This window comes from Hibiscus syriacus, unplaced genomic scaffold, assembly GCF_006381635.1.
Source record: "Hibiscus syriacus cultivar Baekdansim isolate YM2019G1 unplaced genomic scaffold, ASM638163v2 tig00000329_pilon, whole genome shotgun sequence".
Taxonomy (NCBI): Eukaryota; Viridiplantae; Streptophyta; class Magnoliopsida; order Malvales; family Malvaceae; genus Hibiscus; species Hibiscus syriacus.
Window position 1 is genome coordinate 1,625,855 of NW_024061782.1, and position 72,089 is coordinate 1,697,943.

The following is a 72,089-nucleotide window of genomic DNA, read 5'->3' on the forward strand; positions in this document are numbered from 1 at the left end:
TCTCCATAGCTTTTGGTTCTTTGTTTGGCCATTGTAAATCAAGGAGTGATCTTTGATTCCTTGCTACAATGGTCAACCATCGAAAACTGAGTAATTTATATTTTAATATCTAGTTCTTCATTAGCTTGGGGAAGGGTGGTGGAGAAGGCAAAAGAGGGTGGGAGTAGAGATCTAAATAGCAGTCCGTTATCAGAATAGTGGTTGTTATATAGCGGTAAAGGTGATATCCGAAACTGTTATTGCAAAATCACGATACTACAATTGTTATTGCCGCAATCGCAATAAACGCAACGCAACGCAACCGAAAACAAAACCACAACCTAATTTAAATCCCTAGGTGGGACAAACTTCATAGCTTTGTCATAGTTATATTTCCTCTTGAATTCCTTTGATATTTAATTTTTTGGAAGGATAGGCGATCATTTATGTTTTCCTTCCTATTTAATGGTTTTGTAGTTAATTAATGTCCCTTCCCTTCATCCACTTGTTCTTCTATCTTCCCCTGTTTTTTAATGAAAATCTGAACCATTCAGGCCCATCAGCTTCTCTATAGATGAATCCATTGGCCAAAATAGTTCGTACACAACCTCTGATTTTGTCAAAGAAGGATACAGGTCAAGCCTTTACTTCCAAGAAAATGTACTGAATTATATAGAACTTTTCGTGCAGATAAAAAATGTTTTGTATTGGAAGATTTGGATATGTTTCTTTCCAGAAATATCATTCGAAAATAATAAATCAATGAGATTACTGAAGGGACTAAAATCTCTAGTGGTTGGACAATATTTCTAATCTTTAGTTTGTCTGCTTTACTAATTTTTCAGTTCTCTCAAACCTGCAGGAGAGACTAGAAGTTATTGAGAAAGATCAACATGAATACACACTGGATGAAGAGGACAGGAGAATGCAAGATGTTATACTGAAACCAGATCCGTCAACAAATGATGCCATGATTTTGAAAAAAACTCTTTCTTGCTCATATCCAAACATGTGTTTTAATGAAGCACTTCGAAAGGAAAATGAAAAGCTTCGACTGGAGCTACAACTATCTCAAGCCAATTATGATGTTCAGCAGTGTGAAGTAATCCAGCGTTTGCTTCATGTGACAGGTTGCGGCTATAACTTCTATTCCATATAAGAGTTCATCCATGAAAGGTTCTAAGAAAGTAGAGCGTAATTACTCAGATGCCAGCAGTGAGAAAGGCCATTCATATAATGAAAGCTCTCCTAGGAAACCTGGTTCACGCACAACTTCTAGGTTAGTTTTCCTTAGAGTTATAGTCTTATGTTGTTAAAAAATAATTGTAGTTATATACAAAACAACTTCCCATGTAGCAATATACTTTGCAACCTTTCCCCTTTTTTCAAAGACACAAAGTCGAGAGTCAAAAGAATTAATAAACTTAACAATCTCACGAAACTTAATAACAGAAGAATCAATTACCTTCAAACCTTTTTGAACTATCAAGTTCAAAATGTGGGTTGCACACCTTATACGGAAGTACTTACCATTGCAGAGAAGAGAAGAAATAACATTCAACTCATATTTCAGTCTCTTAATCATTTTATCATTTGCTGAAGTATTATCAAGTGTAATGGTAAATGCTTTTTTCAAGACCCTACTCATATAATCTTTTAACAAACTTAAAGATTGACTCACCATAATGAGAAGGAGGAAAACGACGAAAATTAATTATTTTAGACTGAAGTTTTCAGTTATTATCAACATAATGAGCAGTAAGAGCAAAATAAGAATGTGAAGTGCAAGCAGACTAACCATATCATGTAAAACAAACATGACTTGATAGCAATTTTTATGTTTTTCATGCTCCAACATGCAATACTTAGTAACAATATACCTATATATATCCTTAATAGAAGAGTTAAGGTAATGATGCAAATCCCTATGTTTTTCATGCTCAACAATACTATATGCATAACCATGACACATAATAGCCTCAGCAAACAATTCACAATATTTGTTTTGATCAAAAGAACTTACCAAAACATGATTTTTAGCAATATATTCCTTATAAGATTGACATTTCTCAGTATGCCTTCTACGGTTAGATGTACTAATATAAGAATCAGCTTTATATCTTTTAATTTTGCAATACTTACACTCGGCATAAACAGAACCATCGACAGATTTGATGAAGGTGTAATGCTCCCAAACATGAGAAGTTCTTCTCCCGAACTCGGCTGAACATGTAGCCTTCCTCTTAGAGGATTTATTGACATCAATTGCTTCAGATAGTATATCATCTACATCACCTTGCAAAAAAAAAAAACTAGGGTTAGTATACAAAATTAATTTTTTTTAAATATATATATAAATAAAGCATATACAAAAACAGGAATTGACAGTTTACCTCTTTTAAAATGTTTTTCATTCTGATATGTTGGGGTTTCTCCTACAAAACAAATGAAGAATATATTAATTCAAATATTAAAATAAAAAAACAATAATATTAAAAAAGGAATGAAAAATACCTGAATAATACAACTCGTAAGACAAACTATCCATGAAACCGTAGAAAAAAATAAAGGTTTTGAATAGTTTGTAACAGTCTTGGTTAGATATAGGGTTACAGAAGATGAATAGAAATGGAAGAAGAAGATGATGAATATTATCGGTTAGGGTTAGAGAAGATGTACAGAAGAAGAAGATGATGATGAACAGTCAAGGTTGGGTTAGAGAAGATGAACAGAGAGAAGATGAAGAGGCTCGGTTTGGGTTTGAGGTTAGAGAAGATGAACAAAGAAAAAATGAAGAGGCTAGGTTAGGGTTTGGGATTAGAGAAGATAAATAGAGATAGAAAGTGAAGAGACTTGGTTAGGGTTTAGGTTTGGCCCACGTGTTTGGGTTTTTCTTATATACGAGTCCAATCCAAATTCAGGTTTGAGTTTTGGTCCGCATGTTTTTGAACTTCATTTGGCATTTTAGTGTTGTACTATAGTTTTAAATTTGTTCAATTTAGTCCAAATTTAATGATGTAATTGAACAAATTTAATGATGCAATTTATTAATTTAAGTTTCATATTTTAAATTTGTTCAGTTTGATCCTTATATATTTTTCAAATTTTCAATTAATATATATATTTATATTAATAAATTAATATATAGTTTATATATACTAATGAACTATATAATATATATTTTATATATACTAATGAACATTATAATATATAGTTTATATATACCAATAAATTATATAATATATAGTTTATTTATACTAATGAACTATATAGTTTATTAATATAATTATATAAAGTATATAATGTATATACTTTATAGTTTATTAATATAAACTATATATACAAAAACTATATTATATATATATATATATATATATATATATATATATAAACCATATAAAATGTAGTTTATATATAGTTTTTGTATTAATAAACTATGTAGTGTATATATAAACTATATATATTAATAAACTATAAACTATATAGTTTATATTAATAAACCATATAGTTTATATATAGTATATAATATAGTTTATATATAGTTCATATATACACTACATAGTTTATATACAATGTATAAAATTATAAATATAAACTATATAGTTTATATATATTATATTAATATATACTTTATATATATATATATATATTAATAAACCATATAAAATGTAGTTTATATATAGTTTTTGTATTAATAAACTATGTAGTGTATATATAAACTATATATATTAATAAACTATAAAATATATAGTTTATATTAATAAACCATATAGTTTATATATAGTATATAATATAGTTTATATATAGTTCATATATACACTACATAGTTTATATACAATATATAAAATTATAAATATAAACTATATAGTTTATACATATTATATTAATATATACTTTATATATATATATATATATATATATATATATATAATTGTTTTAATTTTACTCTATTTTTCAGATTTGCTTTATATTTTACAATTATTTGATTTTCCTTTTGTGTTCTTTACTTTATTTAAATTTTAATTTGTTCATTTTCATATTTATTCAATTTAGTTATTTAATTTATAGTTGCATCTGAATTTGACCCATTCTTATTTCTTATTTATATTTTTGTAATTAGCCCATAACTTTTTAAATGGGTATAATTTAGTTCTTTTCTATATTAATTTCAACATCACATTTGAAAATTATTTCGATTTGGTCCCTTATCGATGCATGTTGTTTAATTTATTTAAATTTTTATTTTTAATTTCATATTTGTTTAATTTATTCCTTAAATTTATATTTTTCATAAATCCATGATTATTTATATTCTTAGTAATTTACTTTAAATCATATACAATTACAAATTATAATTCAACATTCGCGAAAGACGAAAAATAATTAATCTAAAAATAAAAATTGACCCGATATGAACTCAATCTGTATCTGATAAAGATCCGACCTAAATTTTATCTGTCAATGATGTGACTCGATCTGAATGAGATCCGCCTGAAGTCCCTCCAAACTTGAATTAACCTGGCCTTTAACTGCTCCGGACCTGAACTGACATCGATCCAAACTCAAAGTAACCCGAACTAAACCTGGTGTCAAATCAACCTAAAAATGACCCGACCTGATTTGACCTTGACCCGTCCTAATCCGAATAGAAGCATCAAATTGACCTGACTTGTAATGTATCCGATTTTACCCGACCTGACAGGATCTGACTGAAACTTAAACGATTACCTGATTTTACGTCCCTATGTATATTTACTTTTTAATCATCCAAGGCCAACCATAACGTGAAATATTGGTTAAACTACGTATTCAATCTTTCACTTGTTTTTATAGTTATGTTTTGGGCACTTAATTTTTTTCTTTTCAAAATTATATGTTATTTTTTAAAATTGAAAGAGGTCAAAGGCCGGACACTAAGCAATAGCTCGTCGACAATAGGGGGACTTGAAGCATCCCTAGATAAAAGCTTTAAGAGGTGTTGAGGATTGAGTTCTGAAAAGGATCAGTTGTGGGAATTTTTCCAATTGCATCCGCGACTTTGTTGCAATCGTGGGGAATCCACATGATTGTTGAAAGTTGACAATTGTTGCTGGCATTCTAGATGGCCGGCTGAATTTCAAATTGGACGGCAATTTTGAATTCAAAGTGGGCAGCCAATATTGTTGAAATTGGCAAAGGGATAATTACCATATTGAGTCATTGTACTTTATGGTATTTACAAGATTAACCCTTAAGCTTCAACTATAAATACCCTAACCCATTCAACTTCAAAATTCATTCCAAATCATTTCTTTCTCCCAATACCCGGAGACGTATGCATAATTGGCTGAACTCCGTTATCAATTTTGGGTATTATTTTTTTGCTTTTATTTCGCATTCTCACTAATCTGGTTATAAAGAAATTACTTGTACTCGTTTTATTTCCTAACAACTGGTATCAGAGCTTTTGGTGTTGAATTTTTTTTCCAATTTTTCTGCGAGATTACTAATCATTACTATTCATGTGAATAATGAATTTTGTGAATAGTAAAAATTTTGTCGACATACGAATTTGTTGGTGGAGGTGTTCTAATACACGGTGGTTCATAGAAATTGTTAGAAACGATCCAAACGAAGCCAGATTCGAGTGGGAGCGATGGCTGCAGACGAAGGGAATGTGAAAATTGAGAAGTTCGATGGTGCGAACTTTGGATTTTGAAAGATGCAGATTGAAGATTTTCTGTATCAGAAAAATCTATATAAACCTCTATCAGGAAAGCAACGAGAGGGCATGAAGAATGAAGAATGGGCTCTTCTCGATAGACAAGCCCTCGGAGTTATCCAAATGACGTTATCCCGCAATGTTGCTTTCAATATAGCAAAGGAAAAGACCACGACGGGTCTTATGGCGGCTCTCTCTAGTATGTATGAGAAGCCATCATCCTCAAACAAAGTTCATTTGGTGAGGCGATTATTCAATTTGCAGATGGCGGAAGGGGCATCAGTGGCTCAACACCTAAATGGACTCAACACAATCACAACCCAGTTGAGTTTCGTGGAAATTGAATTCGATGATGAAGTTCGAGCTTTAATTCTCTTATCATCTCTACCAGACAGTTAGAATGCTACTGTCACAACAGTCAGTAGCTCGTCAAGAAACATCAAATTGAAATTCGACGATGTTCAAGATATGATATTGAGTGAAGAAATTCGACGGAGAGAATCGGGTGAAGCATCAACCTCCTCAGCCTTGCACACGGAGTCTAGAGGGAGAACTTCATAAAGAAATTCAAATCATGACAGATCCAAATCCATAAGGGGAAAGTAAAAAACGGGAAAGAAAGATTATAACTATTGTAATTGTGGCAAGAAGGGTCACTTTAAAATAGATTGACGAGCACCGAAGAAAGATACCGACAGACAGGAATCTGCCAACATGATAGAGGAGATAGGTGATGCCATGATTCTAAGCGTCAACAGTCTGATTGAATCATGGATCTTGGATTCAGGGGTATCTTTTCACTCCACCCCATGCAAAGAAATCATGGAGAACTATGTGAGTGATGATTTTGGGAATGTTTTCTATCTGATGATGAAACCTTGAAGATCGTCAAAAAAGGAGACATTCGATTAAAGTTGCCAAACCAGACCACCTGGAAGCTGAAAGGAGTGAGACATATTCATGGCCTCAAAAGAAATTTGATTTCTGTATGACAGTTTGACGGAGAAGGATATAGTATAACCTTTTCAGGCTGTGAATGGAAGATTACCAAATGAGCACTCGTCGTTGCTCGTGGTAAGAAGACTGGTACTCTCTATATAACCTCAAACTTGGAGAATATCATTGCAGTAGCAGATGCTGATGGAAAATCAAACCTATGGCACCAAAGGCTTGGCCATATGAGCGAGAAAGGGATAAAGACATTTTTGTCAAAAGGGAAACTGCCGGATCTAAAGAATGTAGATGTCGGACTATGTGAGGATTGCATCTTTGGCAAACAAAAGAAAGCCAGTTTTGCAAAGATTGGCAAGACACCCAAGGCTGAAAAGTTAGAGTTGGTTCATACTGATGTATGGGGACCATCTGCAGTTCCATCTCTTGCAGGCTCACTATATTATGTCACCTTCATCGATGATTCTGCAAGGAAGATGTGGGTTTATTTTTCTGAAGAAGAAATCAAAAGTCTTTGATACATTCATAAAATGGAAGACCATGGTGGAAAATGAGACCGGTTTGAAAGTTAAGCGGTTGAGGTCTGATAATGGAGGAGAGTACAGAAATAGTAGATTCGGAGATTTTTGCGTAAACAATGGGATCAAGATGGAGACAACAGTTCCCATGACACCGCAGTAGAATGGCGTAGCAGAGCTCATTAACAGAACTCTGAATGAACGTGCCAGAAGCATGAGGATACATGCCGGCCTGCCCAAATTGCTATGGGCTGAAACTATCAACACTGCAACTTACCTGATCAACCGTGGGTGCTCAGTTCCCTTGGATGACGGAATACCAGAGGAAGTTTGGAGCAAGAAAGAAATAAACCTTTCACACTTAAAAGTGTTTGGTTGTATTTCTTATGTACACATAAATTCTGATGAAAGAAGTAAACTTGATGCCAAATCCAAAAAATGTGTCTTCATTGGTTATGGTGGTGATGAGTTCAGTTATCGGTTTTGGGACTACGAAAATTGAAAGATCATCAGAAGCAGAGACGTCATTTTTAATGAGGATGTGATGTACAAAGACAGGTCAACCATAGAATCAAGTAGCTCCAACACCAAAGCTGAAACAAAAGAATTTGTTGAGTTTGAGGAGATTTCTAGAAATGATGTTCAGATCAGTCCTGAAGCAGTTCAAGAAGAACCAGGTGTAGACATCAATTTTTTCATTTTAAATTTAAATTTAAATTTATTATTATTATTAAAATTAAAATTATTATTAATAGTGTTATTAATATTAATAATATATATTATTTATTAAATATTATAAGCCCAAGACCCGGAGGCCCGTTTTATAAATCTGGAGGCCCAGTTATCAAATTCCAGACCCAAGTAGAGATCCAACAGTAACCCTAAACTCTAGGGTTTCTCTCATCTCAACAGTTAGCCGCCAGCATGACAGCCGTTGGATCTGGCTATGATCCAACGGTCCAGATGATCCCAAGCAGGAAACCCTAGGGTATCATTACCCTAGGGCCACGTCGCTGCCTCTGTTGTAGCCACAACGACGTTCCAACTACCGCCGCTGCTAGGACGTCATCAACAGAAGACTCCAGAAGTTCTGCTGCCATGATAACATTCGCCCACGTCGAGCTCTATGGTGAGTCACCACCATAGCTATGGTGACTCACCGAGAAACCCCTCTGGGACCGGTCCGACAAGAGCTTCATCGAAGCTATAAAGTCTCGGCTCACCTGCAAACAAGAAAAGAGACAGAGAGCAACGGAGAACAAGAGACCACAACAACGATAAACAAACAGAAAGAGGAGACAAAGACCAATGACCAGCGAGCAAGAACGGAGAAAACCACGACAACAACCCGAAAGTAAGCCAAAACACAACAACCACAACGCAAAATACACAAAATAAAAAGAAAAAGAAAGAGAAAAAGATTTACCGAAGAGATTGATGTCATCGAAGCCTCCCTACGCCATTGAAAAAATCAAAATACCGAAGGTAACAAGCTTAGATCTAGGCCGGGTTAAGAGGTTTTAGGCTAAACGGTCTTTGATTTCGGCTTTAGGGTGGTTAGGATTTTATTTTGGTGTATTATGGGATTTTTCGACCACCGTGAACGGTGACCGGCGGTGGTGGTCGGCACCAAAGCGTGGCTGTCGGCCGAAACTCTCTTCCCTCCGGTGAGGGAATTGAAGAGAGAGTTGAGAGAAAATATTTTCTCTCTTCTAAAGAGAGAAAAGAAAGAATGAATGAGAAGAGATGGCCATTGTGGCCGGCCATAAAGGGTATAAATACCCTCCCCTAAACGACGCCGTTTTGGGGGAAGGGTATATCCGTAATTTTGGGAATGGTCAAACCATTTCCACGACGCCTTTAGCTTTGTAAGCTTTCATTTTAGTCACTTAAATCAAATTTCTGTAATTTTAAATTCGGTCTTCTAATTTTATTTTATTTATAATTTAGTCATTATCAGTAAATATATATATTTATGGTAAATAACAGATTTAGTCTCTCAGATTTTAATAATTTATATTTTAATCACCGATTAATAATTAAAATTAAATTACATTAATATTATATAAATTTCATAATATTTTGAATTAGAGCCTTTAATTTTGGTATTTTACATTCTAATTACTGATATATTAGTATTTTTTTACCATAAGTTTATTTACTTTTTTAAATTTATTGTTATAATTTTAATTATTTTATTTGATTATTATCTAATTACAAATTTATTTTATTTCTATTATTATACTTTAATTATTATATTTCATTTCATTTTTATTTAATTTTAGTCATTATTTAATATATATATATGCCCCTTAATTCACGTATTAATAGCTGTATAGTTGAAACCAAGTAATTGATTAAAAGACCCCCTAATTCAAACCTAAAAAAGATGTTTTTGTTTTATCTATTATAAAAATAAAACTTTTTTGTTTTGATAGAAAAGTAAAACCTACCCTGCTTTTACGTTGAAAACTCCAATATTAATTGTGTGCTTCCTGTTGAAATCAAATCTTTGATTTTGAGTTAAATTACTTTAGTTATGTATCTTAAGGTAAAATACTCTATTTAGCCCTTATTATTATTATAATTTAAATTTTAATTCAGATTGATATTTATTACACTATTAGTAATTATTTTTTAATAATTTGAATTATGTCCATTAATTTAAATATTTTACATTTTTTCCTGTTATTTTAATTTTATTTGTTTTAGTCATTAGTTAATTACAATTTATTTTTATTATTATCTTTTTCAATATGTTTAATTTAATATTTTAAAATATTACTCATATATTCGTTTAAATAATAATGTTTATTTATTTTCAATATCAAAGAAAAGAGCAGTCTTAATACAACTGGATGTCCTATTCTGGTATTTTAAATAATTAAATATTATAAAAATTATAATTTAGTTTTATTTAAATTATTATGTTTTTAATATTTATTTTTATCGAAGCAAAGAGCTGTCTTAAGGCACCTAGAAGTCCTTTTCTGATATTTCTAAATAAATAAATATTTTATATATAAATTAATAGATTTTCTTAAAAATTATAGTAATAAATTTGAAATAACAGGATTATAAATTAAATATATCTTTGAATTTTTTAATTTCTAATAATAGAGACAATTTATAATTAAAAAGTACCAATTTTGGGCGTTATAGGGGTGCTAATCATTCCCTAAACGTAACCGACCACGAATCCCTTTTTATTATTAAAAAGAATGAATTTTTGGTTAAAACGCAGATCAGTTTATCTTTTAATCTATGTTTTCTTAAAAACTCTTTTAAAAGATGATTTTTAGGTATTCGACCTACCTGACCCAAAAGGTCGATGGCGACTCCCAAATCATTTTAAAAACCATTTATTCACATCACTTTTCCCGCCGAGTATAAAAATTCGTGCCCGGATGAAAACCGGATACGACACCAGGCACACCAGAACTAAGACGCTCATATAGAATTCCTAAACCAACCCAACGTTATTCGCCTTCTTTACACTACTTGTTGATGACTGATAATGGTGAACCAGAGTGCTATGATAAAGTAATACAGGTGGAGGATTCAATCAAGTAGGAGTCTTCTATGAAAGATGAGATGGACTCGCTTATGTCAAATCAGACGTGGGAATTAGTTGAATTACCACCAAGCAAGAAAGCGCTATATAACAAGTGGATTTACAGGATCAAAGAAGAGCACGATAGGAGCAAACGCTACAAAGCAAGATTGGTTGTCAAAGGTTTTCAGCCAAAAGAAGGTATTGACTACAATGAAATTTTCTCTCCAGTCGTGAAACTATCTACAATCAGACTGGTGTTGAAAATTGTAGCTGCAGAGAATCTACATCTTGAGCAGTTAGATGTGAAGACATCTTTCCTTCATGGTGATTTGGAGGAAGAAATCTATATGAAGCGGCCAGAAGGCTTCATAAAGGCAAACAAGAAAAACCTGGTATGTAGGTTGAAGAAGAGCTTGTATGGTTTAAAACAAGCTCCTAGACAGTGGTACAAGAAGTTCGATAGTTTCATGAGTAGCAGTGGTTTTACCAGATGCCAAGTAGATCATTATTGCTATATCAAGAAGTTCGACAACAACTTCATTATTTTATTGTTGTATGTTGATGACATGCTTGTTGCAGGTTCAGACATGCAAGAGATTATAAACTTGAAGCAAAAATTGTCGAAGCAGTTTGCAATGAAAGATTTGGGCACTGCAAAGTAGATTCTTGGGATGAGGATCAAGAGAGACACAAATTCGGGGACTTTGATGTTATCACAGGCTGAGTACATCAACAAAGTACTCTCCAGGTTCAACATGCAAGATGTTAAACCAGTAAGTACACCTTTAGGTGTTCATTTTAGACTCTCCAAAGAACAATCACCAAAGACGGAGGAAGAACATGCACACATGGTGAAGGTTCCATATGCCTTAGCAATTGGAAGTCTGATGTATGCCACGGTTTGTACTAGACAAGATATTATTCATGCAGTGGGAGCTGTTAGCAGGTACATGAATAATCCGGGCAAGGTACACTGGGAAGCAGTCAAATAGATCCTCAGATATATGCGGGGTACCACAAACAAAATACTTTGTTTCAAATGTGGAGATACGATATTGACAAGCTATGTAGATGCTGACTTAGCCGGAAATGTTGACATCAGAAGAAGCACTACATGGTATGTCTATACTCTAGGAGAAATTGCAGTGATTCGAGTTTCTCAACTACATAAGATAGTTGCTCTCTCCACAACTGAAGTAGAATATGTCACTGTTACGGAAACCATCAAGGAGATGGTTTGGCTCCAAAGTTTCTTGGAAGAGTTAGCCAAGAAACAAGAAAACAATGTCTTGTATTGCGACAGTCAAAGTTCCATCCATTTAGCGAAGAATCCGTCTTTTCATTCCAGGATGAAGCACATACAATTGCGATATCATTTTATCCGAACTCTTCTAGAAGATGGGATTTTGAAACTTGAAAAGATTAGTAGAGCTCAAAATTCGGCAGACATGTTGACAAAGACAGTGACCACGGAAAAACTAAAGTTGTGTTCAGCTTCAGTTGGCATGCTAGAGTAATAAGACTAGAAAAGCTGATGCATTGATCGAGGTAGGAAGACAGATTAAAATCAGTCTTCAAGTGGGAGATTGTTGAAAGTTGACAATTATTGCTGGCATTCTAGATGGCCAGCTGAATTTCAAATTGGACGACAATTTTGAATTCAATGTGGGCAGCCAATATTGTTGAAATTGGCAAAGAGATAATTACCATATTGAGTTATTGTACTTTAGGGTATTTACAAGATTAACCTTTAAGCTTCAACTATAAATACCCTAACCCATTCAACTTCAAAATTCATTCCAAATCATTTCTTTCTCCAAATACTAGAGAGTTTTCTTGTGATTAGTGAGTGTTTTGTAAACACCTGTAAATTTTCTCTCTTCAGTAAAAGATCTGCAGCAGTCCGGAGACGAAGGCATAATTGGCTGAACTCCGTTATCAATTTCGGGTATTATTTTTCCGCTTTTATTTCGCATTCTCACTAATATGGTTATAGGGAAATTACTCGTACTCGTTTTATTTCACAACAACGATGTCGTCAACTAACAATCTTGAAGAATCTGATGGATGTCTCAGACAATAGGAATGAGCTTGACGGTAATGAAGGAATTCGATTGAACATGCAAAAATTTAAAACCAAGAGACTTTGCAAATTGAAGGCCAACAAGTAGACTCCATAGCTTAGCTTGCAAATCATTTGTAATACCAATGGATTTATGAAGTTCATGCAACCAATTGCCCTCAACATCACGAAAAACACCTCCAATAGAGGTCTAATAGGGACGGGAATAGCAACATCAACATCAAGGCAAACCCAACAAACAAGAGGTTTATTCCATTGTATAAGAGATTGTGTTCGACTAGGGGAGAGGGAGCGCGATCAATATAGCCAGAAAAGTGTTGACTCCAAAAAGTACCTCGACAAAGAGTTGATTCGGGAGGGGGTGATGGTCGTTAAATACAAGATCGTTACGGTTTTTTCAGATTTGTCAAACCATGGGGGAGAAGATAAGATGCTAAGAGATTTGCAATGTGGTAACTTGTATTGAGATGAAACCAACGAGAAAGATCATGATTGAAGAAATCCATGAGAAGTTACTGAGGCAAGATACGTAACCATATTTCCTTGGTTGAAGGAAAATAACAGAGCGCGTAGAGGATGGTTTATTCATGTGTACTGCAATCGAGGCATGAAAGATCACTTGCAAGGCAACACTTTAGATGTTCCATATTCATCATAAGTTTATTTTGAAGAGTTGTCCATATAAATAAGTGGATTCTTTTTGGGATTTAAAAGCTCCAAACCGAAGGCCACAAGGAACTTTTTAATCTTCGAAGAGGCTTGACTAGGGATTTATAAGCAGAGACAGTAGAGAAAAGTTCAAGGGCACACCATTTCCATACACAGATCATCTGCATCGCTAACATCAAGAGGCTTTATGGTAATAATGTGATGAATAATAGTGTGGGGCAGAAGGGAGGACAAAACTTTGATATTCAATTGCCCTTTAGTAATGGCAAAGTCAAGTATGCTAGTGTCTTCATTAACCAAATCAGCGTTAAAAGCATGGTGCGCAAAAGTTTGATATTTGGGACCTAATTGTCTACCCAGAAGTGGATGGTACACCCATTTCGCATTGTGCAGACAATGTTGTGGCCGCAAGTCATCCCAAAAGGGGGAGAGGGCATGCCATGAGGAAGAACATTTAGGTTAGTGGATGAAATAGGGCACAACTCTCTAACTTTATAGTTTTCTCGGAGAAGAGTGATCCGAAGGGAATCTTGCTTTGTAACTAAGGCGTAGCCCACTTTCATTATAAAATAAAAATTATGATAATAGACCAATGAAAATCAAGGCCTACTCTATCCATTGGCTGACATATTGAATCCCAATTAACAAAGGAAACTTTATGGCTGGTAAGTGTATTCCACCAAATAAATTGGCAGACAATGGTAAATACTATTTATACATGATAATAAATAATTAAATTTATATGAATCAAAATGATATAATAATAATAAATAATAATATATAAATAATAGAATATTCCATTAAGATACATGTCTTATGACAATGATACTATAAAAAGAAAAAAATAAAATAATAATAAATAAATAAATCTATCAAACTAAAATATATGCATGTTGAATGATCAATATGTAAAAGAAAAGTTAAATGGGTTAAAAATGTAAAAAAAAATGTGAAAATGACTCATTAAAAATAACTTAAAAATAGGATAGACTTGAATGAAATTATCCCCAGCTGTACAGAAACATGCAGTCAATGGAGCAATTTGAGTTCAATATCAGGTACTCTTCTCTATGCTTGACGGGTCAAGTGGGTTGGATAGTTTAAGCATTTGGGTCTTCTGCTAATTGGAATGAGTAGGCCAGTTGTAAGCTAGGTCTGTGACTTGCATCGGGTTGGCTAATAGTTGGGCTTAGCTGCGGGTCATCTGGATCAGATTAGTTTACAAGCCTTCACATCGCCAGAGTCTAGGCGTAGACACCCTACAAGTTTTATCAATCACTTGTTGTAACACCCTAATATGATCTGACCTAACGATTGAAGGTTTAAAGCTTCACACGGGATAACCAATGTGGCTAATTCAAAAAAAAAATTATTTTAAAACAACTTTGCATTCTTAAAAAAAGACTATTAATTCAAAAACATAAATGAAATCATAACTATCCAAGTTTACAAAGCGGGGAGCTCCCAAATACATCCCAAATGAACATCATAATATTAAATCCAATTAGAGTTACGGCTCAATACATGAAAGTCTATGAATAGCACATGCCTTCTAAAAAGACTCAATATGTACTTTGGTGCCTTGACAAATATAGAATCATGGATTGACGATAAGTTCCTCGAGATATCTCCTAAGAACCTGTGAACGAAAAAAAATTCTGAACACTGAGCTCACAAATTCAATTCCACACAAATAGCTATACTATTCTATGTGCATTCACTACATGAGCATGCAAGCAAACATATGCATAAACATACAAGAACAGTAGCATACAAAGCTGAGGTAGGCATCATGGACTGGTTAGATGGTTATGTATCTCGGGACGTAAACCCCTATAGCCTACCTATGAAACCCTTAGGTTTTCGGGGTGAGATCCGGAACTGCATCGAAAATATACACCAACCAACTTACTCTTTAAGAATACTTTGGACATCTGCGCTCATTCAGAAAATGGAGTTCTTTAACACTAACTAAGATATATTCATATATTATAATCGTACAAGAAGATCTTCATACGACTAAAGTAACTCTGGTGTCTTTACTTTTTCTCAAGCGTCATACAAAGGCTAGTTTTATGACATCTTATTTTATAAGATTCTTAGCTTTTGCTATATTCATTTGTTGTTCTCACATGTATTCTTATTAGAGAAGTTGTGGTGGTCCTAGACCCCTTCCCAAAACCTTGGATCAAATTGAGTTTCTTATCCAATTCAGAATAGTGGTATCAATACTAAGCCCTACAATATCGATACCAAATCTGGCTACATGAAACTGAGAAAGCCTTGTAGTATCGATACTCCTATTTAGACTATTGATATTTCTCTACTAGGGTACCGATACCATATTAGGTATCAATGCCGAAATTGGGTTCGATGTTTTGGGAAATCGAAATCAATTTCGATACCCTTACTTAAGGTATCTATACTTTTGTTTGGTATAGTATCGATACTCCCTGAGTATCATTGCCAAAACTAGTTACTGGATTCTGTAATTTAAAAATGGTACTAATACCCCACTCTTAGTATCGATACCTTATGAATAGGGTATCAACACTACACTAGTAAAACCCTTTGTTTTTGGTTATCTGAAGAACAATATCAGTACTGCTTATCCAATACCGATACCCAAGCTCAGAAATGCTATGTTTTAGCACGTAAATGACATCTAACTTCACCCATAAGTCCCCCAAATATCCTTAAACATTATTTAAGTGCTACATAAGATTAAAGGGTTCATAATAGATCAATTTCATATTATATAACATCATAAACTAGAATTTACCATGGATGCACTTAGATGCTTCATAAACTCATACAAGCTAACCAAAAGCATCTAGTGATCCACAAGTGGTACAGATGAGTTTGAAATGTGTTATCTTGAATCCTAAGATGCTGGAAACTCTCAAGGTTCAACCAAGTACTAGTTTCTCATTTTCCTTGGTTTTAGAGCCACTCATCTTTTCATTTCAAATTCAAAGAATACGACTTATACAATTGATTGGTCTATGTGCCTCTTTTATTACTTTTTCTTATTCTTCTATTCTTCAGATACAATTCGATCCTTAAACGACCAAATCTCAATTTGTGGAAAGCCTTCGATGGCTTCCCTATTGAAAGAGTTGATCAAAAACTTGATAAACAAGCGAAAAAAAGCCTAACATATTAGTAAGGGGCTCCCTTACAAGTAAAGTGGTAAGGTAGGGCATTATTCGATGAAGTAAACAAACTTTAGGAAAGTAGTTCAAGTAGCTCAGTTGGTTAGAGCAAAGGATTGAATATCCTTATTAACTTCTTGCACTAGACAATGATCAAATACATGAGTTATACTAACTTGCTTGAAAGCTTAGAAATATGTTAAAAAGGTTTTCTAAGGCTCAAATCCCCCAAAAATGAGTTAGGTAAACATGGTTTCTAAAGCCCACTAAAACCCCTACTTATGGATACCATAGCCAAACCTTTATTTTGTGGGCTTAAATAGATGCTCTAAGGATGATGATTTTATTTCTTACCTTTGCATATCTAGATTAGAGAGGTAAACCAACAAAGCTTCCATATTTTCTCAAGCCACTAGGGAGAAGAAATGAAGTTTGAATGAAGAAGATGACAAAGAAATGTAAGGAAAAAGAGATGGTTTCAGCATGACCTCATTCACAATTATTTAGATTCATACTTTCAAAATAAGAATGTGCAAATCACCTTCTTAGCCCCTCTAACTTTTGTCTCAAATCAAAAATATATTTTTTTATCTCTAATTGAGCTCAAACAAGCCCAACCTAAATCATGCTTACACCAAGGATTCCTACAAGGTTAGTGGGTTTATCCAAAACACTTTTAGTTTAGCCCAAAACTACTAACTTGGATTTGGGACATTACAACTGCCCCTACTAATTAGAAATTTCATCCTTAAAATTTACCTATATAGAACAGATATGGGTAATGGAGATGCATATTCTCCTCAGTTTCCCATGTTGCTTCCTCAACACCATGGTTCCTCCACATGACTTTTACTAGTGAGATCCTCTTATTCCTTAGTTCATTAACATCCCTCACAAAAATTCCTATTAACTCTTCTTCATAAGACATGTCCTTACTCATCTCAATATGCTCTAAGAGTATGACGTGCGAAAGGTTCGAACAATACCTCCTAAACATGGACACGTGAAACACATTGTTAATGTGCTCCAACTCTGGCGGTAAAGCTAATCGGTAAGCTATTGGTACAACCCTCTTAAGTACCTTATAAGATCCTATGAAACACGGAGTTAACTTTCATTTTTTCTAAACCGAATGACCTTCTTCCATGGAGATACCTTGAGGAACACCCTATCACCTACTACAAACTTGATATTCTTTCATTTTAAGTTCATAAACAATCTTTGCCTATTAAAAGCTTATCTCATATGACCCTGAATCAACTGAACCTTCTCTTTAGTTTCTCTAATCAAATTAGGACCCACTATTTTCCCTTCACTAAGCTCTTGCGTCCATATAAAGCTTCATAAGGAGCCATATGAATACTAGACTGGTAGTTGTTGTTGTAATCAAACTCTATTAGTGGTAAGTTGTCCTCCCAACTATCCTCAAGGTATATGATGGTGCACCTAATCATATCCTTTAAGATTTGAATGACACGCTTAGACTGCTCTTCTTTTTTAGGATGGAAAGAGATGCTAAAGTGTAATTTGGTGCCTAAGGATTCATGAAGCACTTTTCAAAACCAAAAAGTAAAACGAGGGCCTCTATCGGATATGATCAAATTCGGTACTCCATGCAACCTCACTATCTCATAGATGTACAACTAAGATAACCTCTTTAAGGTATAATCCATCCAAACTGAAAGGAAATGAGTTGTATTAATCAAAAGATCTACCACCCCTCACACTGCGTTGTGCCTTTTTCTAGTAATTGGTAACTTGGTCAAAAAGTCCATACTTACTCTATCTCACTTCCACATGGAATCTGTACGAGCTACAGTAAGCCTGAAAAAACATGATGTTCTGCTTTGACTTGTTGACATGCTAAACACCTAAAGAAAAATTTAGATACATTTTTTAACACATGGTCCCCAATACAACTTTCAGAGCTCTTGGTACATCTTGTTAATACTTGGATGAACTAAGAACAAATTGCAATATGCTTTATAAAGAATTTTACTACATAACTATTCATTTTCAGGTACTCACATTTGACCCTTAAAGAACAACACATCACTGTCCCACAACTTAAAACCCAATGCCCCTTTTTGGCAGACTCACTCAACTCGGGTCTTTAAATGGTCATCTGAACTTTAAAACCTTTTGACCTCGCTTACTAGCTCACGTTCAACTCGTAGCTCTTCTAACAAACCACTATCACTAGACAAAATCAAGCGCGTCAATAAAGCTCGCAATTATGATATTGACTTTCTACTCAAGGCAACTGCTGCACATTTAATTTTCCTAGGTGGTAATAGGTCATGCAATTGTAGTCCTTTAATAAATCAACACATCTGCGTTGCCTTAAGTTTAAGTCTTTCTTTGTGAGTAGGTACTTAAGACTCTTATAGTCTTTGAAGATGTGACACATTTCCCCGAACAAGTAGTGCCTCCAAATCTTTAGGGCAAATACCAATGCGGAAAGCTCTATATCATGGGTAGGGTAATTACGCTCATGAGGCTTGAGTTATCAGGACGAGTACGCTACAACTTTTTCTTCTTACATTAGAACACATCTTAGTCTATTTAACGATGTGTCACTAAACATAGTGAACTTCTTACCCAGCTTTAACTAAGTCAAAACTGGGTCTTGAGTTAAGATAATAATCAAATGATCAAAGTTCTTTTATCGCTTCTTATTAGAAATGAAGGGAACTTTTTTTAAGCAATTTGTTCAAGGGAGTAGCTATTGTCGCCCTTAACGAACCGATGATAGTACCCAATAAGACCCAAGAAACTATATACTTTTGTTATACTCTTTGATGATTCACAATCTAGAACTGCCTAAATCTTCTTAGGGTATATTCTGATATCGTCTACTGCACAACATGAACCAAGAAGAAAACCTCTAACAACCAAAATTCATACTTCCCAATCTTGGCAAATAATTGTGACTCTCACAATGTTTGTAGTACTATACAGAGGTTTTGGTCATGATCTTCCTCTGAGTGCGAATACACGGGAATATAATCTATTAACACCATCACAAATTGGTCGAGATATGGGTGTAAGAATCGATTCATCAAGTCCATGAATATTGTCGGGGTGTTGGTGAGTCTAAATGGCATCACTAGGAATTCATAGTGACCATACCTCGCCCTAAATATTATCTTTGTTGGATTGACATCTTTGACTTTCAGTTGATCGTATCTCGATCTCAGGTCAATCTTAGAGAACACACATGCTCCTCTATGCTGGTCAAAGAGATCATCGATCCTAGGAATTGGATAACGTTCTTAACACCTTACTTGTTCAACTACCTATAGTCGAATCACAACCTCATCGACCTATCTTTCTTATTAACAAACAAGAATGCTACTCCCCCACAGAGATATGCTCGGTTAAAGGAAACCTTTTTCTAGAAACTCTTGGATTTGGTTATTCAAATATTTTAGCTCCTCCAGTATTATATGGTAGGGAATAATGGAAACCAAAGATGAACCTGACATACTCCAATGTCAAACTCTAACTCTCGGCCGGGTGGTAGCCTTGACAACTCATCTGGGAATACATTAGCGAAATCTGGTATAGTATGAATGTCCCTAAGTATGGGAGCTAAAATTTTGGTATTGATCATATGAGCCAAGAAGGCTTCACAACCCCGATCGATTATTCTCTGAGCCCTTATGACTAAAACAAGCTTTGAAAAACATCCCGACCTCTCATTGATCATTACTATTTTGGTAACATCAACTCTTTTAAGCTTGAGTTATTTAGATTTACACCTCAAACTGGAGTCGTTCTTGGATAACCAGGCCATACCCAAGATCATGTTAAACTCTTGAAACAGTGACTCCATAAGGTCAACTATGAAAACTTAACTTTTGATCGCTATTAGGCAACGCCGGTGAACCTTGTCAACTAGGACATCTAATCTTGAGGGGTTTTATACTCAGACCTCCTAACTCTAAGTTTTCTGTTGGGATGTTTCTTTTGCAGCTAATGTCATAACAAATATAAGAGTGTTTGGATCCTAGATATACACTAAAGTGGTAAATGGAATGGAAAACACTATAAATATACCTGAGATTACATCTACAATATCTCACTCCTCTTGGGCTCTCACTGTGTATTGTTTAGAAGCCACTCTTAGTTCAAGCCCGACCACTAATCTAGGTATCCCTCTACTATGTTATCTGGACACAGTGTTGCCGCCTTTCAAGGAACCCTAGCCTCGCTGAATAGATGGTGTGGATCTTTTAGTCGATGCATGAGCTTTACTTTGAGCCTCTGTGTACTCCTTGATGAAGTAGTCCAAGGAGAAACAATTGAAACAACCCCTCGACCCATGCTGGCACATTCTAGGGTGCCTCCTCTCATAGTGTGCATAGATCGAGTAAGTAAAGATCCTCACTGAATCACTATCACCCAATGTAAATACTGACATCAAAGGCCTTCTATAGGGCTCATACCTACCCCTATGGTATGAACTCTGCCTTGACCTCCTAGACTAGCCTACTAGGGACTTCCATGATCCTTGAGAATCTATGACCCTCTTGTCTGGCATCTACAGAGCCCTTTTTGGCTTTGAAGCTTTTCAAGTATATCATATAGATAAACTCAACTACCTAATCATCAGATTTTGGACCCTCTCAATCGTCTTTGCCTAATAGGTTAGCTCGTTAAAGATATTGAAAGGGTCGACTACTAAATGTGTGATAATTCAAGGTTTAAACCCTATCTAAATCATTGAAAGTGATGGTCCTCATTCGATACCAGATTCGGTGCATATCTAATCAAGTGGAGGAATTCACACTCGTACGCATATAATGATCGATTATCCTAAACCAAGTATAGGAGTCGATCCCTCAAGTCATTTGTGTGAGCCTTCATGATATATTTTTTTATGAAACTCATATAAGAAATACTCCCACATCGATCTCTTTGGCTCCATTTCCAACTCTCACATCCCCACCCACCAATCTATGGTATCACCCTTTAACAATGTAATGACACACTCAAGCTTACCCTCAAGGGTAAGATGTAACTGACAGAGCATGTAGATCCTAAGCCATTGGTTCACTATTATGATGTCATCTTCCCAGAATCAAAGAAGTTTGTGGTTTTATAAAATGAAGCATCATTACCAGGGACGTTTGTGATGATACGATAGGCGGGAAAAGAGTGCTAGTGGGTAGGTGGTACATCTGGCACCATGGGGATAACCCAAACAATCTACCTAAGTACTATGGTCAGATCACTAAAGAAGGTCACCTCATTGACCCCCGCATCTTTTTGGATCTCATACTACTCAGAAGCTGAAACAAACTGTTGATGATGTCGTCAGCTAAAGAGGTACGACTCTATTCCTTACCATTCTAATTGGGGCCAAAATTATAAGACATAGGTTTTTCTGAAATTTAAAAAAGGAAGAGAGATTATTACCGTCATTCTAGACATTTAAATACTCTTAACACACCAGATGCATGTGCACATATAAACTTTTATTGACTCTAGCCCGTTGGTCCTAAAAACTACTGAACCTGATGCTATGATACAACTAAATATAAGACCTTAATCTGATCCGACCCAAAGATTGAAGGATTTAAAGTATCACACGGGACTACTAAAGTGGTTATCCCAAAAAATTTCCTTTTAAAACAACTTTTCATTCATGAATAAAATACCATTAATTTATAAACATAAATGAAATCATAAGTATCGAAGTTTACAAAACAAGAAGCTCCCAGATATATCCCAAATTAACATCATAGTATTTAAATCCAAATAAAGTTACGACTTAATACATAAAGGTCCATGAATAATACATACCCTCTAAAAAGAATGTTCCTTGACGCCTCAACAAGTTTAGAATCATGAACCGATGATAAGCTCCTCAAGATATCTCCTAAAAACAAGCACATGGAAACATATTCTGAACGTTGAGATCATATACTTAGTGCCACACAAATAATTATATTATACTACATGCATTCACATCATGAGCATAGTAACAAGAAGAGGCATAAACATACAAGAACACTAACATACAAAACTAAGGTAGATATTGTGGTGTCATCAGATGGTTCTGCATCTCGGAATGTATACCCCTCTGCCTACTTATCATACCCTTGGGTATCTTGGGTAAGATTTGAAACTACTTTGAAAACATACACCCAACCAACTTACTCTTTAAGAGTACTTAGGCATCTACGCAAAACCAACAACTAAAGTGCCTTGGCACTACCAGAGATATATCTTGATATTCTAATCATACAAGACATTCATTATACTACTAGAGTAACTTAGGTGTTCTTACTATTTCTTTAGTGTCATACAAATACTAGTTTTATGATATCTAATTTCATAAGATTCTTAGCTTTTGTTGGATCAATTTGTTGTTTTCACTTGTATTTTTATTAGAAAAGTTCTGATGGTCTTAGACCATTTCCCAAACCCTTGGATCAAATTGGGTCTCTCGTCTAATTCAGGACGAGGGTACCGATACTAAGCTTTTTAGTATCGATACTGACCCCTTACTATCGATACTGACCTTTAATATTGATACCAAATCTGACTATTAGTATATGAGGAAGCCTTGTAGTATTGATACTCTTATTTGGAGTATATGTACTTCTCTACTAGGGTATCGATACCATCCTAGGTATCGATATCAAAATTGGGTTTGATATTTTGTAAATTAAAATCAATATCGATACCCTTACTTAGGGTATCGGTACTTTTGTTTGGTATAGTATCGATACTCCCTAAGTACCAATACCAAAATTACTATTAATGCTACCCAGACACAATCCCTTAGTTTTGGCTATCTCAATAATATCGGCACTGTTCATCCAATACTGATAGCTGAGCCCATAAATACTCTATTTTAGCACAAAAATTACACCTAACTTCACCCATAAGTCCCCCTAAGATCTCAAACATTATTTAAGTCTTATGTAAGATTAAATGATTCATAATAGGTCAATTTATATGTTATATAGTAACATAAATTGGAATCTAGCATGGATGCACTTATATGCTTCATGAATTTATATAAGCTAACCAAACAAATCTAGTGATCTACAATTGGTATAAATGAGTTAGAAATGTATTACTTTGAATCCTAAACTACTGGAAACACTAAACAAAGATCAAATAGATGAGTTACTAACTTACTTTGAATCCTAAGCTACTGAAACACTAGACAATGATCAAATAGATGAGTTATTGACTTGCTTGAAAACTTATAAAGATGTTAAGAAGGTTTCCTAAGGCTTAAATCCCTAAAAATGAGTTGTATAAACATGGTTTCTAATCCCCACAAAAACCCCTACTTATGGCTACCATAGCTAAATCTTGATTTTGTGGGCTTAAATAGAAGCTCTGATGATACTAATTTCATTTTTTACTTTTGTAAATCTGGACTAGAGAGGTAAGCCAACGAAGTTTCCACCTTTACTCAAGCCACTAAGGAGAAGAGATGGTGTTTGAAGGAAGAAGATGACAAATGAGTAAAAGGAAAAAAGATAGTTCCAGCGTGACCTCATTCCCAATTAATGGGATTCATCCTTTCAAAATAAGAATGGGTAAATCACCTCCTTGGTCTCTCTAATTTGGGTCTCAACTAAAAAAATATGCTTTTCATGTCTAATTGGGCTCAAACCAAGCCCAACCCAACTAAAACTTAAACCGAGGTTTCCTACAAGGCTAATGGGTTATCCAAAATACTCTCAGCTTAGCTTGAAACTACTAACTTGGATTTGGGACGTTACACTTGTCATCACTGTCATCTTCTATTTGTCGTTGTATCAGTCGCCATCATTAGTTGTCGGCGAGCCCCTAAAATACATCGAGAGGCTCATCTCATTTACATGAGCTTCAATCTAATGTTCTTTTTATCGTTAAGCATCTTAATTAAGTAGATTTGGATTAAAACTCTTCGTCTCCATTATTTTGATCTATCGTCTCATCTTTGGATCTTCACTGGTCAAAAATATATTTTTACCCACGTCATTTTTGGCTCCACACTATATGAATCTTTGAATGGATTCTTTTTTCATCATTGTCTCATCTTTTATTTTATTTCTTTCATAGTTTTTTATTCTTTAATCTTGCATGTTTTTCTGACTCATGTTTTCCTCCTCTCTCAACGTTTATAGTCGTTGGTGAGGATGGAAATGGCTTGAAGGTAAGGCTGAGGTCGTGTGCATGATCAATGTGTTTATTGTTTTCTTTTTCTTGGGTTGTCTCTTGCATTTGGTTTTCATGGTGGTTTTGGGTGTATCTGGATGTAGTATATTTGACAGGAATGAATAGTGTTACACATTATGTTTTATATTAAATAATTTATTATTAAATCATGTATGATTTATTTTTCATATGATCGCCTTGAGCACGAAGTTATATGTGTATGTACTATTTGTGTTGTACAATTATGATTACGAACACGATCTAATTTCATGTTTTATGTTATGCATGTCTACTTAGTTCTCAAATTATGTTATGATTATCTATGTTTTAAGCCTTATTTATCTACTTGAGGTTTGAGATGATATGGTGGAAGATTTTTGTTGAGTTTCTTCTTTGGAGGTTAGCTTGAGTTTCTTTTCAGAATGTAAGGTTCTCATCCTATATTAGGTTTTGAGTTTCCTCCTTGAAGGTTAGCTTGAGTTCTTTTTTAGAGGGTAAGATTCATATCTTGTTTTCTTTTTTGAGTTCCTCTTCGGAGGTTAACTTGAGCTCCACTTTGAAGAGTTAGTCCTCAACTTGTTTCTTATTTTGGGTCATTCTTTTGAGGTTTGAGTTCCTCTTCGAAAAGTAAGTTCCACATCCTCTATGGTTGTAAGGAGACAGAGGTTAAGGGAACCTCCTGTTATAATGTTTAGATGATGGTTAGTTAGATCTATTATTTTACTTTATTATTATGTTGTATGTTATGTCATATTGATTGTAATATTTTTATAGAGGACACAATAAATTATATAACTCACCCTTTATTATTTTTTTTCTTTCAGATTATTTAGACGTGGAATTAATTAGGTAACTGAAGGTAAATAAACATAATATATAAATAAGTAAACCAGATCTCTAAATACTCAGTTTGAAGGTAAGTAAACACAATTACACATAAGTAAACACAATTACACATAAGTAAACACAATATATAAATACATAAATGAACCTTATCCCTTATTATTTAATATGTTTAAGCAAAAAGAATTGTACAAATTTACTTCCTAAAATCACCAACTCACTAATGGGGAATAGGCTAAACAATTAAAATGTAATCATATTAAATACTGTTTCCTGTATGTATCAATTTATAAAATGATCTAATTACAGTTTTCAATCATAAAAACATTCACTTATTGATACCTACGATCAATATGTATGAAAATATTACAACTGTATTAATTAAATGATTTTGAGAAAGCGGCTTCCATTATACCTTCTCAGTTTACAACAAAAACTATGAATGAATTAAAAAAATACATATAGTTAGTTAAATGAATTTGAGAAAGCGGCTTCCATTAAATGAGTTTGAGAAAGCGGCTAACAATGTCCACATTACCAAAAAAAATTATGAGAAAAAATGCCAACATTGTCACAAGCAAGCCAAAATCATTCTACCTGCCATTATCCTTTGCCAACAAATACTTGAAAACCACCTTTACCTTTGATCCAGTGTCCACAAATTCCTCACTTATTCCACCTTCTTCAACCTCAAGATAAAAGCTATGCATTAAGAAAAGCACAGCCATGCAAAGAAAACCACTTGCACGTGACTTCATGGAGCTGAGGGTTTCCGTACACTTTCCTTTGCTGAATGCATATAGCTTTGTGAAGAACGATCTTCCCTTGTTATAGCTTGACTCAGTTGAGTCTGATTTGTCCATGTGGAACTGGAATAAGCTGGTTGCTGTAATTGGATTCCTGTGAACCTTTACTGTTTGAGAAGGCAGTGCCTGGTGAAAGAACGTGTTGGCTACTTGCCGAGTTGAAACAAACATTCCATGATTGATTTTGATGTCCTCAACAACCCCGTAGCTCGATGAGCTTCTTGTATCATCGTCGTCGATGTTGCCTTCATGTAAAAAATGTTCATCGTCGATGAATCCGTGCGAAATATCTTCGGTTTTGGTATCTTTGATCCCTATTTCGTTGAAGACAATGCTGTTGTAATCAAGTCCACTTTCTCCTGCATCAGAAAATAATGAGTATACAGTTCAAAAACGAGATATAGCTATCAAGTTGTATTGAATAATTTTTTACCCTGAACTTCACTGTCTTCAGTCCTCATAAAACTCGAGATATGATCTATAGGAACAACCTTGTTTTCTTGAATGAAACAATACTATCGTCGAAAGGTAATAAACAAATTAGATCTTGCATTGTAAAAGGGTAAAGTACATAAATGGTCCCCAACTACAAAGCATTTTTTTATTAAATCTCTCGACTATTAAAAGTTATGAAATGGTTACTTGAGTATTTATATGTTACAAAACTCGTCTTTTTTATTAAAAAAATTGATATTCATCTGAGCTAGACGTTAATCTGCTAATTAGAATACGATAAAATATGATTTCAAAATCGTTTCAGCTGTATATTTGTTTGAGATTTTGAGACTAAATTTTATCAGATCTCAATCAATATGTTAACGTCTTGCTTAGATTGTTATAAATTTTTTAATAAAAAATGGCAAGTTTGGAACATATTTATGAATAGTCACATGATCATTTTGTAATTTTTAGTAGTCGAAAAACTCAACAAAGCAACACTCTATTATTGGATTATTTTGTAACTTTCAATAGTCGAATGACTCAATAAAAGAATATCTTATAATCTGGGACAATTTGTGTACTTTACCTTATATAAAAATATGGATTTAGAGAGTTATGTACCTGCTCTAAATCTTTGTTTGACATTCCCACCCATCTCAAATTTTCGACCATTCGATCTCTCTGTACTATCGTCGTCCTAATACTCGATTCTTCCAGTGGTTTATCGGTGTATTGCGGAAAAATCATCTGATCATTGACGGAAGTGGCGGCCGTGGTATTCATAAAGGTGAAATCATGGGGATTACCAGAGCTACTTCCCCAAGCATCTTGATTTATCAGTTGCTGAGAAGTATGAGCAACGGCCATGATTTCGTCTAATATGTCGATTTCAAGTCGGGATTCACGCATCATCAGTTTGCAATTGGTGACACCAACTTGAGGGAAATCTTCAACTTCTAGAGATGGTAATGACATCTGCTGCTGTAACCTTGCACACTCTAGAGCTACATCAACCTGGAGAATAGTATTGAATGAATAATCAATCAAATACATCAGTATAATAATCATTGTCATTTCATTTTGTTTTAAAAGATCACCTTAGATGGGGCATAGGGTATAGTTGCATAGGTCGAAAGGGAAGGATTACTTAATCCAAACGTATCTTCCGATAAGCATTGCATCCATTTAACATCTCTTGCATCAGAAACATCATCAATGAAAGATCTACTGAGAATACTGGATGAACGACAACCGTTGACAGCTCTCGCAAAATCCGAACTCTCTTCGCATCGGTCTTCGGAATATAAATCAATGCTGGAATTAGAATGTTCACTAGTAATCTTGGGGGTAGTCGTTGCGCTTTTCTTAAACACACGGCAAAGAGCATAAGCATCCTGCACCAAGGAAACATTAATAAAATTATTTCAGATGAAACTCAATCATGGAATGATTTAAATTGTTGTTAAGCTAGTGAGGTTACATTCAAGCCTGCGGAGGCAGATTCACATTCGCTGTCATCGAGACGGTATTCATGCATGACCCAGTCTGTTCGAGAACCATGGGGAGCTCTCCCTCGATGGTAAACGAGGGTTTTCTTCATCCCTACAGCACGCGTATTTGAGTTCACTTTCCTGTCTTTCCCTGTGGCTTTCCAATACCCAGATTTTGTTGCTCTATTGGTCCTTGATCCATTCGGGTACTTGCGATCTCGAGGACTAAAAAAGTACCATTCTAGATCCTTGCTAGGTAACAATGATTTCCCTGATAATAAAGTTGAGAAAAAAAATCAATTAAATTCAATCCTATCCCTATGTTAAAAAAAAACTCCATCACTTTATCGTTCATGCTCTTGTTAGGGTTTATTTGCTTTCTCTTTCTCATATTGTCTTATTATTAAACTTCCAGGCGTAGGGCTCGTAGCCAAATCACAGATTTCTAATTAAAAGTATAGGATGTTTGACCATAAAGCACGTTCGGTACCAACCAAAAAATACAAAAGTTATATTCGGTGTCAGTCATTATTACTTCAGAAAGAAAGCGAGTCATCTTCCTCAAACCATTTTTGCCTTCATTTTATCACTCAGAAATTGAAAATTTTTCGTTTCTGTTTTGAATCTGTTATTTTATGTGCAGGGTTATTCCTTTCTTCACAAATAATAAACTTTAATCTTCAAAAAATAAACTGGGAATGGAAAATGAGTGGAAGAAAGTTAAAAATGGACAAACCTGGTAAATCCCAGGGCTCACACTTGTAAAGATCGACTTCAGGGATGACTTCCAATTCAATCTGGCGGCCATTAATCTTCCTCTTGAGGTAATAAACAATGAGCTCTTCGTCTGTTGGGTGGAAACGAAAACCAGGCGGTAAGGAAACAGGAGCCATAGTTTAAGAGACAGAGAGAAAGAAGGGATAAATTAAAGAAGAAGAAGATGCAGATGATATAAATATATGGAGTAATGAAGACAAAAAGAAGGAATGAAAAAGTAGAGGACGGTGGGGTTTGCTTTATTATGTATGAGTTTTTAGCTTTTGCTTTTGCTTTTTGGTTCCATTGAGATATCCATCCATTGATCACGATTATCATCATGGAATGATTCCCTGCAAATGTCATGAATCATTGCTTTGAAGCTTTTGATTAAGGGGTTTGCTTTGTGGTGTGGGATTATGGATTATCCCATACTTGTTGAACTGTCCTTCCGCCTCTCACGTGGCTGCCTATACCCCTATACTATATACCATACCTACACCTTTACCTGGGTTTTCCTACTCACCCAAGCTAGGTTTTTTCAATTTCGGTGCTCCTTTTCCCACCATCTTCTCTCTGTCCGTAGACAAACAAAGAATAAACATTGATTTTACGTTATAAAATATTAGTAATCATACTACATACAAAAACGAAAAGATAAATAGTAACCATAATTATTTTTTAATCAAAGACTTAATTGCACCATATGTCCCCAAACTATAATCCTTATTTTAAATTGGTCCTTAAACTTTTGAATATTTTAATGTCATCCCCAAAAATGACTCACTCTAAATTATTCCTTAATCTTTTGAGAATTCTAATTTCTCCCAAACTATGACACTCTTTCTAAATTAGTCCCCAAACTTTTGAATATTCCAATTTCATCTACAAATTCATCCAAATATGTGATTAGTTTTAACCATATTTTAACCTAAATTTTGTTTTCTCACACATCTAATAATATAACTTGGCCTAATGATTTTATTAACAAGGGATGTGATTAGTATATATATTTAGTTTGGGATAAAATTGAAATGTTCAAAAAGTTTGGGGACCAATTGAGAATAAAGGTCATAGTTTGAGGATGAAATTGAAATGTTCAAAAGTTTGAGGACTAATTTAGATTGATAGTCGTAGTTTAAGGATGAAATTGAAACATTTAAAAGTTTGGGGACTAATTTAAAATGGGGTCATACTTTGAGAATATGTGATGCAATTAAACCTTAATCAAATGGTGAACAATTCTTTTTAGAGAATTAAATATTTTTAAATGGTTTTTAAATAAATTTAACATAAATTATAGTTTTTCAAATTCATCTCGTAACACCCACTGACCGATGCAGGTGATCCGATCCAACCCGGGGTATCACATTAGGGCCACCAGAGCAACCCACCGTAAAAATCTTGAAAAAATTAAAATTTCTAAAATAATTTATAAATACAAAATTAAAATTTACCAATATTCATAAATAAAACAGATTTTAGACTCGCGTATAAAAATAAAATACAACCTACATGCCCCCTAATCACATACACCGTATTCTACAAGCAACGTCGGATAAACTCCTTTACTGATGTTGATAGTTGCATTGGTTTGAACCATTTAACATGAAATAGTGAGTAACAAAGTTAGCTTTGGAAAGCTCAGTAATACAGAACTACTAAGTGATGCTGAAAGACATGCTTATAATAGGTAAGCATAAAACTTCCTTATTGATTCAGACATTTACAAATTTTTATATTGACCTGAGGTCCCCCTGATATCTCAGGTAGTAAAAGACAAGAAGTTTTCAGTTCAGAGAAACTGTTTCGGATGACTTGGTTCAGGAGATTATAATATGTTGTCTAGTGTGTTCCCACAAAACCAGTGAAAATGTACATATCCTTTTTAAAATAGTGACAGTTTAAAACGTATAATTAAAAACAATAGTAAAACCCTCCAACCAAATGCCAATATGCAGTTCCCCAGAATTGCATCCATAAGGACTTACCCTAGGCCCAAAGAGCGTAGGTGCCAACCTAAGGGAGCACCTTAGGTCCATAAGGTCTTACCCTAGTCGAAGCGTAGGTGCCCACCTGAGGGGAGTGCCCTCAGGCCCATAAGGACTCACCCAATGCACACAGTAAGAGAGCCACCCTAAGGGAGTGCCTTAGGGTCCATAAGGTTTTACCACTAGGCACATTAGGTCCAGGAGCCCACCCAAGAGTCGCCTTAAGTCCATAAGAAGTTACCAGTCGGTGTTGAACCTATACAAGGAATTACCAACAGTGATTGAACTTGCCAGTGTCTTGAGTCATACCAAAGTCCCAGAGTACCCCGTATAAAAATAATTTCAGTCAGTAAATAGAGATATCATAAATCAGAGCAGAGATTAGAAATCAGAACAAAAATCATAGATCATAACATATATCAAAGTTCAGAGAAAAAATCAGAGGTCAGGCTGTATTTCATATAACAGAGACATACTTTTGAAATTAGAGAAAACATCATTGTGATAAGGGAACACACTAGAGGTTCCAAATATTATTCGGAGGGGATTGTATTTATCATATAGGGAGTCCATGAAACTTCTGTAAACTGATTAAATTTAGAGATGAGGTCCCCATAATAGGGTTTGATAGCTGATGGATTCATCAGTTATTCAGAACGTGATTTATCAGGATCATATAGTATTCGGATACTTTTCGTAGGCACTATGCAATCAAAAAGGTATTCAGGATATTTGCATCAGAGTTACATGTGTTTTCAGGTATGACAGGAGTAATTCCATTATCCAGGAAATCAGAGGCATTCTGGGCATGATGTTCTTGGAAAATTCTTAATAATTTGGGCTAATAAGGGAGAAACAAAGATTTAGGGCATTTAAGATTTGTGTTAATCTACGGAATATCGAGTTATCTCGAACTGTACAAATCTCAACAATGATACTTGTTAACTAGGTCAAATCGTTGCACTTCAAGGGTATTCACTCTTTAATACAGAAAACTCTTGTCAAATGATCAACTTCAGAATTATCGCTGAATGGATCTTCGGGAGACGAACATATATTCCAATTGTCTTTATTTCATTTCTACATTGCAACGATATCAAAAAATGTCGACGTGCTTGATTCGTGGTTCAAACCCTTATAGACGGTACAATATATAAGATCATCAGTGATTCCAGACTTATCCAAGTTATTAGCTTAATTCAAGGTCATCGGGGTACTTAATTCAATTAGTATTCAAGTTTATCCCGGCCACTTAGGAGTTTCCTGAGTAATTCTATTGTTTTAACAATTCGAATACGTACAATACTTCCATTCAGTTCAACTTTTTCATTTTGAGTAATTTAGACGTGTAAGGTACCTTCGATAATTTAGACTCTGAGTGTTCACTCAGGAATTGGAAATTTTAAGTCCTTTACCATCTCAAGATCATGAGCGATTAACATGTTTATTTTCACTTTCAGGGTAAAACCTTATCTTTTACAACATACCAGTATTTTTGTAGTTTCGTATCCAAGTATTTCTGACATTTAACCTTTAATGAGATTAATCAGAATTTACGAGTCCTGAGATTAATTGATTTACTTATTAAATTACTGAACTTAGATTTGTTTTCGATTGGTCTACCAATTTCTTTTACGAGCCGTTTGAGTCTTATACAGTGTTCCGTCTTTATCCCAAATTTAATTTGAGTCTAATGATAATTAAATACATCTCATGGACCAATTATTTCCATTCATGCATTTATCAGTTATCAATTTGTTCCATAAAACATACAAAACGTAGTAGAATATTACCTCAGTTTTCATGCCATATCAATCGACCATTTAAACTTCATTCGATAGCCCTTGAACTTTAATCGAACATCCAATAATTTCTCAGATACAAAGCAAACGAATTTACATTAGAAACTGAATTTAATTGAGAAACCAACTTGAATCCGAAGATAAAACACTGAAAAATGTCTTACCGAGTGCGAATTTGGAAAAACAAACTTCTGATTCGGACTCAGGACATCGAAAAACATAAAATATGACTTTTCAAAAAATTTGACTTTTTCAGTCAAAGTCAACGGTCAGACCAGTCAACAGTCAATGAGTTGACCCGATCTGAGTTGACTCGGAAAACTCGGTTTGAGTTTACTCAGCTTCTAGAATACTAGGTTGAATTGGCTGAAACGAAGCCCACGAGCATTAGAGGCTCGTGGCACCGCGTGCGGCGGACGATGAGGACAGGGGCAAAGGCCGATTAACCAAAAAGCAACCAAACACCAAAACAACCCACAATTAATATAAAAAAATCAGTCAATATCCATCGGAATAAAAGAAATTGATTGAAACGCTTACCCATGCCGGTGATCGGCGAAAACGACGACGATGGGCGATGAACCCGGTCGGGTTTTGGTCGTACGACACCGGTGATTGCAATGGTGAAGGCTGTGAGGCACGACGATCGACGATTTGGCCGGAATCGACGAAATGTGCAGTAGCGGGGTTGAAAATATCGAGACTTCACGACGGGTTTTACGAAGAACGATGTCGATTCATGATGGGATAGGGGTCGGGTTTTGATCGGAGTAGGGTAGCGATCGTTTTGAGGGTAGTGGCGCGGGCTGGGGTGGTTGGACGACGGTGTATTGAGGCGGTAAAGAGGTCGACCGGCAGAAGGAATTTAGGGGTTAGGGATTCTGATTTGGGGTTGCTCTATCGGGGGCTTATTTTTCACTGAGTAATAAAAATAGGATAATTTGGGTTCAAGTCCTTGAATTTTCTACAAGTTTCAAAATCGAGCTACAACTTTTAGAAATTTGTAATTTGGTCCGTAACTTTTCCCTTGTTACGACTTTAATTCAATAATTAAAATTATTAAAATTTAACCCCTAAATTGGGGTGTGACACATCTAATTTAAATATGTTTTTTAATATGATTTATAAGTATTTATGTAATTGAATTAGACTTAATTTAATTTATCTCAGTGGTTAAATGAATGGTTGTTGTTCTTAGAGGTTTTAGATTTGAGCACTAGCAACTGCAACAAGAGTGATTAGGCATTTATTGTTAAATGTTTGAGAGTATTTAGAACATATAATATTGTATAATCATCTTAGCTTAATAAAAATTTATGTATAGCATTGTCTAAAGTCCAAATTCTATTAAACCAAAAATAAGGACCTTTATTTCTATAATTAGCTAATGGTAATATTATTTTTATTTTTATTATCTACGTCAAAATTATGTGATTGTCCTATCCAACAATGTTATATTTAAATTTTAAATTTATAGATATTTTTAAAATGTTTAATATGTCTTTTATTGGATGATCGTCGAAGCTGTGGAAGGCTATTACTAAGCTGAAGGTCTTGCTGAAAGCGTGAATGTTTGCCTGAAGAGTCGCACATGGTGCTTTACCTATGGGTGTCGTCTTCACGCTACTAGATTGAGTTATGGGTTGTGCTACACGCATTTGAAACTGTCTTATATGTTTTGTGTTCTTAGCCTTATATGCAGGATGCCATGATGTTCTTCCTGTTAAGAAAATAATAACGCACTTAAAAAAATAATAAAATTCATTTCTATTAATTGACTGTACCATGCAACTAATATATACAGAATTATACACAAACAGATTACATAGTTTTCTCTAACAAACTAACTGTTACTCACCTAACTTACAATTAAATTAACAACTCATCCAACACTACTCAAATTGGTGAGTAAAACACATCCTTTACTCCCAACTTGTATAGTAAATAGCTATGTTGAGCGACTCCAATGCTTTGGTAAAAACATATGTTTCTTATTCTATAGTGGTAACATACTCGGTTTGTATCAAACTATTTTAAATCTTTCCTCTGATGAAATGAACGTTAATCTTTATGTGTTTTGTCCCCAGATTTCCTACTACCTGAAGGGTTCTTTTCTATAACTCAAAATTTTTGTAGGTTTTTCTTTTTTTTACTCCTACCTCCTTTAACAGACTATTTAATCAAATAATCTCAGATGTTGTCGTTGCCATACTCCTATATTCTGCTTCAGCAAAAGACTTTGTCACGGTGTTTTGTTTCTTTGATTTCCATGAAACCAGTGACTCTCTCTCACCTTTACATAATATCTGGTGATTGATTTTCTGAACATCGGATAGGTTGCCCAGTCAGAATCACAACTCATAACCACCCTGCAATTACTTGAAGCTTTCAAGAAAATTCTTAAACCAAGATTCTTCTTGGTGTATTTCACAACTTTTAAGGTTGTCTTCTCATGCTTCTTTTGAGGTTGATGCATAAACTGGTTAAGATGTTTCATTGAATATGCTATGTCTAGTGTAATGCATGTAAGATAAAGTAATCAGCCAATAAGCCTTTAGTACTAGACTCATCGACAAACAGTTCTTTTTCATGTTGATGTGCATGTTTCTCATACTTTATGAGTTTAAACGCATACTTGCGTTTATTTAGCAAATTTCCCTCTTTTGATCTCACAACCACAAGGCTCAGAAAATATTTTATCTCCCCAAAATTCTTGATCTTGAATCTCTTGTGCAAAGTTGCGATAAGCTCCTCAATCAAATTGTCATCATTTTCAGTGATTAAAAGATCATCTACATAAATCAAAACCAAAACTTTTGATCCTTGCTTTCTCGTAAAAGGAGAGTAGTTATGCTTGCTTTGAGTGAAACTAGCGGCCAACAGGGCCCTAGTCAACTTTGAGTTCTACTGCCTTGATGTCTGCTCCAGCTCATATAAAGATTTTTGTAGTCTACACACTCTATACTCCCCTAGCTACACAAATCATCTGGCAGTTGCATAAACATCTCTTCAAAAAAAATCACCTTGCAAAAAACATTGTGGACATCCATTTGCCACAATGTCCAATCAAAAATGAGAGCAAGAGCTAAGATCAACTGAAATATAGTCATCTTAACCTCGGAGAGAAAGTGTCCACAAAAGCAACCTCATCCCTTTGATTGTAGCCTTTAGCAATAAGCGGAGTCTTGAAACGTTCTATCTTACCAGATAGCTTATAATCCGAAAAATTCACTTGCACCCAATACACGTTTTGCTAGGAGGAAAAGGCACAACAGTCCAGGTTTTATTCAATTCCAGATGTTGAATTTCTTCTGTCATAGCTTGTATCCAATTGGGATCATCCTTTTCAGCATAAGTTTTAGGTTCAAAAACTTGAGAAGTAAATAAACACAAGACTTTGTAGATTTTGACAATTGAGAATAAGAAATGTATTGGGAAATTGGATACTGACCTGAAGAAGAAGAAGAGAATTGGCAGGTAAAGACATAGTCATTTAACAAATGATGAGGTCAAAAAGTCCTAGAAGAAGATCAAACAACAGGATTGGATGAAAGAATAAATTGTGAAACAACAGAATCAAGTTGTGACTCAAAAATAGAATCAGGTTGTGAATCATGAGTATTGTTTGATTGAGAAATCGGTGGGGACTTATGAGCAGTCTGTAAAGGTGCAATGACATTTAAAGGCGAGACAGAATGATTTGTGGGTACAGTTTCAAGTTATGTGGCAGTACGTAAAAACAGAAGATGCATGTGTTGATTCATGTACTGGGTAGGAGCAGACAATACTTAAAATTTTGAACCAGGAACATGCTTTTGAGAGGGAAAAAAACCAAAAAGACTCGGTATTTATAAGATGAAAGAGGAAAACATCCTCGTGAAAACCCACATCACGGTTTACAAACAAATATTTTTTGTTAAGATTGAACAGAATATTTCCTTTCTGAGTGCTAGAATAGTCAAGAAAGATAGAAGGTATGAATTTTGACAAAAATGTGTCACTGAAATTTGAATTGGTTGCATAAGCAACCAAAAACTCTCAGATAAGACAAATTGGGAGGCCTTTTGTAAAGAAGTTCAAAAGAGGTTTTTCATTCTAATATAGCAGTAGGAAAGAGATTAACTAGGTAACAAGTTGTGACAACAAACTCTCCCTAAAATTTAATTTTAAGTTTAGAATGAAAGCGTAATGCCCTAGCAACTTCTAAGATATGTCTATGTTTTCTTTCAGTAACCCCATTTTACTGGGGAGTATGGACACAAGAACTTTGGTAAATAATACCTAAAGAAAAAAAAAATTGTCAGACTCAATGCTGAAAAACTCAAAACCATTGTCACTCCTAATTTGAACAATGACAGAAAATTGATTCTTTACCGTTAGCAAAAATTGTTTGAGGTATGTAAGTGCATCACTTTTGTGTTTTAACAGATAAACCCAACTAAATCTAGTACAGTTATTAACAATTATTAAAAAGGATCTACACCCACTATGAGTAGAAAAACTATAAGGTCCCCAAAGGTTAATGTGAAGAAGTTTAAAAGGAACATCAGTTCTTGATAGTGCATTTCTAAAAAAAAAATCAGAATTCAGTTTCACATCATGAAGAAAACTAACTTTATTCATTTTGGAAAAGCCAACATGCTCAAGGCAAGTATGCCAAGTACATGTGGGGTCACTAATAGACAAGAAACAAGAAGAATCAAAACGAAGACATATCAATAACAATAGAGTAAGCTAAACATAAATGATTTTTCCTTGAAAAAGAAGACAAAAAAGCAGAGGCTGAGGTGGAAGACACAAACAAGTATAAGTCCTTGGATTCTCTATTAATCCCCCTCGTACTTCCAGTTGAGAGATGAGATAAATATCAGAGTAAATAGTTTTCGATTGTTATCCATGCATATTGAATTAGAGGAATAATTAAAGCATTAGAAATAAATAAAGAGAAGATTAGCTGAACCTTACTCGATTTAGCACCTAGTGGCCACTTGCCAAAGTTGTAAAGGTAACATACACCCCCAGTTTCACACTGTTCTACCAATTCATTTACTGTGGAATCTTTGTTACTTCTCCCTACAGTTTGCTCCGCTTCCATTTGTGTCAATGCTTCTTGCTTGCATCTGCATCGATCTCAATTTATTCGAGAACAATATGAGTTTCGCGTACACTGTCCCCTTGTAGTTGTCCCTCTATTGTTGCGGATTTAACTTCACTCTCGGTCGCCATCTACGAACAAGGTAAACGTGGCTCACCCTCAACACTATGACTCGGTTCTTTCCTTTGAATGAAACACCACTAATTAGTACAATACAGAACAGCATTGGAAATAATATCACTATGTTTAACACAACATATATAACTGTACTTACCAACCTCAGCTTTCAGCCTCTGAACTTCTTCATTAAGCATCTTATTCGATTTGTGTAAAACATTTTTCATAATTACCTAATTAAGATTAGTAGATTTTGATTTCGGGAAAAAAGGAGAGCTAGCTGCAGCATTTTTACTTGAGCCTGAGGTGCATCGAAAGCAACAGGGCAAGATACGTGGCCCCATCGTGGTGCTGCTGCTGAGGGTTGTAAATGAATTTAGCTCGAAGAATCACGTTGTGTTCGTGTTCGTTCGTTTATTTTTAAAGATGTTAATGTTTGATTTGTGTTAAATTTTTAATATCATATTCGTGTTTTATTTATTTTTGAAGATATTTATGTTCGTTTGTTTAGCATTCGCAAACATATTATTTTAACATTTGTTTAGTATTCGTTTATATGTCCGAGAACATGTTCATTTAGCATTCGCGAACATATTCATTTGTAAGATAAAAATGATAAAATCACGTCGCTAGTGTTTGAACTCCTTAAACTTCATAGTTTAAAACTTCAAATTTCATTATGTGTTTAATTTAATCCCTATATTCACCAATATTTAAAATGTAAAAAAAAAGTATACTAGCTTCTAAAAGAGTCATTAAACAAGTTTGTTCATGAACATAAACGAACAAGTCAATTAACGAGCTTGTTCATGAACATAAACGAACAAGTCGATAAACGAGTTTGTTCGTGAACATAAACGAACCAAACACTCCTTTGTTCATGTTCATTCATTTAAATGAACATAAAAAATTTAGTCATACTCATTTATTTAGCTTTAAAAATGAATATAAACGAATATAAAATATTATACGAATGATTCACGAATAGTTCATCGACCGAATGCTCTGTTCATTTACACTAAGTGCTGCTGCTGGAAAAAAAGAATCAGGTTCTACATACTCGGTCTTTGAGCTCTTCCTTTCGGTATCTTTGTTTCCTTCATAACTTGATAAACTTCACCCTAATGTCAAGGCGGCGACATGATAAGAACCGGGAGAGATCTCCTTCACCAATTTATGTTTCAGCTTCCCTTCTACGACGGTAATGGGGTTATCCTTAGCTTGTGTAAAAAAATCATAAGCTGTATAAAATCATGATTCATAAGCTGTGCCTTTTCTAGTGACTGCAACCGTCAGCGTTCCTGCACAACAAACTCGTATAAAATCATGATCCATACAAAGCAGCTATATTTGATGATGATAGTAAACATAAACCTGAATTTCAGTCCAGATATAAACCAAAATTTCCCAAAGCTGGAGCTGTTTTGTATGAATGTTTCATTTAAGATACAAAACTGCAACAAACGCCAACTGTGTGATCAACATATTGATGTCTTCCCCGATGAAGAGAGAGGGTGAAATACAGTGAAGAGGAAAAGGTAAACCGAGACTGTGGCTATTATGTATGAGACAATTATGAATTAAAAAAAAGGGTAAACTACTCGAATGATGTTTTTCGTTTTCGATCCGCTTGATTATGGTCATTAGTTTAAAAAAAACGATTTTAATCTCTTACATTATTTATCTACTATATATTGATTCTTCCATAAACATATGTGAGTTATTGAAACTTTAATTTCATCAACTTGCTAATTCCCGTATCCCGGAACTATATGGATGGGTTGAGATTTTTTATATTACAGTTTTTCTCAAGTGATAAGCTCGGGTCAACAAAATGATTCAAAGAATGTGCTTCGGTGGAATTTTACAATTTGCTAGCATTCTAGACTAACTAGAAAGGGATTCGTTAAGCCATTCAAAGAATTTGCGTAAATGGTTAAGGGATTGATTATTATGGTTAAGAGGTCTTGGGTTCAAGTATTGTCATGCATTTTTTAAATGGTTGAAACAGATCGATAACGTAATAGACTAAAATTGATATTTTTTAAATCGATAAACAAAATCAATAGACCGAAAACATAACGTAAAACTTATATTTTTTAAAATATAATAAGTGAATAAAAAATATTATTCTAAAAGTTTCTTATATCAACCGTGTAAATGAATAAAGGAACAATTGTAGAACTTTTAAAATATGAAACGATTAATTATGAATAACTACAAAAAATTAAAACAAAAAATGAAGTTTAACATTTTAAAATTAACATTAAAAAGTGAATTGATTGTATACTTTAAATTTGAGTTTGATGAAGAACAATAAATCGGTTACCCAAGCCTAAGAGTACTTCGGATTTTGATAGAATAGAATACTCCAGTAACTAACACATCATTGCACTCCCTTTATAGTTCCAGAAATATGACATGATTTATTAGCTTGGTTGATTGTTTTAATGAATAATTCATTTATTGATTTCGTCCAACGCACATGTAAGCTAATTAGCAAGTTTAACAAATAAGTTGCGATGACAATAATGATGATCATGATGAAATTGGGCTCCCGTGTAAACCCATGTCAAACCTATCCTCGGTTAATGGTTACCTACAAGCAACACAGTGGCTTCTTTTTCTAGCCAAGGCATAGGTGTCATCAACATATTCACAGTTTAAATGAATTAAAAGAAGAGACGCTAACCTCCTCGTCACAAACGTGAAAACCGTTGAAAATTCAATATTAGCCTAAATAAGTTCACACCTAAATTAATTTGATGTCATTGTTTACATCAATTTAGTTAGGTGAAAATTAAGTATTTTTTTCATCTTTTAAATTCAATGGTTTAGATTATTTAGTGATTATTTTAATGAGTGATTTAGATTGTTTCTTGTAACCTATAAATACCCTACTTGTATTTAAGTTTTATCATCCAACAATCAAAGCTTAATTATAAACATTTGAAAGCTTTCTTAAGAGTTCTTCCCTTTTGCAATGTTGTGAGATTATTCTAAAGAGAGTTAGAACTCTTAAGAAAGCTTTCAAATGCTTATAATTAAGCTTTGATTGTTGGATGATAAAACTCAAATACAAGTAGGGTATTTATAGGTTACAAGAAACAATCTAAACCACTCATTAAAATAATCACTAAATAATCTAAACCATTAAAATTAAAACATGAGAAAAATACTTAATTTTCACCTAACTAAATTGATGTAAGCAATGACATCAAATTAATTTAGGTGTGAACTTATTTAGGCTAATATTGAATTTTCAACACTCCCCCTCAATGTTAGCCTCCATTCTTTGAATCACGTCATGCTGACGACGAAAATGTTCAAACTTTTCAACACTCAAGCTTTTTGTAAACAAGTCACAATTTGCTCATCTGTCTTGATTTGTCTCATCTCAATCTCTTCTTGCAAAAAATTTTCCCTAACAAAGTGGTAGTGTATTTCCACATGTTTAGTTCTTGCATGAAAAACATGATTCTCCGCCAGCCGAATTGCCGATTGGTTGTCACAGTACAACGGAATTGCATAATCTACTTGTTGATGTAGATTATTCATCAATTGTATCAACCGTGTACTCTATTGAGCTGCCATTGCTGCTGCTCGATACTCAGCTTCAGTGGTTGACAATGATATCGTTGGTTGTCTCTTGATACACCAAGAAATTGTTTTGGAGCCAAGCTTAAACACATACCCAGTTGTTGATCTCCTGGTGTCATGATCTCCTGCATAATCAACATCACAATAACCAACTAACTTGCAGTCTTCACCTTTCTTGTACAAAAGACCATAGTCAATTGTACTCTTCACATATCTCAGTATTCACCGAATTGCTTCCAAGTGAGGCTTCTTTGGATTTTGCATATACTGACTCATCACACCAATTGCATAAGAAATGTCAGGTCGGGTCAAGGTTAAGTAGATCACACTATCTACCAATTGTCGATACATTGTTGCATCTTCCAAATCTTTTCCTTCATGTGCACACATTTTGACATTTGGTTCCATTGGCGTTGAAGTTGACTTGTATTCGAGCATTCCAAACCTCTTCAATAAATCTTTAGCATATTTCTGTTGACACAAAAATATTCCTTCATGTGTGCGATCAACTTCTAGACCAAGGAAGTGCTTAAGTTGTCCAAGTTCCTTCATCTGGAAATAAACTGATAAATTCTCCTTCATCTGAAGAATTTCTGCCTTATCATCACCGGTTATGATTAAGTCATCCACGTACACTATCACGATAGCTAACTTACCTTCATTGACTTTGACGAACAAGCTAGAATCTGCAGGTGTTACTGAATAGCCACTTTTCGTTAGAAATTCAACAATCTTACCATACCACGCCCTAGGTGATTGTTTTAATCCGTAAAGTGCTTTTTGCAACTTACACACATATTCAAGATGATCTTGACTCTGAAAACCCATTGGTTGGGTCATGTAGATCTCTCGATCTAGCTCTCCATGAAGAAAAACATTCTTCACATCCATATGCCATAAATTCCAGTTTTTGTTGGCTGCAAGTGCAATTAGGACACATATTAATTTGATACGAGTGGATATATTTTTGTTAAAAATTCAATATTAGCCTAAATAAGTTCACACCTAAATTAATTTGATCTCATTGCTCACATCAATTTAGTTTTGATGTCATTGCTTACATCAATTTAGTTAGGTGAAAATTAAGTATTTTTCTCATGTTTTAATTTCAATGGTTTAGATTATTTAGCGATTATTTTAATGAGTGGTTTAGATTGTTTCTTGTAACATATAAATACCCTACTTGTATTTGAGTTTTGTCATCCAACAATCAAAGCTTAATTATAAGCATTTGAAAGATTTCTTAAGAGTTCTTCCCTTTTGCAATTTTGTGAGATTATTCTAAAGAGAGTTTTTTCTTCTTCTTCTCGATCAATTAGAGTTTTTACTCTATTTTGATTCAACAGTTGGTATCCGAGCCACGTTTTTAAGGTCTCTTGAAATTTTGAGTATGCTCTGTGGTTGCAGTTTTAACTGATCTTCCACATCAAAAAATATTTCTTGAGATTATTGTCATGGTTATTACAAACCTTGCAGAGCTTCTTTGTGTTTAGAGTAATTTAGTACTCTGCACGTTTGTTACTCAAGCTTGTTCGGTGTAGTCAAAGCCTTGCCGTTAAGGTGGGTGATCTTCAAGTAGTTGGAGGAATCAAGAAGCTCAACAACAAAAACTGCAACACGTGGGCAACATGTATGGAGTCATACATACAAGGTCAAGACCTTTGGGAGGTTGTTAGTGGTGGTGAAGTTACGCAACCGACGGCAGAAGATGCCAATGGCATCTTGTGAAAGTGGAAAATTAAAACAGGCAAAACAATGTTTGCTTTAAAGACCACAATTGAAGAAGAAATATTGGAGCACATTTGGGATGCTAAAACACCAAAGGAAGCATAAGACACTTTTGTTACACTCTTTTCGAAGAGGAACGATACAAAATTGCAACTTCTTGAGAATGAACTTCTATCAATGGCGCAACACGACATGGCGGTTGCCCAATACTTTCACAAGGTGAAGTTGATATGCCGCGAAATTTCAGAATTAGATCCGAAAACTACTATTGGGGAAGTCAGGATAAAAAGAATAACTGTCCATGGTTTGAGACCTGAATATCGAGGGTTTGTTACCGCTGTACAGGGATGACCGACACAACTATCACTTGTTGAGTTTGAAAATTTACTTATAGGTCAAGCAAATAGGAGGAGTCTCGCTGAAGGGTGAAGAGGAAGCTCTCTACACTAGCAAAAGTAGAGGCACTTTTCAACGGTATACTGGCAGTGGATCTAAAAAGGATGGTGACAAGGTGAAAAATTACCAAGGAAAGGGAGGCCCTCATTCAAGGGGAGCTTCCAAGAATCGCGGTAATAGTAGAAAGTTTCGATGGCAAGTGTTACAATTACGGGAAGATGGGCCACATGGAAAAAGACTGTTGGACCAAGAAAAAACCTGTTGAAAGTAATACTGCTAGTTCCAATTCGAAGGAGAATAGTGAAGATGGTTGGGATGCTGAAGCGTTATTTGCTACGGAAGAAGAAGAATTAGCTCTCACGGTAACAACACCAGAACACATTGACTACAAGAATGATTGGATTGTAGATTCGGGCTGCTCAAATCATATGACAGGTGACAAACAGAAGTTGCAAAACCTGTCTGAGTACAATGAATGTCGTGTGGTGGTGACAGTTGATATTTCAAGGTTACCGATAACTCACATTGGTATAATTCTAACCAAGTGCAACTTCAAGATGTTTATCAAGTCCCAAAAATGAAGAAAAATCTGCTATCTGTGGCTCAATTAACATCATCAGGCCATTATGTCTTATTTGGTCCCCAAGACGTGAAAGTTTATCGTGACGTCAAAATCTCAGAAACACCAACAATGGAGGGACAATGTTTGGAGTCAATCTACGTGATGTCAGCACAGTCTGCATATGTAGACAGGACAAGAAAAGAATAAGACATCAGATCTATGGCACATGCGGTTAGGTCACGTTTGTTGTTTCAAGCTAAGTGTGATGGTGAAGAAGTCGATGCTTAAGGGGCTTCCTCAACATGACGTGAGAATAGACACAGCCTTTGTAGGATGCCAATATGGTAAAGTACACCAATTACCATATGATGAGTCGAAGTTTAAATCAAAAGAACCGTTGGAGTTGGTTCACTCTGATGTGTTCGGACCGGTTAAGCAACAGTCAATTAGCGGTATGCGGTACATGATAACATTCATTGATGACTTCTCCAGGTGTGTGTGGGTTTTCTTTATGAAAGAAAAATCTGACGCATTCTCAAAGTTTAAAGAGTTCAGAGACTCAGCTGAAGGAGAAGTGGGAAAGAAGATATATTGCTTACGCACAGACAACGGAGGAGAATATAAATCAAATAAGTTCTCTCAATACCTAAGGGAATGTTGAATACGTCATCAGTACACTTGTGCCAACACGCCACAACAAAATGGTGTAGCGGAAAGAAAAAAACTAGCATCTTGCAGAAATTTGCCGAAGTATGCTACATGCAAAGAACGTACCTTGAAGGTTTTGGGCTAAAGCAATGAGGAATGCAGCCTTTGTGATCAACAGACTTCCTCAACCAAGGTTAGAATTTGTTTCACCCTTTGAGAAACTCTGGAACATCAAACCTACAGTTAGTTACTTTCGAGTATTTGGCTTTGTATGTTATGTGTTTGTTCCTGATCATTTGCGGAGCAAGTTTGACAAGAAAATTGTTAGATGTATCTTTGTGGGATACGACAGTCAGAGAAAGGGGTGAAAATGTTATGATCCAATGAGTGGTAGATGCTACACATCACAAAATGTAGTATTTGATGAAGCATCTTCTTGGTGGTCCTCAGAGAAAGAGGTGTTACCAGACTCGAGACAATTTGGAGACAAGCTGCAACAAAAGATGGTGGAGCATACTGTTCAACTCCAAACAAGCTCAGATGAATAAAGAGATCCATATGGCGATGATATCGAATAAAGAGTGACTCAGAATCCTTGGCAAATTGGTGTGTATCAACAACTAAATGAAGAAGGTGGGCCTAGTGAAATAGAAGAATAAATTCCACAATTTCAACTCCAAAGGTCAACAAGAATACGAAGGCCAAATCTCAAATATGCCAATGCAGCCATAATTGAAGAAGCAACAGAGCCTGAGACGTTCGAGGAAGCATCGCTGAGTTCTGAGTGGATGATAGCTATGAAAGAAGAGATCGATGCACTTCAGCAAAATCAAACTTGGGATCTTGTGCAAAAGATAAAAGATGTGAAACCCATATCTTGCAAATGGGTTTACAAGACAAAGCGACATCCAAATGGGTAAATTAAGAGGTACAAGACATGATTGGTAGCTCATGGTTTCTCTCAACAGTATGGACTAGACTTTGATGAAACATTTAGTCAGTGGTGAAACTTACAACCGTACGAGTCCTACTTGCACTTGCAGCCAACAAAAATTGGAATTTGTGGCAGATGGATATGAAGAATGTTTTTCTTCATGGAGAGCTAGATCGAGAGATCTACATGACCCAACAAATGGGTTTTTAGAGTCAAGATCATCTTGAATATGTATATAAGTTGCAAAAAGCACTTTATGGATTGAAACAATCACCTAGGGCGTGGTATGGTAAGATTGTTGAATTTCTAACAAAAAGTGGCTATTCAGTAACACCTGCAGATTCTAGCTTGTTCGTCAAAGTCAATGAAGGTAAGCTAGCTATCGTGATAGTGTACGTGGATGACTTAATCATAACCGATGATGATAAGGCAGAAATTCTTCAGATGAAGGAGAATTTATCAGTTCATTTACAGATGAAGGAACTTGGACAACTTAAGCACTTCCTTGGTCTAGAAGTTGATCGCACACATGAAGGAATATTTTTGTGTCAACAGAAATATGCTAAAGATTTGTTGAAGAGGTTTGGAATGCTCGAATGCAAGTCAACTTCAACGCCAATGGAACCAAATGTCAAAATGTGTGCACATGAAGGAAAAGATTTGGAAGATGCAACAATGTATCGACAATTGGTAGATAGTCTGATCTACTTAACCTTGACTCGACCTGACATTTCTTATGCAGTTGGTGTGATGAGTCGGTATATGCAAAATCCAAAGAAACCTCACTTGGAAGAAGTTCGACGAATACTGAGATATGTGAAGAGTACAATTGACTATGGTCTTTTGTACAAGAAAGGTGAAGACTGCAAGTTAGTTGGTTATTGTGATGTTGATTATGCAGGAGATCATGACACCAGGAGATCAACAACTGGGTATGTGTTTAAGCTTGGCTCCAAAACAATTTCTTGGTGTATCAAGAGACAACCAACGATATCATTGTCAACCACTGAAGCTGAGTATCGAGCAGCAGCAATGGCAGCTCAATAGAGTACACGGTTGATACAATTGATGAATAATCTACATCAACAAGTAGATTATGCAATTCCGTTGTACTGTGACAACCAATCGGCAATTCGGCTGGCGGAGAATCATGTTTTTCATGCAAGAACTAAACATGTGGAAATACACTACCACTTTGTTAGGGAAAAGTTTTTCAAGAAGAGATTGAGATGAGACAAATCAAGACAGATGAGCAAATTGTGATTTGTTTACAAAAAGCTTGAGTGTTGGAAAGTTTGAACATTTTCGTCGTCAGCATGGCGTGATTCAAATAATGGAGGCTAACATTGAGGGGGAGTGTTGAAAATTCAATATTAGCCTAAATAAGTTCACACCTAAATTAATTTGATGTCATTGCTTACATCAATTTAGTTTTGATGTCATTGCTTACATCAATTTAGTTAGGTGAAAATTAAGTATTTTTCTCATGTTTTAATTTCAATGGTTTAGATTATTTAGTGATTATTTTAATGAGTGATTTAGATTGTTTCTTGTAACCTATAAATACCCTACTTGTATTTGAGTTTTATCACCCAACAATCAAAGTTAATTATAAGCATTTGAAAGCTTTCTTAAGAGTTCTTCCCTTTTGTAATTTTGTGAGATTATTCTAAAGAGAGTTAGAACTCTTAAGAAAGCTTTCAAATGCTTATAATTAAGCTTTGATTGTTGGATGATAAAACTCAAATACAAGTAGGGTATTTATAGGTTACAAGAAACAATCTAAATCACTCATTAAAATAATCACTAAATAATCTAAACCATTGAAATTAAAACATGAGAAAAATACTTAATTTTCACCTAACTAAATTGATGTAAGCAATGACATCAAAACTAAATTAATGTAAGCAATGACATCAAAATAATTTAGGTGTAAACTTATTTAGGCTAATATTGAATTTTTTAACAAAAATATATCCACATGTATCATCCCTAAATGCGGGATTTTAATGGGCAACTTTGACATAGACTAAGATGTGAAGGAAATAGTCCGGGTTTATTAAATTGTTTGCCACCCAAGAAAAGGGTATCTCTAACTTAGGTTCAATACCCTGGATTCATATAAGCTTGATTTCGGCACTACTCTAAATGTGGCCAGCCTTTGGGTGTTCATATACTTTTTGTCTCTGGTCTTCCGCTACTTTGTCACTGCTCATCTTCATTGGGATTTCCAACTGCCTCCTCAAAATCAACTCCACCTAATTTTACATTCATTAAAGGTTCATCCAAAAATAATTCCGGCACAAGGGTTTCCAAAGCATCGTGTAAAGTGAAGCATTTATCAGCACAGGAAAAGAAATACAGGTAGCACAAAAGGCAAAACAAAGAACAAAGCATATTGTCCGAAGATTACAAAAATTACATTCACAATGGGATGCAATGGGAGAGAAACAAATTAGTGTCCAATTCAGATCCACAGTGTACTATATTTGAAATAAAGGGGATGAAAATGAGCAACCAATTCATTTTTCTACATGCAATAGCTGCCAGTTCATATGTTTGCTTACATAAGAGGCATTACTTACCTTCTTTGTGGATCTCAACTGGTCGATTTATGTAAGAGATCTTCTCCCAACTATCATTTCGGAGCATCTCTTCCAAATCATCCAAGTCCTCTCTTACGCTCAAAACATATAATCTAACCGGAACTCTTCCTAAAATGTGATCAACAAGGATGATAAAAATATTTATATGTAAAGTGACATCCCAACCAAATGTAAATGTAACCTGAATTGTTTTTCTTCAAGCATATATATATGAACTGATTAAGATGCACATGCCTCATTGATTAGTGCAAGCTTAAATAGGTACACAATATGCATTAACATGAAACATAACGGGTATTGTGTACTGACAGCAATTCAGATTGGTTATGTGAAAACCACAATATTTTGATAGCCCTCGGTGGGATTCAGCAATTGAACGGTAAGTTGTAGTGAAAGTGCACAGATGATTGAATCTGATTCCTACGTGCTTTCTAATAGTTTGAATTGCTAAGTTGCTAGTTAAGGTTTCTTCCTAGTAAGGATTAGCAGACTGCCAACATAAACATTCAAAGATTACGATCATTATACGTCAAGAACAGGCCACGTTCAAGAAAAGGTGCAATAGACACATATTGGAAATAGACAGATAACTGATGCAGGTAACAGAACTGTCAAGAATGTTCTGGGGTTTTATTTGATAAAGGACCAATAACAACTGATTTTAAGCTATAGGTCATTAGCTCTCAATTTAAGATTGCTTTAGGTTAGATTTTATATTATTTATTTTCTATTTTCCTACTATCTGAAGAGTTAAGACCACTCTGAAAATTCTCAGATTTGCTGGAATTACACATCCCAAAGCATTATATTATTCCACAGTTGTTATGGAACATGAGAATCCAATAACTTGAATGGGTGCGATTCATGGGTCTGTCTTTAAGCATAATAACAAATATGCAAACCTGTCTTGAATTGTGCAGTCAAATCTGTTTCACCTAAGGATTGTTGAGATTTTTGCGAGCACAAACTTCTAGACTCATCATCAATGGTTGCAAGTTTAAGCTTAGATGAGACTCGTCGGTAGGTTTCCATATTACCTGTGAGAAACCAATTTTAAGGGTCAAACTTGGGACATCAAGAATCTGTTAAAGGAAAATAGCGGGGTGGAATGATGAGGGAGGAAGAAAGAATTGGCACATAAAGAAGCGAGACATGCCTATTTGTATTGTTGACGTACAATCAGTACTACCATGTTTTGCAGAACCAAGGAAAATACAGCATATCCTAAAAACAATTATTATGATTAAAATATTTAACCCTCTTAACTACAAATTGAACATCCATTATTGTTTCTTTCAGATATCCAAAAAATTATGTCATTCTTCTTATTGAACTAGAATGAACACTAGACACATAATAAAGAATTTGAACGGTGATACTACAAATTTTCAATGTCTATAGATAAGTTGGAACAATTTTCCAACTATGGATACCAATTCCATTTGAGGGGGAGTAAACACTCACATTTCTAGAAAAGATTGGATTACAATCCAAATCAAGAGGAGTTGAGAATTTGCCAGAGCGGCAAAATTAGGCTGAAAGAAATTGCAAATTTGTTTGTCAGAATGTTAAGCAAATACAAGGCTTGTCTAGTTATTCTTATTAAGTTCATTATGCTATATCAAGTACTTTTATTTATGAAATTGAAGTCAATTAAGCCATTGGAAATAATTTTCAAGAAAAAGTTCATTGTATTCCCTTAGAAACAAGATGACTAACCACCTGGATGAGCTTTTATTATTCTTTATTCCTGATCTCAATCTGGAGACTTTAATTTCATATTTACTACTGTTCTGGTTTAAGCTATCATAATACTTGAATCATTGCATGTAGAAAATTATCCTAGTTTATGAAGGAAACATAAACATGAGTCATGAAATAGTTTATTATTTATTTTCTAAACAAATCACCATTTACACAATTGAATGTACCTAAAACATTCATTTATTTCTTTGTCCCACATCAACAAAGACTGAAGCAATGCAAAAGAAAAAACAGACCAAAGTAGGAGAGAAGCTTCAGGTGGAAAGTCAAAAAAATCAGGACAGTCAGGTGTCTTCATTAAAGCAACAAAATAGAAGAACAGACAGGCTTTCCAGCTTCAGGACCAGGAGAAATAAAATGAAAATTAGATTTGCCCATATTTAGTATACATACGTGTGAGTGTGACTGTATGTGTATGTGACTTCGACAAAAACACAAGTTTATATCAACCATTGAAGTGTAACCTTTGACAAACTGAGACTATGCCTAAGAACAAAATAGGAAGGAAAGGCTAGGTGCATTTGTTGGCTATAAGAAATATGAAATGGGCCAATTCAAAAAAGTAATAGCCGACAGAATAACACATATACAAGTGTTGAAAACCATAATTTGTCAAAATAGCTAGAAGTATGGTCATTTTAGATCCAATTCCCCAGCAATTCATTCCATTAATCACAATCAAGCAATGGCCCATGTAAGTGGATAAGCACAGATTACTCAACAGGCCAAAACAGGAAAGGCATAAGTAATAAAAGTTATCCAGCTGCAAATAATTTGGCTGAGTGCATTCCTAAACATGCCCCAATGAAGCTACTTGAAGTAATTAAAGTATCCAAGTGCTCTTCTGCATCCTAAAGTAAAATTTAACTCATGAAAAAAACTACGTTGATCCATGGCCCATGCTAGATCATAGATTAATTAATGAGGTTCAAAATCAAGGCTAAAACACTAGTCCTGAGTCCATATCAATGAACATAAATACCATTCATGACAGAATGCCAAAGCTCCGACTGATCAGACTGAGACATGTTCATAACATTCTTAAAATTTCCATTCATAATGTACGCAGCTCTTGGCAGAATAGAACACTGTTTCAGATAAACAGTGATGATTTTTTTTTATAAAAGTTGTAGATCTCATTAAAAAATCCCTTCATGCTTTTCAGAATACTGTCAAGTATCCGAAAAGTAGCGGAAGGAGGAAAAGAGTACCTCGGATTTTATTACACAAATCCATAAAGAACAAACTCTTCTAGCATATTCCTTTTTTTGCTAGTTCGTCCGCTTTCGCGTTAACACTCCTCCTAACACAACGAAGTACGATTGCCCTTTCCTTAACAATTTTTGCAATGCCTGTAACCAATTCCATAAAGGGTAGCATACATAATACATGATCTTTTAACCACCCTACTACTATCTTGTTGTCGCTCTCCACATTCAACCTGGTCCTCTTGCTAACTTCAATGTCTAAGAACGTCAAGATGCCTTGTTTGATGGCTAATAATTATGTCAAAATAGGGGGTCCTTGCCCAACAACCTTAGAGAACGTAGCTCGACAGCGCCCCACTCTGATCCTTATACAAACTGCCAATACCCCCTCCTTCCCAAGAGTTCTTCGTAGCTCCGTCCATATTTACCTTGATGAACCCAAGTGGGGGTAGAGACCAAATCTCAATCACCGTATTTTGGATTGCAGCTCCTATCACGTTGTCAGCTAGCCAAGGGTTATTGACCAAACTGTCGAAAGAGATGGCTACCGAAGGATGGCATGCTTTAAACCATGACACTAAGCGATACTCAAACGAGTATTGATACCTGTCATTTGTTATCAACCTTCAATAAGTCAGTAGTATCGATACCCAACTGTCAGTACTGATAACAAGGGTCGAGAGACCTAGTATCGGTACCCACGAACAGTTTTAGGGTAAGAAACCCAAGAGTTTTAAGGGGTAGATGTTGAGAGTCCCAATAACAACAAATTATCATGAAATAAAACTACAAGTGAGAACAAAAATAAACTCAAAACAACTAGAAACAATAACATCTAGGATGACATAAAATTAGCCTTGTTTGATGATAGGAACATAGTCAGGACACCCGAGTTACTTTAGCAGATACGATCGTATAGTTGGATATCCCAGTTAGTGCCAAGGCAATCAGCCGCCAGTTGGGCGCAGATGCCCCAAGATTCAATGAAGTAAGTTGGTCAGATGCATGTTTCCGATGCAGTTTCGAATCTCACCCCAGATACCCAAGAGTATATAGGAAGTCTAGATGAGTATGTGAGCTCCGAGACATAGAACCCTCAGCCACACCATTATGTCTATCTCAACATGTTAGATTTGTATTCTCATGTCTTTATACATGTGCCACTAGCATGTGCATTTAGTAAAGGCATGTAGTATAGTACAGTTATTAGTTGACACAAAGCTCGTAAGCTTAGCGTTCAGAATGTGTTTTCGTGCACAGATTCATAGGGGATCAATCAAGGAGCATTATCATCGCTAGTAGTTCCAAAGTTAACAGAGACTTCAAAGCACGTCTTGATTATTATTAAAGGGCATGTATTAATGTAGACCCTTCTTGTAACACCCCCAACCCGTATCCGACTCGGATACGAATTCGAGGTGTCACATTGACTAGTCAAAGCACATACTTTTATAAAAGAAACCATAGAAAATTTAAAACTTCTATTTTATAGAGTAATTATTTTACATAAACATGTTTAAAACCTTAACTGACTCCATCAGAGCGTACATATTTAATGACTAAATTACATGTCAACATACCGAATTATATAACAAAACATACTTTACAAAATATTTCTGATTTGAACTTTGTGTGGAGATATGCTGCTCTACGGATCCGAAACTTGATCTTCTGACTTATCCACACCTACGTGTAAAACACTTATACGCTAAGTCATAGACTTAGTGAGACATGTAAATACATAAAGTAAAATAACAAATGCATGAACATCCCATGTAACACATATTATACTTATATACCTATTAAACTCATCACTTACCGGTTTATCCTTACTTATTTCCTTATCATTGATTCTATTCCATCATATGAGCATATATTGAACATAAACATATAATATAACTTTATTACATAACAATACATGGATAATTAATATGATCATATCATACATAACCATATCACATCTCATATCACTATTACCCATATACACTAGTTATCATTATTATCATATGATCATACCTTATCACTTATACATATCGCATATCACATGTACCATTTCACGAGAAACACACATATCATTATATCAAATTATGGTTTCTTTTCAAAGCCTATGCACACTATTGAGAATTTAAGGTATGTGAGTACATAGAGGTTGTGCACAATGCTGTCACCACAGCTCGTATAAATCCCACTAGGGGCGCGTAGAATTTGTCCTGAAGGACCACGTAGATGTCCCGAAGGACCACATATAACACATATATCCCGAAGGACCACTATGTCCCGAAGGACCGCGTAGACCCTCGACTCTTGGCATGCCAACTATACCTATAGCTCTCATAACACATGACATGGGCATTATCTTTAACCTCATTACACATTTACATATTCACATCACATAGTTCTTTCACATAGCTCTTTATCACTTTTCATATGATCTCATAGTCATGTAGTTTACTTTCACGTAGCATTTCCCATGAAATTCACATTATTCATCCTTTTCACACATGGTCACATCACATAGTTCTTTATTCCATTTCATATAGTTCACATATACCTTTTTCTCATATGCATATAACATATTATCTATTATCTTTTAACTCATATTACCTATGCATGTAATCTTATGACTTATTATCAATATCTCATGATCACATGACCTATTATCATAAATACAAGCATTTACATAGTTCACACATATTGATGCATTCAACAATTAGACATATGCATTTTCTCATATACGATACATCTAACACCATATCACTACATGTTTATGCTTTAATACTTATATAATATAATATCGGAATTAGACTCATCGCAAGTCTTAATTCCTTAACATAACATACACTTATGATCATGTACTCACCTGGTCTCAATGAACCCTCTTAATCTCTTGTTTCCGTTGCATATCTTACTCTGTCGACCTATCCAAAATTTACTTTCGATCGATGTCTACACAATCATATTTATATATACTATCAGTATCCAATTAATATACTTTAATCTATCATTTCATAGACTGAATAACGATTTATTTCATTTCCCATTAAAGTGCATCGGTGCATTCTACAGTGCATCGATGCATTCTTTAACAGGTGCATTGATGCACTACCATGCATCGATACACAAATTACATTCGATGTTTCCATTTTAAGGGGATACATCGATGCACTCCTCATGCATCGATGCACCAACTGTACTCGATGTTTATTTACTTGAGAGTACATCGATGCACATTGAATATGCATCAATGCACACAACCCAGAAATACATTTTAAGCCCGAAAATTCTTACTTTGACCTCAAATTCTACTTATTAACCCTCCTTATGCCTTAAAACTTATCTATACATATATAAACCTTCTTATAACACTATAACACTTTACCATCTCCCATAATCCACCATAATTCTTGAATCAAAGAATTTCATTAAATTTTCCATGTGTTCTAAATTCAATTCTATCACCTTTAACTTCTTAATTAACCCATTGACAAGTCAAATCCATCTTTAAAACTTCAAAAACCTCTTTATATCAAGAATTCATTTCTCAACCCTTAATCAAATTTCCTTTCAAATTTTCTCTGCTTAATGTTTTAAGCTTATATAAGCTTACCTTAAGCTTATATAATACCCAAATATTCCATCCCAACTTATAAATTCTAGAATTTAACCAAATTAAATCAACTTACCTTTGGGATTTGAAGCCATGAGAGGAAGAAGAAGAAAGAAAGAAGATAAGCTTATGAAGTTTTTCCCCTTTCACACGTGTTATCTCCCTAAATAAGGGAGATAAAATATCTTCCAAGCTAAATTACCATAATACCCTTATAATCATCTCATATTTACCCTTTTATCCAATAATGAAATATTCCTATTAAAATTCATGAACTTTTAATTTTTCCTAAATTGATCCCCAAATTTCAAAAATTCACATTTTAGTCACTGACCCGGATTTCGAGATATTACAAATCTCCCCTCTTTTAAAAAAAATCGTCCTTGAATTTTCACTTTACCTCAAATGAAACAATCCTTTATAATACTCAACAATTCTTATCTTACCCTTACTATTAACCTTACTTATATACAGTTCTCCTTCGATACTCATATATATATATATATCTTTCTTACTTATTCCATAAACAACCTTCATGCAACTTATTTACTTGGAAACCATATACTATTAATTAACAATTCCTTATTTCTTCTTCTACTCAAATCTATTAAAACCAAACTATTTTACCACGATATCGAAATTTACCTGCCAAAATCTCTGGGTCATCAAAATCTTCATTAGTCCTTAATTTATAAACTTGTACAGTTGGTTGCATATCATGTTGAGTGAATGACTCATATCGATTCCTTCTACGACCTCTGTCTCTATTTCGTTGAGGTATTGTAGTAGATCTTTCTTTTGCATCGACTTCTCATAAGTGGACAATCTCGAATAAAATGTCCAACATCCCCATATCTAAAACAAGCTCCGAAGATTACTCTACATACCCCTGTATGATCCTTTCCACAATAGAACATTGCCTGACTTGACTGAGATTTGATCTTCTATCATAAAAACATCTGATTCCACATATCATGAGTTGGAAAATCCCATTCCCTATTTTTCTTGGATGGAGAGGAGATCGACGAAGCACTCATCCTTTTATACTTCTGAACTCTCTGTTCTTGAAATCTTTCATTCTCAGCTCTCTCTAGAGCTTTAGCTCGATTAACCACTTCTTGAAACGATGAAAAATTCAAGGATATCAGCAATTCTCTTAGCCTAGGGCGCAAACCCTCCACAAACCAGTCACATACATCCTTCTCAGTCAGAATAAGCTCAGCAGACAAACTACTTAACTTATTAAACTCACATTCATATTCATACATTGTATAATTCCCTTGCTTCAAATTTAGAAATTCTTGCTTCATCTGTCTAATATATTGGTCACCAATATACTTACGATTGAATTCTTCCAAGAAGAATAACCAAGTCACTTGATCACTTTTTAATCTCATGGTGACATTAGTCCACCATATTCTAGCTTGTCCCATTAACAAAGAAATTATTCCATCTAATTTCTCCATATCATAACAATAGAGCCCTTCCAACATAATCTTGACATCATTCAACTAAAGATCTGCAGCAACCGAATCTTCTTTAGCTTCACCTTTAAACTCAAGTGCTCCTAAACCTTTCAATTCCTTACATATATTCATTCGAGGAACTGAGGGCGCAGAGGATTGAAACACGACAAAACAACATTTAACGTCTCGAAAATAACCCTCGATCTCTCATTGGTACTTCTGGAGGTGTTCGCTCTTCACCATGTCTAGCCAGGGCATGTGAATTGCCACTACCCTCAAGTCTATTACTTTTCCTTTCACTGCGAGGACTCTCACGATCAGACATCTAATACATAAGAATATAACTTTATTAGAAGACAACATACTCATGACTCTATCAGATCAGAAACTTTCACTTTTTATTGGCATGTACACCTTTTCAAAATACGTTTGATTTTGGTTTAAGCCTAGAATCGGCTAAACCTTAGCTCTGATACCATTAAATGTAACACCCCCAACCCATATCGACCCAGATACGAATCCGAGGTGTCATATTGACTAGTCAAAGCACATACTTTTATAAAAGAAACCATAAAAAATTTAAAACTTTTATTTTATAGAGTAATTCTTTTACATAAACATGTTTAAAACCTTAACTGACTCCATCAGAGCGTACATATTTAATGACTTAATTACATGCCAACATACCGAATTACATAACAAAACATACTTTACAAAATATTTCTGATCTGAAATTTGTGCGGAGATATGCTGCTCTACGGATCTGAAACTTAATCTTCTGACTTATCCACACTACGTGTAAAACACTTACACGCTAAGTCATAGACTTAGGACACATGTAAATACATAAAGTAAACTAACAAATGCATGAACATCCTTAACACGTATTATTATTCTACCTATTAAACCCATCACTTACCGGTTTATCTCTTATTTTCCTTATCATTGATTCAATTCATCATATGAGCATATATTGAACATAAACATATAATATAATTTATTACACCACAATACATGGATAATTACTATGATCATATCATACATAACCATATCACATCTCATATCACTATTACCCATATACACTTGTTACCATTATTATCATATGATCCTACCTTATCACTTATACATATCGCATATCACATGTACCATTTCACGAGAAACACACATATCATTATATCCAATTATGGTTTCTTTTTAAAGCTCATGCACACTATTAGAACTTAAGGTATGTGAGTACATAGAGGTTGTGCACAATGCTGTCACCACAGCTCGTATAAATCCCACTAGGGGCGCGTATAATTTGTCTCGAAAGACCACGTAGATGTCTCGAAGGACACATATAACACATATGTCTCGAATGACTACTATGTCCGAAAGACCGCGTAGACCCTCGACTCTTGGCATGCCAACTACCTATAGCTCTCATAACACATGACATGGGCATTATCTTTTACCTCATTACACATTTACATATTCACATCACATAGTTCTTTCACATAGCTCTTTATCACTTTTCATATGACCACATAGTCACATAGTTTAATTCACGTAGCATTTTCCAATGAAATTCACATTATTCATCCTTTTCACATGTCATATGACAAGTTCTTTATTCCATTTCATATTTCACATATAACTTTTCTCATGTTCATATAACATATTATCTATTATCTTTTAACTCATATTACCTATCATGTAATCTTATGACTTATTATCAATATCTCATGATCACTGACCTATATCATAAATATAGGCATTACATAGTTCATACATAGATGCATTCAACAATTAGACATATGCATTTTCTCATATATGATGCATCTAACACCATATCACTACATGTTTATGCTTAATACTTATATCATATAATATCGGAATTAGACTCATCGCAAGTCTTAATTCCTTAACATAACATACACATGATCAAGTACTTACCTGGTCTCAATGAACCCTCTTAATCTCTTGTTTCCGTTGCATATCTTACTCTGTCAACCTATCCAAACTTTGCTTTCGATCGATGTCTACACAATCATATATATATATATACTATCAGTATAAATTAATATACTTTAATCTATCATTTCATAGACTGAATAACGATTTATTTCATTTCCCATTGAAGTGCATCGGTGCATTCTACAGTGCATTGATGCATTCTTTAACAGGTGCATCGATGCACTACCATGCATCGACACAAATTACATTTGATGTTTCATTTTAAGGGGATGCATCGATGCACTCCTCATGCATCGATGCACCAATTGTACTCGATGTTTATTTACTTGAGAGTGCATCGATGCACATTGAAGATGCATCAATGCACACAACTCAGAAATATATTTTGAACCCGAAAATTCTTACTTTGACCTCAAATTCTACTTATTAACCCTCATTATGCCTTAAAACTTATCTATACATATAAACCTTCTTATAACACTATACACTTTACCATCTCCCATAATCCACCATAATTTTGAATCAAAGAATTTCATTAAATTTTCCATGTGTTATAAATTCAATTCTATCACCTTTAACTTCTTAATTAACCCATTGACAAGTCAAATCCATCTTTAAAACTTCAAAAACCTCTTTACATCAGATTCATTTCTCAACCCTTAATCAAATTTCCTTTCAAATTTTTCTGCTTAATGTTTTAAGCTTATATAAGCTTACCTTAAGCTTATATAATACCCAAATATTCCATCCCAACTTATAAATTCCAGAATTTAACCAAATTAAATCAACTTACCTTTGGGATTTAAAGCCACGAGAGGAAGAAGAAGAAAGAAGAAGATAAGCTTATGAAGTTTTTCCCCTTTCACACGTGTTATCTCCCTAAATAAGGGATAAAATATCTTCCAAGCTAAATACCATAATAACCCTTATAATCATCTTATATTTACCCTTTATCCAATAATAAAATTCCTATTAAAATTCTTGAACTTTTAATTTTCCTAAATTGATCCCAAATTTCAAAATTCTCATTTAGTCACTGACCTGGATTTCGGGATGTTTACACTTATTATGTCAAGCGTAACTCTATTTTGTATTAAACTCAGTGTTGTTTTATTTTGAATGTTTGGGAGCTCCCCCATGTTGTAAACTCGGATTTATTATGTCTTTTATTTTCACTATGGATGATTATCTTTAATGATTACATTCGTTTTAAAAACAAAAAGTTTTGATTAGCCATTTCAGTGGTTCCGTGTGACATCATAATCAATGAATTTTCAGGTCGAACTAGATTAGAGTGTTACAGTAATCCACTCACTAGCATAAACCAGCTAGTTTATATTGATGTGAAATAATAAGTGACTGAAGTACACAATGCATAATAAAAGTTATTAGTTCTGAGGTAAAATTCAATTTTGACATCACCTCCCTTAGAAAATCTCACCAACACAATATATGCTTTCTTTATATCAAATTAAGGGCCACACTTTTTTTTGTTCTATTCTTGAATGGTTTCATGTAGTAAAGAATCTTATGGCCAATCAGAATATTTCAAAAACTATACGTTTAGAAACGAAGGTGCGCTGATTTTCAAAAAAAAAATTAATATGTATAATCGATTTTAATTGGTTAACAATAAATTTCGATATATTTTGTACATGACAGTACAAAGTTTTTATGGGACGAAAGTGCTTCTCTTGATACAAGAATAACAATGAAAGTGTTTGATGAAAATCAGAGAGAATGAGAGAAGTTGAAAAGTGGTTGAATATTTAGAAAATAAGAATGATTTGGTTGAATAAAAAAATATAATTCTTTTCAGAAATAAGTATTTATTAATTATTAATAAAAATAAATTCACCTTTTGTGAGCCTACAAGATTGACTCTCCTACAATTTAGTCCAAATTTAAGCTTACTAAATCAATTAATTAATTTTGATAAATTATTTTTTAGTCCAACCCCTATATTTATAAAAACTTTTTTTAGAAATCATAAAGTCTATATTTACCTTATGAAACATTTCACATTTAAGGAATCTTAAAAAAATCATTTTCTAAGTATTTTTAGAATTCAATTTGATTACTCGATCGAATTTCATTTTACTAAACTAAATTTTAAAACGTAACATAAAACATAAATACATCATAAATATGCTCATACTTACTCGATAAAAAGATGATATGTCAGTGGACCAACTTTCTATCACCTCATATTCAATGAATCTAGGACTAAGTTTACCCCTTTCCACCAAATGTAACATCTTTAATGACAAACTTTCAAAAAAAAAGCAGCTTAAAACTTAATATCACAACGTCTCAACAACAAGAACAAAACCCTATTCTCATATGCAAGATTAGGGGGGGTAAGGTAGTAGGTTGCCCAACGTCTCAAGTAACGTATAATTTTTTACGATCAAATGCCGCCTGTACTTTTCACTATATCATTATTGAATATTCGTACGTGAGTGTATAATATTCACTCTGTTAAAGATAAGTATGTTAAGGAATCCAATTTATGTTACTAAGACAACTTATAATTAATTAAGTACAATTATGAGCATTGTGAGTTTTAATCTTCCTCCATGCAAACTGAATTTGAAACCTAACAGTTAACACTTTTTTCTACGATAAAACGAAAGTATAAAAACAATCTTTTTAGAAAAATAAACATCTTTTAAAAGTATAACCTCATCCTCGAGACGTTTCCATCCGACACCACATCAGCAAACAATCATGGCTTGATAGAAACTATTTTAATAGTTTAGTGGTTTGATTACTAAAATTCATAGTTCAGTGATTAACCGAACCACCTTAATAGTTTAGGGACATGTAAAGTAGTTTGGCCTTTACCTGTGTGAAACGTATCCGGGGAATATTCTAAACAACAAATGAAGGAGCCGCGAGTGAGGTGTCGCCATTTCGTAGAGATGCTCTTCCCCTCTTTATCAGAAGTTCTGCTGTGCGGGTCTAAAAATGGTTAAAAAACAGCGTAACGGTTAAACAAGTGACCGGTTAAAATTTAGATTGGTTATGTTATATCATTTAACCGAAATATTATCAAGCACAATAATAATTAGGTAGCGCTTATATAATGTAATAGGTAGCGCTTATATATAAAATAGCATTTAACCGGAAATTTATCAAGTACAATGTAGCGCTTATATTAACCTATTTTCTCATAAAACCGTAAATTTAAACCGTTACATTATAAATTGACCTATTACATTATGTATATCGGTTTCGATGTTTTCAGTATCGATACAATTTTAAATGTATCGACACTTATGCGTGCAACTCGTTTGTGCTTTATTTTGGAAAAAAGTATCGACACATATTTAAAGAGTGTCGATACATAATGTAGACCTATTTGCTATTAACCGGTATATTTTAACCGGTTACATTGTAAATTTACCTGTTACATAATAATTATCGATTTCGATGTTTCGAGATCGATACTTTTTACAAATGTATCGACACTTTATGCGTACACCTCGTTTTTCATTCATTTTGAAAAATGTATCGACACAAATTAAAAAAGTATCGATACTTATGTTGACCTATTCTCTCATGAACCCGGTATATTTCTACCGGTTACATTGAAATTTACCTATTACATTATATTATGGGTCTCTTTTGATTTTGGGATCGATACTTGTTATAAATGTATCGACATAAAATCTAATAGTGTCGATACTTTATTTAACCTATTTTATAATTAAACGGTATATTGTATACTGGTTACATTGTCAATTTACCTATTACATTATAATTATTTGTCATTAAAATAGTCTAATTTTACCACCTACATTGTAATTTTACCTATTACTTTAAAGTTATTGAATTCTGTAGTTATTGTACATACCTGAATATGTCCTGCAAAATTAATGTTGTACCCACCCTTCACTACCACCACTACCAATACCCCACACCACATCCTATTGAAAGCACCACTGAAACATGAATGAACCTTTACTACATACATCTCCATCAACTCCTGTTGGGACCACTGAAATTGCACAAAAATTTTTTGCCATGGATCATACTGATGCACAATGTTAAGCCAACCGAGGAATGCCATAAAGTACATAATATTGATGATCTGACATATTGGTTGGTAAGCTCTTCTCTTCACGTGATCAAGCTTGGTACTTTTACAAGGAATTCGCACGGGAACATGGGTTTAGTGCACGTCGGGGAACAACACGGCTTGACATGGAAGGGAATGTGAAGACACAAGAATTTTGTTGTTCCAAAGAAGGGTTTCGAGTATTAAAAGTCAATAACGTTGATCGTCAACGTGCTCATACGCCAATCAAAAACAGATGCAAGGCTAGAATCGTAGTTACAGCAACAAATACAAACGATCATGGGTTATAAGTAAGTCTTATCAGAAACATAATCATACATTGTGCACACCTGCTATGACACCATTTATGCGTTCTAATAGAGCTGTAAGTAAGGCTGATAGCGATGAGGCAACAACATTGAAAGAGGTCGGTGTTGGCACGTCACAAGTAATGAACTATTTAACGGAGCAGGCAGGGGGCTATCATAATGTTGGATTTACACATAAAGATCTCTACAATGCACTTCAAAGAGGCAAAGCAAAGGAAATCATCGATGGGATGTGAATGCGCTTATTGCTTACTTTGATTATAAGAAACATGATGATCCCGGGTTTTTTGTGACATACTCGTAGACGATCAGGGCGTTGCATAATCTTATTTGGTCGGATTCTACATCGAGATTAGATTATATGCTTATGTGATGTAATTGCGTTCGACACAACGTACAAAGATAATTTGTATGGTCGACCAATTATGCCTATTGTCGGTGTCAATCATCACTATAACACAATTATGTTTGCTACTGCCATAATCGCTGACGAGACATCCCAATCTTTCGAGTGGGTGCTACAGAATTTTTTAGAAGCCATGATGAATAAATCGCCTATTTCAGTTTCACCGATGGGATAGGGCATGCAAGGGCTATCAATCTATTATCCCTAATGATAAGCATATTATTTTGGCATATTTCTCGCATGCACAAGCTAACATTGGTGACCCAAAATTTACAGCAGCATTCTCAAAATGCATGGTTTCCTGGTGGACAACCGACGAATTTGATATTCATGGCGTTCATTGTTTCAGATTTTACATCGAAAAGCATCCATGGGTGATTGAGAAGGAATACTCGGCACTTATGGGCAAAGCATATCTAACCGGTCATTTTTTTGCTAATATTCGCTCAACACAAAGGTGTGAGTCTAGAATCTTCACTCGCAATTGCACGGAAACACAAGAAGACATATTTAGATGTTGTTCATGCAATTGAAGATGAATTAGTAGAATTCTCTGAACGAGTTGAAAGCGGATTACTTAAGTTCCCAGAAGAAGCCTTCCTGATCACAAAACTGGTTGAAATTGAAAGTCATGCTTCTGAGATTTTACGCGCGAATCTTTGCGTGCGTTCCAAGAAGAACTTCAACGGGATACATTATACCGGATTCAGGAAGAGATTGAGTCATTATCAGATGAATGTCAATATTTTTATTTGAAAAAGTACAAAGAAAAAAACATTTGAAATTAGTTTTGATTCTCGTATGAAACCCTAAATTGCTCATACAGAAAGTTCAAGATAGTTGGACTTCCATGTCGCCATCAACTTCACGTTTTGAAGCACTTGGATTACACATATTTGCCCGGGTCTTTGATTCAAATTAGGTGGACTAAGGATACGAAGGCTTCTGCACCCAGTTTTGTTGATTTTAATGTGCCTCCAGAAATAATGCAAATGGCAAGGTTTGCTTCTCTACGTGCAACTGCAAGTATTTATGCTATGCTGCATCAAAGACAGACGCGTCTTTCAAAACTGCAAGAGATGAGATGAAAAGATTAACAGAAGAATTTGAGAACTTGTTTGGTTTGAATGATTCAGTCAATCGGAGCAGTGTATTAAACAACGTTCGTGAAGCGAAAAGAAGTAACAAGTACAAGGTCGAGAAGAAAATTAGGCGATGTGGGTTCTGCAACGGTGAGGGCATAACAAACTAACATGTCCTCAAGTCAAGTTGGGTTTGAATACAAGCACACAGCCTACTTCAACTGATTTTTTTGAAGACAAAATGAACTGATCATTCAGTCCCGCACATGATTTAGAGACATTTGGAATAATGCAGACAATGATCTCCATATATCCTAAGTATTAACATGACTCCTACTGTGTATAAGAAACATGTACAACAACCTATTGTTATTAAAAAAACCACAACATTCAATCATATTTGTACATTACAACTATATTCGTATAAAATTAAAAATAACTCTTCAACAACTGAATACATCTATTATATGTAATGTTCAATCATGTACTCCTTACGTTGTAGGGATTCAGTCCCTAAATCCTCAAAGAAAGATTTTCTTACTAATTCGTAGCTTACCATTTAGACCCTGAAAGAGTGTTTTATTGGTTATTAGTCAACATGATTATGAGCTTCCTTTATCATTTTACATTCAGTCAGACTGTAGAGATTTGAAATTTGTAATCAATTAAAAGATCTTAAACACTTGAATCCAATTGTTACCACCTTTTTCTGAGGACATATATAAATAATTTCAATAATCAAACTAATCAGGTGCAATTTTACTAACAAGAAACTAAATGAGCATAATCAGGAATAAATTTTTGTCATACTTAGAGCATCGTCGTCCAAATAGGAAGCAGCGTCGAAAGAATGTGGACATGTAATTGTTTATCTAATAAAAAACATAAATTGTTAATCAATCTATGAACAACTGTTTAACTGGAAAAATATGGCATAACTGTAACTTACCGGATTATGAATCATTTTTGCGTGAATCATTGACCAATAGTGTATTTAGGACGTTAAAATCAGTAAACTCGTTCCAAACATCATTGAGATCTTTACAGTATGTAAAATTATCTGTTGTTTTGCACTTTCTTTGATCCTGTTTACAAACAGTTGAATATAAATATGTAGAATTTGTTAGATAAATATGTAGGACTCCTGTTTACAAATCATCTTACCCAAACGAATAGAAGTGGTCAGAGAAGAACGTAGTTTATCAAGTACACTGTCCATGTTATGCCTGAGATTGTAATCAAGTTTGAATGTTAACATTTAATTGTATATTAATGATTTTGGCTATAGTAATTTGAATTGCTCAATAGTTCTAACCTCATCTTGGATGACCAAATGGCAACAACAAAATTATGTGTACAAAATTGCATGAATTCACATAATCCATTTCTGAGGATAACATCTGCAACATGAAGAAAATGAGATTAAAGTTGTACGCTTATATGTTAAAATAATGGATACAAATTAACATAATTGAAACCATCTATGTCTTGGGATGTAAGCAAGGACACCATTGACATCAAAAATTACTAGTTTTCTTGCAGGCGGCGTTGCAGACACGATATACTTGTTTGGATCATCATCATCATCATCTTCTTCATCGTCATCTTCATTGACCGCTTGGTTGTCCACATCTGTTAAAAGAAATAAAATACATTTCAGAACGTGTAATGTTTAGAAACATAAATAATTAATTACCTAACTCGTTGATGCCGTTGATGTAATTCGTCACGCAACATGGAGACTTCATCGCGCAATGATGAAATATCGGCTCGCATTCCGCTCACAAGGGAATCAATATGCTCCCGAAAATTGACCATGTATTCCATCACTGTCGTAATTGTGAAATCCTGTCCAACTTGAGCTTCTGGAGCTTCTGCAACTTCTTCCATCATTGCGTCTCCTCCTCCGTCTCCCATTGGTTGGTCGTCTTCATTGTCCTCCCTCTCTAGATCTAATCCGACATCCTTGACACGCTTCCAACCGACTTTTTCAACAAAATTATCCCTTTTTTTAATAATAACATGTTAATCTTGCGGGTTAATCGAACAGGGGCGTCAAGCGAAAAATCAACTTCTTTCTTTTTCAACAGATGGGTGATGACACATCCATATGGTAGTGAAGTTGAAATTATTTCTCCCTTTGTGACCATATATGCAAATGTTTTAAACATCAGTCTAGCAATGTTTGGAGCCATTTTGGATCTATACTTTGTTATCCACCAATAATCGCTTTCTCGAATCGTTGAATGTTTTCCCCTAGAAGGCCGAATAAACCAAGTCAGCATTTGTGGAACACTCTCGCCTCTACATCTAGGTTAATGGCTATTTCTATCAACCCGTTTATTGTAGTATCTAAGTCAGTTTCATCTGAATCCCCTTTATTCTTGACACCTATACCCGAAGCAATAGTCTCCGGAGATATATATATATATATCCTTCCCATGACATGGGTATTAATTCCTATTATATTACTCTTATTAGGCTCATACTGGAAGGAAGCATTGTTGTAGAATACTCTAACTAGTTGGGGTAATATGTTGGTTCTACACCAAGGAATTCAAGCCAACCCCACGATGTAAATGTGGATTAAAACTAAAATCATATTTACCATCGAACAAGAAACTCAGGTCATGACACGTTCGGGACGAATCTTCCTTACTTTAAAACTCTTTTTCCATCTTTCTTTCTCCGCATCGGATCTAAAGTTCTCAGTGTCGAACGACCTAATTTCCTCAGAAGAGCTAGGTTGAGAAGAGGTGGGTTGAGAATAGATGGGTTGAGAAGAGCCCCGATTCTTACGCTTATATTTTGGAGCCATTTTTGTGTGGATGTTGTTACATTGGAACACAAACACATTAAGGAAACAAAAGTGACCAATCTGCAATCAAACAAACCATAATTTAAGGCAAAATATCGACAAATTTACCTGAATATCTGATCGTAACTGTTACGAACGCTGGTAATCGTCGGAGTCGATGAGTTCTCTTCTGCCTTTAGGTTTAGGTTTAGTAAGGTTTAGGGTTTTTATTTGGAGTTTGTATCATATATAATAATGAAAAAAAATGCGAGTAATTTAAAAATGTATCGACACAACTTTAAAATGTGTCGATACATTATGGTGACCTGTTTCAAATTAATAGGTATATTTATACCGGTTACATTGCAAAATGACCTATTACATTCAAATTGAATTTCATTGTTTTAGGATCGATACTTTTTATAAATGTATCGACACTTTTTTGTGCACTTTTGACCATTTACATTGGACAAAAAGTATCGATACAAATTCAAAAAGTGTCGATATTTCATGTACACCTGTTTTCTCATAAACCGGTGTATTTAGACTGGTTAGATTGATAATTTACCTATTATTATAATTATGGGTCTCGATGTTTTTGGATCGATACTTTTTATAAATGTATCGAAACCTTATGGTGACCTTGGTAAGGAAATCATTCTGGACACAAAGTATCGACACAAATTCAAAGAGTGTCGATACTTCATGTACACCTGTTTTCTCATAAACCGGTGTAATTAGACCGGTTAGATTGATAATTTACCTATTACATTATAATTATGGGTCTCGATGTTTTTTGGATCGATACTTTTTATAGATGTATCGACACATTATGGTGACCTTGGTAAGGAAATCATTGTGGACACAAAGTATGGGATCGACACAATTAAAAAGTGTCGATACTTTATGTACACCTGTTTTCTCATAAACCGGTATTTAGACCGGTTAGATTGATAATTTACCTATTACATTATAATTATGGGTCTTGATGTTTTTGGGATCGATACTTTTATAAATGTATCGACACATTTCCATGCACTTGGGAAGGACATCATTCTGGACACAAAGTATACTTGGACAAAATGTTGGAATCAAATCTGTGTTTTAATTTTTTCAGTGTTATTTTCTATTTTTACCACATATATTGTGAATTTACCTATTACTTTAAAGTTATTGCATTTTGTAGTTATTGAACATACCTAGATATGGAATGGCCATTCAATCCCGCACATGATGACAATTATGTTAGTGACACTGGAATAATGCAGAATCCTATGGTGTATAAGAAACATGTACAACACCAATTGATAACTTTTCCCATCTCATACATAATTACATTCACATACAAAATTAAATCGTATACAAAATTAAAAATCTTATACAAAATTAACCCTACATTTACATCATCGCTTCCTTTTGTTATCTTGTGTACATGGTAGCTTTTGTCATCTTCTCTCTTATTGATTTTGATCGTGGCATACGAGATCATTTAATATTCGCATATGATCCCATTCTCCAACAACCTATATTCAAATTGCCAGTACGTTAAGTATTGTAAACCACAACATTCAATCTACGACTTTTAACAATGTAATGGCAAACTAATTTTTAATTCTACTTACAAAATCAGTAGCCCCGCTAGAACCGATCATTCCATCCACATCATCACATAGATGCCGCAATCATATCCATTCAATTGTTCAGTCATCTTATGCTCCACGAATTTGAATCTTTGCAAGGGGACTTTTCCTAGAGAGCCACATGTTTCTACCCAAATGTGTTCTCATTATAACTATCTAATATTTTCATCTGCATTAAAAAATGAGTTATGATCCAAACAAATTATGCATTATAATTTACATAATTTCCTTTCATACATACCAATCTCTTAGCATTATTCACTCTGTTTAGCTGCTTTAGATTTAACAGACTATCATATACAGTTCCAACACGTTCTTTCATATCCAACACCAACAGATACCATGTGAATTATTGTAGTTTATTGTGATCATGATCTGCAACAAATTTCACACACAATTTGACAAAATTCAACATTATATATCCAAAACATCATTTATGCCTATTCGTATGGTGTCTTACCTTTTCACAGTTGGTGAATTTCATATAGTTAGGCAACATGACACCCCAAAAGCACGCAATACCCTCAACATTATCGTTGTTGTCCAACGCCTGTTGCTGCAATTACGCGACAATCATTATTAATTTATCGTCTATAACATTACTTTTCAACATTTATTAATTTAACTCACCGCTAAGTGGTATGGAATGTAGCCAATCATCCGGCCTGACTTTTTAGAATCGTAGCATATTGTCCAGGCGAGCAAATCAATAACCTAACAAAATTAATTACACAATAAGAACATATTCAATAGGTTTTGTCTTTTAATTGATTTCTACTTACCACACCGCCAACCCATTCCATAGGCTTCAACTTGCAACGTCGGATACTTGTGAGTATTGATTTCCCATTGAGATTACAGTATATCTGTATGAATCATTAGGATTATTCTTTTCATGAAATATTTAAATATCACTCACAAAGCAATATAAGTGACTTACCCCCGATTCTAACCCACTATTCCATAAATAATCACAAATTTCAGCTTCGACCGGTTCAATTCCGCTTGGAATATCCGCTTTTACAAACTACAGTTTTGCATACAAATTTGTGTCACAACAACATGATAAAATCAATTAAGTTATCTTTTATTCAACTTACCTTCTGCTTCTTCTTCTGGGGTGCAGGACATTCCGAATCCAAATCTGCATCTATAACACTCTCCGGGTATAGATGTTAGTGACATCCTTTCTCTTCATTTCCTCCATCTTTTCTTCTTCCTCCATCTTTTCTCTTCAAATTTTCTCAGTTCATCGATTTTTTCTCTACATATCTCTTCATCTCTTTTATTACCCTTCAATTTCTCCCTTCATCCAAGCTTTTTCTGAACCACCTTCTTCACCCCCAAAAGTTCACATCCTTATTTCCATAACCTCCTTGACAACTCCATCAATTTTTCCACCCGTCACAATATTAACTTCACCACTCAACACCTCAACTTTTTTCACCAATACATCTATCTTTCCTTCCACTTCCATCTTATGCCTGTTCATGTGTCTCTTGACTCTTGATTGTCTTTAATGAATATCAAAAACGATTTTTTTAATCAGCCAATTCAACATCAAAATATCGAATTTACCTCTGTTTTCCCTGACCGTAATCCCCCTGACCGTCATCCACATCCAACCATCTCTCTTCCCTCTCCTGTACATCCTCTCTTCATTTCCTCCATCTTTCTTCTTCCTCCATTTTCTTCTTCAAATTTTCTCAGTTCATCGTATTTTTTCTCTACATAGCTCTTCATCTCTTTTTTCACCCTTCAATTTCCCCCTTTCATCCAAGTTTTTGAACCACCCTTCACCCCCGAAAGTTCACTCCTTATTTCCACAACCTCCTTGCAACTCCATCAATTTTTCCACCCGTCAACATATTAACTTCACCACTCAACACCTCAACTTTTTTCACCAATACATCTATCTTTCCTTCCACTTCCATCTTATGCCTTTTATGTGTCTCTTCGACTCTTGAATGTCTTTGATGAATATCCAAAACGATTTTTTAATATCAGCCAATTCAGACATCAAAATGTCGAATTTACTGTTTTCCGACCGTAATCCCCCTTACCGTCATCCCCCTCCAACCATCTCTTCTTCCTCTCCTCTGCCTCCTCTCGTCCTTGAAAATAACCTTCAAAATTAAATTTGTATTAAGACATTGATTATATTCTTAATATTATTTAATTTCATTATTACCATTTCTAGCTTCCTCGGTCTATCCACCTTCAACTTCGCCATCACTCTAACCACCTCTTCCTTCCCCCATACACGGATGCGTGCCACTCCGTGTCTTTCATAAGCCGGCAAACTATCACAGCAGTGCAACCTGCATTTATAATAAAATTAATCATTTTATATAATAACTATACCATCATTTTATATAAAAAAATAAAAAACATTCTTCAACTCAGTTACCTCTAAGATTGCTATGCACCCTTTGAGGTACCTCTGGCTGCCCTTTTGAAAGGTGATTATTGATTCAATCAATCTCGAATGGGCATATTCAGCTCAATTGAATTCACCCTTCAAGCCTTCATCAATGAGCTTCATATTGTCCTTGTTCGTTGACGTATCACCCATGGACAAGAAATCCCGACAAGGTACAATAGAACTCGGGCCTTCAGCTCATCCCCCCGATAAGATCCGCTTTTGATATCCTCTTCAACTTCAGCATGTCACCTTATGATTCAACCATATTTGGAGGCAAGTGCTTTCCAGTTCTTACTCCTACAGACTTCTACAACACTTTTGCCTTTGTTTGTACCCCAAGACGGCTGCAGCAGTCGATACCCAGAGGGAATGAATAATCGCCATTTAGCAATACATTTTTTGACATCAAAATGTTCCATCAAGGATCGACACAATTCCCTCCGAATTGGTCGATCCTTTACTCCTATCAATGATCCAAACCTCATTTCACTCAGCACATTCAACTGATCATTATTTTTAAGGTGTTCAATTAATGAATACATCCTTTTTATGCTGCACCTGTCGACACATCCTACATTTTTAACAATATAATGTTATTGTTCTTATATCTTGTATCAACGTATTACAAGTTTAATGAATACCTTATTTTCATGTGCTTTCTTCCGTTCTTTGTATTCTTACTATCATTCATTGACTGTGTGATGTAAGGTTCCTTTTGATCACTCATCGAATTCCATTTCGACCTCA

At 34.6% G+C, this 72,089-nt stretch overlaps 2 protein-coding genes across 2 annotated transcripts in view; one reads left to right on the plus strand and one right to left on the minus strand.

The window, feature by feature from the left end:
- LOC120176130 (cell number regulator 13-like) overlaps positions 1-1,281 on the plus strand; it is a 7,737-nt gene extending 6,456 nt beyond the window's left edge. The window contains exon 3 of the mRNA XM_039182652.1: positions 842-1,281. Coding sequence (XP_039038583.1) covers positions 842-1,138 — 297 coding nt within the window. The 3' untranslated portion in view covers positions 1,139-1,281. The remainder of the gene's footprint in view (positions 1-841) is intronic.
- A 24,939-nt stretch (positions 1,282-26,220) lies between these two features.
- Positions 26,221-29,282, minus strand: LOC120176227 (NAC domain-containing protein 86-like). The gene is made up of 6 exons (XM_039182709.1): positions 29,101-29,282; positions 28,355-28,635; positions 27,972-28,268; positions 27,496-27,888; positions 26,867-26,948; positions 26,221-26,792 (listed from the first exon to the last, which is right to left on the minus strand). The coding sequence occupies exons 1-6, from the start codon at positions 29,255-29,257 to the stop codon at positions 26,221-26,223; spliced, it is 1,782 nt and encodes a 593-aa protein (XP_039038640.1). The 5' UTR covers positions 29,258-29,282.
- Between the last annotated feature and the right edge of the window lie 42,807 nt (positions 29,283-72,089).

What these genes read in the sequence shown, in the direction of transcription:
- LOC120176227 (XM_039182709.1), bottom strand. Translation starts at nt 29,257, where the DNA reads ATGGCTCCTGTTTCCTTACCGCCTGGTTTTCGTTTCCACCCAACAGAC. An exon ending in TGAGCCCTGGGATTTACCAG is followed by an intron (nt 28,636 to 29,100) that starts GTTTGTCCATTT and finishes CTTTATTATCAG; the next exon opens with GGAAATCATTGTTACCTAGC. An exon ending in CTGCCTCCGCAGGCTTGAAT is followed by an intron (nt 28,269 to 28,354) that starts GTAACCTCACTA and finishes TCCTTGGTGCAG; the next exon opens with GATGCTTATGCTCTTTGCCG.